We start from the raw sequence: 72089 nt of genomic DNA on the forward strand, positions 1-72089 counted from the left end.
GATGAAGAAAGGGTGCATGTGACTCACATACAAACAAATATCAGAGAGAAATGAGATCCCGAGAGACGGAGTTTTGTGTCTGTGAGAGAGAAAGATATTTCACAATGAGAGTGATAGCTAGAGAGACATATGAGGGAACACAGGATATCTCTAGGGAGAGAAAGTGTGTGTGAGCGACATACAAGAGAATGGTGGAGAGATATGAGACCCTGGGAGACAGAGTTTGTGTTTGTGTGTGAGAAAGAGATATTTAAGAGGAAGAGTCGTAGCTTCTCATACCTAAGGAGCGAAAGACATCTCTGTGTGAGAGGGTGTGTGCGAGTGGCACACAGGGGAATATTAGAGAGAAATGAGACCCCGGGAGACAAAGTTTGTGTTTGTATGAGAGAAAGAGATTTCACATGGAGAATCATAGTTAGAGACACATAGCAGGGAGCGATATATACTTAGAGAGAGATGGAGTGATGGAGGTCGAGGGAGAGAGTACCGTCAATGTGTTACGAAGATAAAAGATCATTGTCGACATACAGGTAGCACGAGAGATACCCGAGAGACGATGAACGTGTATAGGTCTAGAGAGATACTCCTATATAAGCATGAGTGGTAGCTATATGAGAAGAATATCTGGATTAAAGGGGATTCAAATATTTAAACTGGAGATCACGACACCGATAATATCATAACGCAAATTGGTGTATCAAACATGCATATTCATTTGAATTTGGGGACACGTGTAATGTTATATAGTTTATCAATATTAGTGATCCATATATTCTTTAATTACAGACAATGCATGGTTTATATGCAATTAATGTCTAAACGGGATTACACTATATGTTGCGTGTGTGAAACACATTATACATGTTTGAGAAGTAAAAAAATAAAAACCCGCATGAAACAAACATTAATTGGAGACAGTTAGTGAGGAATGCATACATTGGATTTCAACATAAAGTGGTTTCAAATATTTGAAAATCCAAATTAAGATGGATACAGCCTTATGAATCTGAGATCATGGCATTTGTAAACCATATTTATGTATAAAAGGTGTTGTGCTTTTGAAAGTATATATATATATATAAAATGATGTATATAGAATTTTATTCCAATCGAAAATGGATCCTGCCCGAACAAAAATAGAATACAAACTGGATTCGAATTGAGTTGGCACGGTAAACGTGCACTCTTGCTCTGCAAAAATTTGAACGAAGCGGGGAAAGTCGCAGTAACCGCCCGAAACAAAAATCTGTGAGATGGAAATTACTGCCTATCCCTGCCACGCAAAGCCTATCGGCTCGATTTCTATAGGTTTTGATAGGGGTAGGTTTGTAATTTCAGTCAAACATGACATAACCGCCTCTCACGCGGATTCATACACGGTGGGTGCCAAAACATAGTGTCTCCTCGGCCGAAATCGACTCCCTCCCCGATTCATACACGGTGGGCGCCAAAAACAAACTCTCGTCTGCAAATATTCGGTGTATGCGAGATTACCGTCCTATCCCCAACCGACTAATATTGCTATGATGTAGGAAATTTTAAACGGGGTCTAAGTTTGTAAATTTCCTCACATTTGAGACAAGCGCGCCCTGAAGACATGGTTCCCCCTTCCTCTCTCCCTCCATTTCCCCATTCGTACTCCATGGGCACCAAAACACCCTCTCCACCCCAGCCTCCTTCGTCCGCCACCCCATCCACCGCCTTCCTCCTCCACCATGTCGGAGCTGATACCCCGACGTCGTCGGACATTACAAGAGATTGACCTCTCTCATCCACGGCTTCGGACCGGGATCCTTGCATCCCGTCCTCTCGCTTCATCCCTGTCGTCGTCCACCTTGCCGGCGTCGCTCCCACGACCGTCTCGTCCATCGCGTCCCGCCGCCACCGTCTACCCTCCTAGATCTGCTTCCACGCCACCGACAGCCATCGCTACAACAACACCGTCAAATTCTCAGTAGATGCATACATGGCGCTGCACCAGAGGCGGTACTCTTTTGTATCTGCTCAACTTATTTATCGCGGCAAGAAAATAGATCGCCACTGCTTTACTCTAATTTCTTGACCATCACTTACTTGTTAGTTGAAAGCAAACATTGGTTGCGAAGTTGCCTTTGTCCGGTTTGCACCTTCAGATCTGCCATGGCACGCTCAACACTGTACTCGCAATGCTTATGGTTTCCCCTTTTATATCCCACACTATTTAAATGCAGGATAGTAGACTAAATTTCAAAATTGGGTCAGTTGCTTTTTGAGAGCTCGCTGGTGCGAAGGAAGGGGCTCTAGTGGGGACGGTGGTTGTGGGGGCGGTGGTGGGGCCTCGCCGAACAAAGAAAACTTGACACGGGTGGGGGCGGGGATGGGGGGTGGTGGTGGCAGAGGAACACATGCGATGGGGGCCGATGGTTCGGCCGGCGGCCCATGCGGTGTCCGATAGGCTGCATATTAGTAAGGGGAGCATGGACATCTGTAGTCGACACCTCTATTGGGCCGATTCTGCTAAATGATTTCGCACTTCGAGTTGGTCTGCCATAATACCCCAGAAATGGTGGGAGCCACGCGGTCTTTGATAGACTAAACTGATAGTAACAGTTGTGCGCCTTCAGATGAATAGAGCTGGCATGTAGGTGATCGATAGGCTGCATATTAGTAGCGGAAAAACCCTATGTTTTCCAGCCAGTTCCGCTTTCGCGATTTATTTATGGTGGTTATGGTGTAGCCCTATTATCTACACTACGATCTGCCTACTAGCTCTGCGCTCTCGTTATCATGGTTTGGCAATAAACTTTCTATACGGTATATTATGAACCTATCATCTGCCAACTATCCTTACATCTGGGGGCCCCAACAGGGAGCCTATTTTTTGTGTAGTTGTGCCAGATTATATTAATCTACTCACCATATTACAGCACACATGTGCTCTCTCATCAGAATCCAATGATAGCACACAAGGGTTTACAGGGAGCCTCTATTATATTACAATATCCTCTGCATTACAAAGATAATCTCACTACTATTTGTGTTTTCATGCTTTACAGATATTGTACGTAATCACAATGAATATAAGAATGCGACATTAGAAGAATATTGTGGAACAGTTCAATGGGTAACAAACTTGGCATCAAGGGATTGAGGTCCATTATGGATGCAATGAAACCCACATGCTCCCGACCTATAGATTCGTATTCAGAATATGATCCTAATGACTATTCTAAGCTCAAGGAGTCAAAGGCAGATGGCCTATCCTGTTCACCCAATAAGGTGCCTATTCTAATTTGGCAAGGTTTTATTGGTTGCACATATCTTGCATAAGGTGTCTTGCATTTCTTTTGCTTCATTGCACCGCCATCTGCTTAGTTTACTCATGATATATGTGAAGATGCCATGCCCATCCATTGTCAACACCTATTCCATTTGTCGTCGTACCATGTTTTTTCATTCAAATGTTGTTCTTGTGTTTGAGACATCCAAAAGGAAGAGGGTGATTGCAGAACCTGAAGGAGTACAAGCAAAGTCCTTGAAAAAGGTGGTGCTACCGGAGAAATCACATAGCACCCGACGTATATTGGTGATAGAACCAGCGCCGCAAATCCTAGGATATCGCAACTATGCTGGTCGCTGTTTTGCTCTTGTGGGTACCTATTGTCCTATCGTTGTCCTTACATTCATACCTGGTGGATTATGTGACATCATTGTACATTATAGCTTGCTTATCCACTGTTCGCTCCAAATTATCAGATCTATATTAATACTTAAATTAATGTAGAATAAACCCAATGCCTATGAAGAAATTTAGTTCTGCGTTGTTCTTGTAAGTATCTATTGTCCTTATATTTGTCATCTAGTTCTTCATGTACACTTTGCAGCTTATTTTCCCTTGTCCTCCATTTTTCTACACATCAGATCTACATTTACTCTTGCCAAAATATTGAATAAGACCAATGTTACTGAACAAGTTTAGCTCCGCATTACTCTTGTCAGTGTCTTCTGCCTGTATGTTGTATTTACATTTGTACTCTGCATCTTAAGTTAAATAATCGCCATTTGTTCCTATATTTTCACATCTATATTTACTCTTAACAAAATGAAGAATAAAGGCAATACTCTTGAAGAATAGTGTGAGGTAAACTTCTTGAATTGCCCCCCCCCCCATCAATATGGACAAGGCTGTAACGCCCTCGATGCAGCTATATCTCCTACGCGTCGAAGCACGACTTAGAGGCATAACCGCATTGAAAGCAATGTTGCAAGTGAGGTAATCTTCACAACAACCCATGTAAATAAATAAAGGGGAAAGGTACATAGTTGGCTTACACTCGCCACGTCACACAAATACATAAATAAGTCATTACATTAATCCAATACACCCAGGGTCCGACTACGGTACCAAAATAAAGATCAACCCCCAAATGCGACAAAGTCCCTGATCGCCCCAACTGGGCACCACTACTGATCATCTGGGAAAGACACATAGTAACAATGAGAGTCTTCATCGAACTCCCACTTGAGCTCGGTCATGTCATCTGGAACGGTATCATCGGTCCCTGCATCTGGTTTTGGAAGTAAACTGTGAGTCACGGGGACTCAGCAATCTCGCACCCTCGCGATCAAGACTATTTAAGCTTATAGGTAAGGTAAAGGTATGATGTGGAGCTGCAGCAAATTACTAGCATATATGGTGGCTAACATGTTCGCAAAAGAGAGCGAGAAGAGAAGGCAAAAGCATGGTCGAACAACTATGATCAAGAAGTGATCCTAGAACAACCTACGTCAAACATTACTCCAACACCGTGTTCACTTCCCGGACTCCACCGAGAAGAGACCATCACGTTACACATGCGGTTGGTGCATTTTAATTAAGTTAAGTTATAGGTTATCTACAACCAGACATTAACAAATTCCCATCTGCCCATAACCACGGGCACGGCTTTCGAAAGTTCAAATCCCAGCAGGGGAGTCCCAACTTAGCCCATCACAAGCTCTCACGGTCAACGAAGGATATTCCTTCTCCCAAGACAATCTGATCAGGCTCGGCATCCCGATTACAAGACATCCTCGACAAAGGTAAAACAAGTCTAGCAACACCGCCCGAATGTGCCGACAAATCCCGATAGGAGCTGCACATATCTCGTTCTTAGGGCACACTCAGATAGGTCAAGCTACGAGTAAAACCAACCCTCGAGTTTCCCCGAGGTGGCCCCGCAGGCTGCCTAGTTCGACCAACACTCAGAGGAGCACTGGCCAGGGGGGTTTAAATAAAGATGACCCTTGGGCCCCGAAAACCCAAGGGAAAAGAGGCTAGGTGGCAAATGGTAAAACCAAGGTTGGGCATTGCTGGAGGAGTTTTATTCAAGGCGAATTGTTAAGGGGTTCCCATTATAACCCAACCGTGTAAGGAATGCAAAATCCGGGAACATAACACTGATATGACGGAAACTAGGGCCGCAAGAGTGGAACAAAACACTAGGCATAAGGCCGAGCCTTCCACCCTTTACCAAGTATATAGGTGCATTAAGATAAACAAGATAATATGGTGATATCCCAACAATAAACAAGTTCCAACAAGGAACTAACTCCAATCTTCACCTACAACTAGCAACGCTATAAGAGGGGCTGAGCAAAGCGGCAACATAGCCAAACAACGGTTTGCTAGGACATGGTGGATTAGAGGTTTGACATGGCAATATGGGAGGCATGATAAGCAAGTGGTAGGTATCATAGCATAGGCATAGCAAAAGAGCGAGCATCTAGCAAGCAAAGATAGAAGTGATTTCGAGGGTATGGTCATCCTGCCTGCAAAGTACTCAGAGTTGCCTTGATCCTCGTAAGCGAACTCAACGGGCTCCTCGTTCACGAACTCGTCTCCCGGCTCTACCCAAGCAAGAACAACAAGCAAAGGAAGAACAATCAACCACGTGCAATGCACAAACAACATGATGCAAACATGGTATGATATGCGGGATGCGATATGTGATGCATATGCATGATTTGCAAAGGAATGATTGAACCTGGCCTCAACATGGAAAGCCAAGAGTGCCACTGGAAAGGTGAGGTGATTTCGGTTGAAATATGTATGAAGATCACCGGAATCGGATGCATGGTTTGGAAATGGCAAGCAAAACAAATATGGCACCGGTCTGCGATAATCAGCAAGTAGCCATTTAAATGCATCAATAACAACATGCTAAAACACTCCAACATGACAACAAAATACATGGAAGGGATCCACCCATAATGGTTGACAAAAGATGAACACTGAGCTATGGCTAATTCACTCATTAACGGGTTCAAACAAGCATGGCAAAAGTGCAAAAGATTACTGGATTCAGACTTAGTGAAATTAACACAAGTTAGGAATTTATCATCAGGAAGCAATCTTTAGAGCATGAAAACTACATGCTACAGGAACATATCATGGAAAAGCAAGGCATGGCATGAAGCTACTCATATGATATAACAAAAGTCCCTTAGTGACCTTGAGCCAAAAGGGATCAAAAAATACAATTGCAAGCATGTGAACATAGCAAAAACATAAACAGATTCAGACTTAGTGAAAAACTGGAGCATGCAAAACAGATTAACAAGTAGGCATGTTTACGAGCTCGATGCACTCACTACAAAGCATTGCATGACAATCTAAGCATACACCCATCAAAAAGACATGGCATAGAAGATAGACATGGCAAGAACAATATCATAGCATGCACGGATCAATAGCAACCTCGGCAAAATCGCTAAACATATCAACAATCTGCCAGGAACATTTTATAGCAAAAGTGGAGCTCGATTGACTCAAGCTAGGGTGCTCCATAATTGCAAACAAAGACATGGATGGATAGAGCACCACAATATTAACAAAACATCCTTACTGATCATCCTCAAAAGAGGCACGGATCACTAGGAAACAACATGAACATATGGCATAAAAACAATATCAGGACAAGGACTTAGTGAAATTCTAAGTCCTTGAAATCAGCATCATTGAGTAAGCTACTTTGCATGCTTGTGCTAGTCACCACAAGGATCAAAAAAATACATGGCATACACCCCTGTAAAGATGGCATGGCATACATCAAAACACATGTAGAGCTCAGGATAATAGCATGCACACATTAATCATGGCAAAAATGACAAAAGGCCATTTGCTGAAACAGATCTGAAATATTCCTCACATAGCCCTCTTCCAACAGCATTTTGGGCATCAATATGAGCTCAAATGTAAATGATGCAATGATATGAAATGATGTACTCGTCGAGACGAACATTTTGATATGCTACACACACGAATCGGAGCTACGGATGTGGAGTTATGAGCCGATGAAGTTTGCCAAAAATATCTGAGAGAGGGGGGGAGAAAGTCAACCGGATCTAGGGTTCGTCCGGATCTAGATTGCACGCAGCCCGAGGTGATCGCCGGAGTGGCTCGTCGGAATCGTCGAAGGGGAGATCGCCGGGGCCGGACTTGGAGGGGCTCGCCGGCCGGAGACACGGGGAGGCTCGCCGGAGGACTTGGGCGGTGAGGATGGCAAGGCGAAGCAGGCGCGACGTCGGTGGAGGCTGTGGTCGCCGGAGCTTGCGAGGTCGGTGATGGCGTGCGGCGGCGGAGAGGCGGGACCGGCATCGGGCGCGAGGAGGAAGAGCGGCGGGAGTGGGCAGTACGTGGAGGCGGCCGACATGGGCCGCGGGAGCCGAACGCGGGCTTCGGCGGGCCCGTGCGGTCGGTAGTGATGTGGGCGCCCGCCCGGACACGTGTCGCGCCTCTATTGGCCTAAGGCGGCTGTGGAGGCTATCCGGCGAGAAATGGACATGTTCGGCGGCGGCGGGTGTAGTTTTTCTAGGGTTTCAACCGAGATTTCAAGGAGGGGACCTATATTTATAGGTAGAGGGAGCTAGGAGAGTCCAAATAAGGAGCGGTTTGCGGCCACGCGATCGTGATCGAACGCTCTAGATGATAGAAGAGGGTTAGGTGGGTTTGGGGCCACTTTGGAAGGGTGTTGGGCTGCAACACACACGAGGCCTTTTCAGTCCCTCGGTTAACCGTTGGAGTATCAAACAAAGTCCAAATGGCACGAAACTTGACAGTCGGTCTACCGGTAGTAAACCAAGGCCGCATGACAAGTCTTGGTCCAATCCGAAAACGTTTAACCCCCACACACGAAAAAAGGTAGAAAGGACCACCGGAGGACATAGAAGCACCGGAATGCAAAACGGACAATGGGGAAAATGCTCGGATGCATGAGACGAACACGTATGCAAATGCAATGCACATGATGACATGATATGAGATGCATGACAAAGACAAAACACATGGAGACAAAAACCCGACAACGAGGAAATAATATAACTTAGTGCCGAAAACGGCATGAGTTGGAATACAAATAAGGTAAATTACATCTGAGGTGTTACAACACTCCACCACTACGAAAGGATCTCGTCCCGAGATCTAGGACTGGAAAAACTCCGGGTACTCAGAACAGAGGTGATCCTAGCGTTCCCAGGTGGCTTCACGGTCGGAATGATGTGACCACTTGACTTTGAGGAATTTGATTGACTTGTTGCGAGTCTTGTAGTCAGTTTCTTCAAGAATAGCAATTGGGTGCTCATGATAAGACAGGTCTTCTTGGAGATCAATGTCTTCGAAGTTGATGGTGCGGTCAGGGGTCTTGAAGCACTTGCGGATCTGAGAGACATGAAACACGTCATGCATGTTTGCAAAGTTGGAGGGAAGCTCAAGTTGATAGGTGAGATCGCCTCTCTTGCTGACGATCTTGAAAGGACCCATGTATCTAGGGGCAAGTTTCCCTTTGATACCGAAGCGACGAGTACCTTTCATTGGAGAGACGCGGAGGTAAACATGGTCTCCAATCTCGAAAGCCAAGTCTCGATGCTTACTATCATAGTAGCTCTTCTGGCGCGATTGTGCGGCTTTAAGATTATCACGAATGACTTTGCACATCTCTTCTGCCTCTGTGATCAAGTCATTGCCAAGAAGTTGACGTTCACCAGTCTCTGACCAGTTAAGAGGAGTACAGCACTTCCTGCCATAGAGAATTTCAAATGGGGCATTGCCCGAACTTGCTTGGAAACTGTTGTTGTAGGAGAACTCGGCATATGGAAGACAATCTTCCCACTTCATACCGAAGGAGATGACGCAAGCCCTGAGCATATCTTCAAGAATCTGATTTACTCGCTCGACTTGGCCACTGGTTTGGGGATGAAAAGCTGTGCTGAAATGGATGTTGGTGCCCATGGCCTTCTGAAAAGAATCCCAAAACTTGGAGGTGAAGATGCTGCCATGATCTGAAGAAATCAACTGTGGAATGTTGTGCAGGGAGACAATCCGGGAGGTATATAGCTCAGCCAATTGAGCTGCTGTGATGGATTCTTTGATAGGAAGGAAATGAGCCACTTTAGTGAGTTTGTCGATGACAACAAAGATAGCATCATTGCCACGTTTGGACTTTGGAAACCCAGTCACGAAGTCCATCTCAATGTGGTCAAACTTCCATTCTGGAATGGCAAGAGGTTGGAGGAGACCAGCTGGTTGTTGGTGTTCTGCCTTCAGTCTTCGGCAGACATCACATTCATTCATGAACTGAGCAATCTCACTCTTCATTCGAGTCCACCAATACGACTGCTTGAGGTCATGGTACATCTTTGTACTTCCAGGGTGAATAGAGAGGAGTGAATTGTGAGCCTTGTTCATAATGACTTTACGAAGGTCACCTTTAGGCACAACAATGCGATCCTCGAAGAATAGAGTATCCTTTTCATCAAGGCGATAGCACTTGTACTTAGGTTGACTCTTGGCAATCCCAATCTTCACCTTCTTCACCATAGCATCAAGAAGTTGAGGCTCGCGAATCTGATCTTCCAAAGTAGGAGAGACTTGGAGGTTGGCGAGGAAACCTTGAGGAACAACTTGCAGATTGAGTTTGCGGAAAGCTTCACAAAGCTCGGGTTGGTAAGGCTTGATAATCAAACTGTTGCAGTAAGCCTTCCTGCTCAATGCGTCAGCAATTACATTGGCCTTGCCTGGAGTATATTCGATACTCGGATTATACTCTTGAATCATTTCGACCCAACGAGTCTGCCTGAGGTTGAGATTAGGCTGAGTAAAGATGTAGTTGAGACTCTTGTGGTCAGTGAAGATGTCCACTTTTCTTCCCAATAAGAGATGTCTCAAAGTTAAAAGAGCATGCACAACTGCCGCCAACTTGAGGTCATGAGTGGGGTAGTTCTTTTTGTTGGGCTTCAACTGGCGAGAGGTATAGGCCACAACTTTCTTCTCTTGTATCAACACTGCACCAAGACCTTGAAGAGAAGCATCACAGAAGACCTCGAACGGTTTGGATTCATCAGGAGGAGTTAGAACTGGAGTAGTGACTAATTTATCTTTCAGGGTGTTGAAAGAGATTTCACATTCAGGAGACTAAACGTACTTGACGTGCTTCTGGAGAAGGTTGGAAAGAGGCTTCGTGTCGTGGAATTGTCACGGCAGATGTCCTAGAGCAAGGACTTAGTCGTAGGGCCATCACACTAGGAAGCTTAAAGGGGTTAATCGGGACAAAGGACACGAGAGAGGATTTTATACTAGTTCGGCCCCTTATGATGAAGGTAAAAGCCTACGTCTAGTTGGGATTGGTATTGCTGAGGTTTCGATCTCCAAGAGGCTCAACTCGCCGGCTTCGTGATTGACTTGATTGTTTCTTGCCCTAAGCCGCCACCGGGTCGTCCCCTTATATACACGGGTTGACGCCTCGTGGCTTACAGAGTCCCGATCGGCTCATAATCATGTCCGGCTCGGTGACTTCCTTTACATGCCTATCTTTACAAGTCTTTCCGCCCATATGGCGGTTTACAATAACGGGCCTTAAGTCGGCCCGAGGCCTTTGGGCTTTCTATATATACTAATAAACTATCATCTTGACTGTATATTGGGCTTCTTACGTAACCCGCCATTAAGGCTGACCCGGCCCCTCCTGGGCGGGTTTTAGCTGATAGTAATATCCCCAACATTAGGCCCCAGGTTGACTTTGAACTTTGTTCTTTGTCAATCTTCAATACTTAGGCAGAATCCATCCTTTGTCTGAAAACTTCCTTAACCCGCCGTGACATCATCTTTTTGAAACACAAAAAACTTTCATGACGTCATCTTCCAACGGATCTTTCATTTTTAATGCCTTCGGGGAATCGAGGCGTCTGTTCAGTTGGATAATCATTACTGGGTCTCCTTGATTTTCGCGCCCGCCTGTTCGCGCATTCCCTTATAAATAGATCCAAGAAAGCGAAGGTAACAAATCCGACGGAAGACCCGCCAGTACCAATGTCTGAGCCGGCTAGGCCGCCTTCTCCACTAACTGCCGCCCCAGAAGACCCGCCTATTATCCATGAAGCAAATCCTTCGGAGCCGTCCCTTGACCAAGCTACCATGAATCCTTCCACAGTCGGACCATCAAGCTCAACTGACCCGCCGTCTCCACGTGCTCCAGATGTTCAAATTACTGGGAGCCGCTTTGTTGAGCCGGGGAATCCAACGGTGTTGGCTCGGTGCACAGCAAAGCAAGAAGCGTTGCAGTGGCAGAAGGTTCGCTTTGATATCGCCAACTATGACCGTCTCAATGCCAGTGATATCTTATCCGGCTATCTCAGTCATGTACACTCCAGTCATGAGTCTGCGATTGAGATGGTCAAGCAGCTTTAGTTGAAGTATGAGGTATGTTATTTCCAGTTTACCAATATTCCTTCAGCCCCCAAGTCTTCAGATTATAAGAGAAAGAAAAAACCTGTAGACTTAGAATATAAGCCGAAACTTTTATCTCTGAAGCTTTACCTTGTACTGATAGAACAAAACTTCACCCATACTCCCCAATGACCGGTTCATTTTGATCAGTAATGAATCGGTACTTTAGAATTTAAAACTGTCTTTAAAGTATTTTAACACTCCGGCTTAACCTTGAAAAACTTGCTGAACTGCGTACATTAGCCCCCAAGTGCCAAGTGTTGTTACTTTGTAAAGGACTTGGGACTTCAAATATATTGGTAGAGTCAAAAAAATTTGATTTGGCATACATTAGCCCCCAAGTGCCAAGTGGTTTATTCATAAAGTACTTGGGACTTCGAATTTTGAATGTGGATACTGGAATTTAAAACCAAATCTTGACTTATCTGAATGTTTCACAGAATGCATTGTCTGAACTGACCTCCCAATTGACTTACGCCAAGACCCGGCTAGCAAGTCAGGAGTCAGAAATCAACTCTTCCATCTCCAAATTGCAAGTGAGCCTTTCTGAAACGGAGACTTTGAAGACCAGCCTTGCTGCCAAAGAGAAAACTTGGGAGAATGAGAAAACACTCCTGACCCGCCAAGCTGAGACAGCCGAAACAGCTCTGGAAGAAATTTCAACAGAATTGAACAATTTGAAGGGCCGGGTATCTCAGATGGTTGCTCCGATTTTTGGTAAGCCATCTGAATTGATCTTGAATATAATTTTTGTCAAACCGGAATATGATCCGCCAACTGACTCTGTTAAAAATATATACAGGTCCGCGAAGCAAAAATCTGAGCCAAGACTCATTGATTAAGCTGAAGGCGGTATACACCTTGGTTTCACAATTATACATTGGTGCACAACGGGCTCAGGCCGCTATCTCTCCGGTAAATCAAGGATCCAACCGGCTTAGCGATGTCCTGAAGAAGCTGTCCATCCTTCCTGCTAGATTCCAAGAGGTAAAACGCTCTTGTGCGCGAGCCGGTGCACTGGCTGCCCTAAGCCGTTCCAAAGCTTGGGTCCCAGACCTAGACCCGGCGGACGTGGCAAGGGGCTATCCTACTGTGAAGGAGGATGGGTCTCCTTTTGATCAAGATGATTTTATAGCCTGCGTCCGTGAAGTCCGGCCTCAGGCGACTAGCCTTGGAGATGACACCAACGTGGACAAATACTAGCCGGGTTTTGACAGTGCAAATAAGAAGATGGCCACTCCTTCATACAAAGTTGCCGATCTGATTCCACCTGTGAGAGAAGATACATTCGCCCCAGAAATTCACCCGGTCGGCCTGATTGACGACGAAGCTGAATTTGTCGCCATGAACGGCTTTGATTGGTCCAAATCCAACTTCCAGCAGACTCAAGATGGTGAACCGATGAGGGAAGGACAATGATCATCTTCATAGGCTTATAAAGCCTTGTAATAGCTTAGCTTGTTTAAAACACCGCATGTTTGCTTATGCCATTGTGCATAAAACACTTCTATGTGAATATGTGCTTCCGAGTGCTAATGTTTAATGCTTTCTGATGCATTGTTTAATGCTTGTCTCTGCAATGTTTAAACTCTGTTCCTGTGAACACAAGGAGAAAAGTGGGCAAGGCGGTTGAGAACCAACTGGGTTTAATCACCTAATTTATAACCCATATCTCCACCTCAAAAAACAGAGAGAAATATAAATAAAAGATAAGGTTTAATACTAACTCTTAAATTAACGCAGCCGGTAAGTGCGTATAAGTAAGAATCATACCTTGTCCTCGTTGATTCTTAGATCGCCGGTTCGAATAACCCGGGCGATGAATTTGATAATTCAATATGTATAAAAGTTAATATTCATTGAATATTCAATAATCATCATATCTCAGTAGCTCGTACCTTTGGATCCTTAGACCACCGGCTTGAATAACCCGGGCAGTTGTGTTGTCCAATAATTGAGCCGGCAAAGAAAACCAGGCTATCTCATTTGTAATATTGAAACAACAAAAACTCAAAGGCAAGCAACAGATAATAAACATAATTTTCACTCTGTATTCAAGAGATTGGGGGTTTCTGATTCGAATACGATCAGTAAACCGGACCAAAGGGGTTAAGCTAAGGTTCGAATACGACCATATAGCCCCCAATGGCTTTGGCACTGCGCCAATCAAAAGGGTACCGGTAGCTATGTTCTCTTTGGTTCGAATATGACCTATGTTTGAACAGGAAGCCCCCAAATGACCTTGAGAGGTTTTTAACGACCTTGATTCGAATACGATCCAAGTCGGCTCAAAAGGGGTTAAGCTATGATTCGGATACTATCAAGAAGCCCCCAAGTGAGTTTGGCTTTGAGCCGATCAAGAGGGTTACGACAGTTATGTTCTCTTTGGTTTGAATACGACCTATGTTTGAACAGGAAGCCCCCAAGTGACCATGATATTTACAGCTAGATTCGAATATGATCATAAGCCGGACTAGAAAAGGTTAAACTTGATTCAAATATGATTAGATCCTTAATAGACATTTGTGAAAAATTATAAAGATGCATAATCTTTGAAAAGAAAAGAGACCGATGGTCTTACTTTATTGCTTATCATTGTATATACAATGTGAACGTATGTACATGATGAGAACCGGTGGCTCAGGTATAGTACGGGCGAAGTTGAGCAATGTTCCACGGCCGGCGGGGCTCCTCTTCTGACTTACGCGAGTATGCATGCTGTCGAACGTCAATGAGGTAGTAAGACCCATTGTTTAAATTTTTACTGACCACAAAGGGTCCTTCCCAAGGTGGGGATAACTTGTGTGCATCTGAAAGATCTTGGATGAGCCGGAGCACCAAGTCGCCTTCCTGAAAAGTCCTGGTCTTAACCCGGCGGCTGTGATAACAACGCAGGTCCTGTTGATAGATTGCTGACCGTGCTACTGCTAAGTCTCTTTCTTCATCCAACAAGTCAAGCGCATCCTTTCTGGCTTTTTCATTGTTAGCTTCAACATAAGCCGCCACACGGGGCGAGTCATGACGGATGTCACTAGGCAATACTGCTTCTGCCCCATAAACCATGAAGAAGGGTGTGTAACCCGTAGACCTGTTGGGTGTAGTATTGATGCTCCATAACACTGAAGGCAACTCCTCTACCCAACAACCCGGCGTTCGCTGTAAAGGGACCATAAGCCGGGGCTTTAGCCCATTCAGAATTTCCTGATTGGCTCTCTCAGCTTGACCATTGGATTGAGGATGAGCTACAGAAGAAACATCAAGCCGGATGTGCTCTCGCTCACAAAACTCTTTCATAGCCCCTTGGGATAGATTAGTGCCATTGTCTGTGATAATACTGTGTGGAAAACCGAAATGGAAGATTATTTTGTTCATGAACTGAACCGCCATGGTTGCATCACACTTACTCACAGGCTCCGCCTCAACCCATTTAGTGAACTTATCAACAGCCACCAAGAGATGTGTCTTTTTATCTTTAGACCTTTTGAAAGGTCCCACCATGTCAAGCCCCCAGACTGCAAACGGCCAAGTTATTGGAATCATCCGGAGCTCTTGAGCCAGCACATGCGCTCGTCGTGCGAATTTCTGACAACCATCACATCTACTGACCAGATCCTCCGCATCAGCGTGAGCCATCAACCAGTAAAAACCGTGACGAAACGCCTTGGCCACAAAGGATTTTGACCTGGCGTGATGACCACAATCGCCTTCATGGATCTCACGAAGGATTTCTTGACCTTCTTCGGGGGAGACACACCATTGAAATGCTCCGGAAACACTGCGATGAAATAACTCTCCATCCGAAATCGTCATGGACTTAGACCGCCGGGTTATCTGTCGAGCCAGGGTCTCATCCGCTGGCAATTCTCCCCAGGTCATGTAAGCCAAAAACGGCACCGTCCAATCTGGGATGACATGAAGAGCCGCCACCAACTGCGCCTCCAGGTCAGGAACAGCTAAATCTTCTTCTGTGGGCAACTTGACAAAGGGGTGATGCAAAACATCTAAAAAGGTGTTGGGTGCTACCAGCTTACGTTGAGACCCCAGCCGGCTTAAAGCATCAGCCGCTTCGTTTTTTCGACGGTCAATGTGTTCCACCTGATAACCTTTAAAATATCCTGCAACAGCATCGACCTCTCGGCGATAAGCCGCCATGAGAGGGTCTTTGGAATCCCACTTGCCAGACACCTGCTGAGCCACTAGATCTGAATCACCAAGACATCTAACCCGGCTCAAGCTCATCTCCTTTGACACTCAAAGACCATGGAGCAATGCTTCATACTCTGCTGTGTTGTTAGTGCACGGAAACATCAATCGTAACACATAACAAAATTTATCACCTCGTGGGGAAGTTTATACAACTCCAGCCCCCGAGCCTTCCAATTGCCTGGACCCATCAAAATGAATAGTCTAATATGTGTTGTCCGGCTTTTCTTCTGGCATCTGCATCTCTGTCCAGTCGTTGATGAAGTCAACCAAAGCTTGAGACTTAATCGCAGTGCATCGAACATACTTCAGCCCATGAGACCCAAGCTCAATTGCCCACTTGGCAACTCGCCCTGTAGCTTCTCTGTTTTGAATAATGTCTCCCAAAGGAGCAGAGCTAACCACAGTGATTGGATGTCCATGAAAGTAATGCCTAAGCTTCCGGCTTGCCATGAACACCCCATAAAAAAGCTTCTGCCAATGTGGATATCGTTGCTTAGACTCAATTAACACTTCACTGACATAATAAACCGACCGCTGAACCGGATGCTCTTTGCCAGCCTCCTTGCGCTCTACCACCATAGCCACACTAACAGCCCGTGAGTGGCAGCTACGTATAATAATAGCGGCTCTTTCTCAATTGGAGCAGCTAGGACCGGCTGCTCAACCAGTTGTGCCTTCAGATCCTCAAAAGCGGCGTTCGCAGCATCACTCCAAAAAAACACATCCGTTTTCTTCATCAACTGATACAGAGGCATAGCCTTTTCCCCTAACCGGCTTATGAACCGGCTCAAAGCAGCTACACGACCCTCCAGCCGTTGAACATCATTGACGCAGGTTGGCTTGGCCAGAGATGTAATTGCCTTGATCTTCTTCGGGTTAGCTTCAATACCTCGGTTAGACACCAGAAAGCCCAAGAGTTTGCTGGCTGGTACTCCAAAAACACACTTGGTCGGGTTAAGCATCATCTTGTAAACCCGAAGATTATCAAAAGTCTCTTTCAGGTCTGTGACCAAGGTTTCCTCTTCTCTGGACTTCACCACTATATCATCCACATAGGCATGAACATTGCGCCCAATTTGATCATGAAGACAATTCTGCACACACCGTTGGTAAGTCGCCTGAGCACTCTTGAGCCCAAAAGGCATAGACACATAGCAGAAAGCCCCAAAAGGTGTTATAAACGATGTTTTCTCTTGATCCTTGACTGCCATCTTAATCTGATGATACCCGGAGTAAGCATCTAAGAAACTCAACTGCGCGCAACCCGCCGTAGCATCAATGATCTGATCAATACGGGGAAGAGCAAACGGATCAGCCGGACATGCCTTGTTTAAATCTGTGTAATCCACACACATACGCCAGGTGTCGTTCTTTTTGAGCACGAGCACCGGGTTATCTAACCATTCTAGGTGAAAGACCTCCACAATGAACCCGGCCGCCAAGAGCCGGGTCACCTCTTCTCCAATGGCCTTGCGCCTTTCTTCATTGAACCGCCGAAGAAACTGTCTGACAGGTTTGAACTTTGGATCGATATTAAGAGTGTGCTCAGTGAGTTCCCTCGGGACACCCGGCATGTCTAAAGGTTTCCATGCAAAGATGTCCTGGTTTCTCACGGATGAACTCGATGAGCGCGCTTTCCTATTTCGGATCCAAGTTTGCGCTGATGATGAACTGTTTGGATGAATCGCCGGGCACAAAGTCAACCATCTTAGTGTCATCAGCTGACTTCAACTTTAACTCCGGCTCATGCTCTGTTGTTGGTTTCTTTAATGACGTCATGTCCGCCGGGTCAACATGATCCTTGTAGAATTTCAACTCCTCTGTCACACAAACAGATTCAGCATAGGCTGCATCCCCTTCTTCACATTCCAAGGCTATCTTCCGGCTACCATGGACTGTAATGGTGCCCTTGTGACCCGACATCTTGAGCTGCAAATACACGTAACACGGCCGAGCCATGAACTTGGCATAAGCCGGCCGCCCAAACAGAGCATGATATGGGCTTTTGATCTTAACCACTTCAAAGGTTAATTTTTCTGCTCTGGAGTCATACTCATCTCCAAAGGCTACGTCCAGCTCGATCTTACCAACTGGGTATGCCGATTTACCAGGCACCACACCATGAAAAACAGTGTTGGATTGTTTAAGATTTTTGTCCGTCAATCCCATCCGGCGAAACGTCTCATAATAAAGAATGTTGATGCTGTTGCCTCCATCCATGAGTACTTTGGTAAACTTGTACCCACCAACCTGAGGTGCCACTACTAACGCCAAGTGACCCGGATTATCAACCTGGGGTGGGTGGTCCTCTCTGCTCCATACAATGGGCTGCTCCGAGCAACGTAAATAACGTGGAACTGCCGGCTCAACGGCATTGACGGCCCTCTTGTGGAGTTTTTGGTCTCTCTTACATAAACTGGTAGTAAAGACATGATACTGTCCACTACTCAACTACTTCGGGTTGCTCTGATAGCCGGATTGTTGCTGCTGTTGATTCCCTTGGCCGTGTTGCTGATTATATCCTCCCTGGTGACCAGGATGACCATGAAAACCTCCTCCGCTTGAACCGGTGCCCGGGCCCTGAAAGCCGCCTGAGCTACCACCCGGACCGTGACCCCCATCAAATGCATTTGAATTTTTAAACGCCTTCATGATCGTGCAATCCTTCCACAAGTGGGTAGCTAGCTTCTCCCTGGTGTCGTGTCTTAGACAAGGTTCATTCAACAGCTGCTCAAGGGTGGGGCCTGACCCGCCCGATCGAGGGGGCTGCCTGCCCTTGCGCCGCTGATTACCACCCTGCGCATTAGTATTAGTAACAAATTCATCAGCCTTACGCTTATTACCTCCTTGATTTGCCGAGTTATGCTGGTGACCCTTGCCATTGTCGTTCTTCTTTCCCTTCGTTGCCTTTTCTTCATCAGACGCCGGGTCTTTAGTGGTATCAGAATCGGCATACTTGACAAGAGCCGCCATCAACGTTCCCATGTCATTACAGTCTCGTTTAAGCCGCCCCAACTTCTGCTTCAGAGGTTCAAAACGGCAATTTTTCTCCAACATCAAAACTGCTGAGCTAGCGTCCATTTTATCAGACGAATGCATTATCTCCTTGACCCGGCGCACCCAATGGGTTGTAGATTCTCCATCCTCTTGCTTGCAATTGGTCAGGTCCACAATTGACATTGGCTGCTTACACATGTCTTTAAAGTTCTAGATGAACCGTGCCCTCAACTCTGCCCATGAGCCGATGGAATTGGGTGGTAATCCTTTCAACCAGGTCCAAGCCGTTCCATCCAACATCATGGTAAAGTACTTGGCCATTGCAGCATCACTAACCTCCAACAGCTCCATAGCCATCTCATAACTCTCAATCCAAGCCCCGGTTGTAAGTCAGCCGTGTAGTTAGGTACCTTATGAGGTCCCTTGAAATCCTTGGGCAACCGCTCATTGCGTATGGCTGAGACCAGACAAGGTACGCCTCCGGTTCTTGTAACCACTCCTGCCTCAACCGAGGTTGCTGGATAAGCCAGAAAGGTTTGGTGAGCTGCCTGCTCTGCTGCTATCTGAGCCGCCCGTTCCGCCTCTTGACGAATCATCTCCTGATCCGCCAAGTTAAGGGCTCCAGCCCGCACTGGCTCATGCCTATATGGCCGGTTGTGGCATTGAGCATTACTTGACATCTCTGCAGACTCCATGTGCCTACTGTAACTCGGGCTCCGACTTGGGCGAGGAGTTGAATGAATCTTGTCTCGACTGTAGGAGTATGCATCCTGCTGGGCCGAAGCTGTCTGAAGCAGCTCTCTTACCCTCCGGGTTTCAATTGCTGCTGGCGAGTCGCCTTCCATTGGGAGAGCTGCCAAATGAGTCGACGCTGCAATGAGGTTCTCCATGGGGTTGGAAAAGTGATCCGGGGCGTTGCTATATAACGAGGAGTTGTATTCATGCGCGGCGGCTCCATGGTGCGTGGCTGAACTGGTGCACTGAGCGTCGTGACCCGGTTTGCCTCTGGCGGGTTGCTCCCTCCAGCTCCGGGTGTATGGAACAGATTCCTCGGATCCAGCGTTAGAGGCAGACGCGACTGAGTTTTCTGACGCCTCCTCCTCATGACCTCGTTTGATGCATTAAGATCTACCGAGAGCCGGAAGGTTTCTGCTTGAAGCTGCTGAGCACGAACATCCAAAGCTGCTCGCTCTGCTGCCATCCGGGTTTCCTCCGCGGCTTAGCTTGCACCATCTCCTCCTGCACGCGTGCCACTTCCGCGTCATGTTGGGTTTTATCCGCCTGCTCTACCGCATCGGTTAACAGAGTCGTTAGTTTATCCATGAGGTCCATGAAAATCTGAGCCAGGTGCACGTGGGGTCACCTGACCCGGCAGCTGCCGACCCGGTGGCCGCCGCTGTCGCTGCAGCGGAGTTCTGCCCAGGCTGTGTCCCTGCCATGAACACTCTAGCCCAATTCGGCGGCTCAAGGGGGTCCGGAATACTGCTTCCATCGGAACAGCCCCCGAGCACGCCATCTTGTAGTTGGTACAACGAGTTCGTCTCACCTGTTGATGATGCAGTATCAGAGCAGATGGCTGTCTCTCCGCCCTCCATCGATCCTTCGGAGTATTCACCGCCGTGGATGCAGCCTACGAAGGCATGCTTCACGACAGATTGAACACGGGCGGACCCGGTGCACTAAGCCATTTCGATGAGGTCGGTGTGGACATCCGGCCCAGGGCCTGACTCGCCGATCCGGCCGATGAAGACGTGAATTCCGCTGAAGGGGACCCGGTACCCGTACTCGATTGAGCTAGCCTCGGGGCCCCAGCCTTCGTTGTCGATGTAGATCTTGCCGCGACGACTCTTGGTCATCCGGCCCACAGCGTATCCCTTGAGCCCTTCGAAGTTGCCCTTCAAGAACTCAAATCCACCGTGCGCTGGCCCCACAGTGGGCGCCAACTGTCGTGGAATTGTCACGACAGATGTCCTAGAGCAAAGACTTAGTCGTAGGGCCATCGCACTAGGAAGCTTAAAGGGGTTAATCGGGACAAAGGACACGAGAGGGGATTTTATACTAGTTCGGCCCCTTACGATGAAGGTAAAAGCCTACGTCTAGTTGGGATTGGTATTGCTGAGGTTTCGATCTCCAAGAGGCTCAACTCGCCGGCTTCGTGATCGACTTGATTGTTTCTTGCCCTAAGCCGCCACCGGTTCGTCCCCTTATATACACGGGTTGACGCCTGGTGGCTTACAGAGTCCCGGCCGGCTCGTAATCGTGTCCGGCTCGGTGACTTCCTTTACATGCCTTTCTTTACAAGTCTTTCCGCCCATATGGCGGTTTATAATAACAGGCCTTAAGCCGGCCCGAGGCCTTTGGGCTTTCTATATATACTAATAAACTATCATCTTGATTGTATATTGGGCTTCTTACGTAACCCGCCATTAAGGCTGACCCGGCCCCTCCTGGGCAGGTTTTAGCTGATAGTAATATCCCCAACACTTCGCGATCTTAGAGAAGTTCTCCATGAACCTTCGACAATAGCTTGCGAGACCAAGGAAGCTGCGGAGTTGCTTCACGTTCTGAGGTGGTTCCCAATTCACAATTGCAGACGCCTTCTCAGGATTCACCGCAATGCCCTTGGCAGAGATGATATGCCCAAGGTAGAGAACCTCATCGAGCCAAAACTCGCACTTTGAAAACTTGGCATAGAACTGATGTTCTCTGAGCTTATCCAGCACTAAACGTAAGTGCTTGGCATGATCTTCCTTGTTCTTGGAAAAGACCAAAATGTCATCGAGGTAGACCAAGACGAAGTCATTTGTGTAGGCGTTGAAGATGAAGTTCATCATGCGAGAGAAAGTCGGAGGAGCGTTGACGAGGCCGAATGACATGACAGTGTATTCATATGAACCATAGCTTGTTCTGAAAGCTGTCTTAGGGATATCTTGCTCACGAATGCGAATCTGATGATAGCCCATACGGAGATCAAGCTTGGAGAATACTTGAGCACCTTTGAGTTGTTCAAACAGCTCGTTGATGTTGGGAAGTGGGTACTTGTTCTTTATAGTCTTCTTGTTCAATGGACGGTAGTCAACACAAAGTCGGTCCATTCCATCCTTCTTCTTCACAAAAAGAACTCCACAACCCCATGAAGAAGAATTAGGTTGGATGAGACCCATTCGCTCTTGAATATCGAGTTGCTTCTTCAGCTCCTTCAACTCTTCAGGTCCAAGCTTGTAAGGACGTTTGCAAACAGGTTCCGTGCCAGGCTCAAGATCGATGATGAATTCAACTGGCCGGTGCAAAGGCATTCCTAGAAGCTCTTCTAGAAAGACGTCTTGATATTCGCAAACGACTGGAATTTGCGAGATGGCATCCAGCTCACCCTTCTCATTGAGAGAAAATAGACGAATGGTATCATCCCTTGCAGCAAAGACAATAACATCCTCAGACGAATGAGTCAATTGAATCTGCCTGGCAGCATAATCAAGTTGAGCCTTGTGCTTAGAAAGCCAATCCATTCCGAGAATAAGATCAATATCCGAGTTACCAAGGACCATTGGGGAATAAAGAAACTTATAGTCGCCCAACGTGATAGTAACATCTGGAACCTCCAAACTGGCACTCAAGCGTTTACCAGGAGAAACGATATCCATTTTTTTGCCCAAATGAGAAGAAACGAATTCATTCTTGGCAAAAAAAATGGCTTTGACATGAAACAATGTGATGCACCAGTATCAAAAAGTACTTTTGCAGGAACATCATTAACAGAAAGGTTACCTATGATGACATCTGACGAGTCCTCTGCCTGAGCTGCATTCATCAAGTTGACCTTGGCATGCTTGGGGTTATGCTTGACCACTGTGGTACTTGCCGATCTCACATGAGGAGGAGGAGGAGGAAGACGCCTCTGATTGAAGCATTTGTTGGCATAGTGACCCTTCTGTTGGCACTTGCTGCACGTGACCTCCGAGAGCGGACGGTGATACGGAGCACTTGATCTTGGAGCTTGAGACGAAGTCTTGTTCTGAAAGCCAGGGTTGGGTGGGTGGGAAGATCCATTGCCACCTTTGCTCTTCTGCTGATAAGGCTGACGGAACGGAGGAGGAGGCAGCCAATACTTTTGCTGCTTAGCCACTTGAGTTGAGGAAGAAGGAGTTGCATCTCCGACTCGCTTCTTGGAAGCATCGCACTTCAGTTGAGCAGTCTCTTGCTTCATTGCCATGTTGTAGAACTCATCGTACTTCTTAGGCTCAAAAAGGACGAGAGCTAGTTGGAGATCTTCTCTGAGGCCACCCCTGAACTGGTAAATCATGCTCTTCTCGCCAGGGACGTCTTGCTTAGCGAAACGGGTGAGCTTCTGAAACATGATGTTGTACTAGTAAACAGACAAGCTGCCTTGCTTCAGGTTGCGGAATTCCTCACGCTTGCTTTCAACAACACTCTGAGGAATGTGATGAGCTTTGAAGTCTTGACGGAATTCATCCCAGGTAATCACACGGCGTCCTCTGGAATCTTTGTATTGCTGAGACCATTCTGCAACTTGGTCTTTGAGTTGGAAGGAGGCAAACTTGACAAAGTCCTCAGGCCTGACGTTACTGCACTCGAAATGCTTGCATATATCCATGAGCCAATCATCAGCGTCTGAGGCCTCAACACAGTTGCTGAAGGTCTTTGGCTGGTTAGCAAGGAACTGGTTGAGTGTAGCAAACTGATTCTGATTGTTGCCATGGCCTTGGTTGCGCTCTTGCAGAATTTGCATGATCAGCTGTGTGTTTGCATTGGTAGTGGCCATCACAGCTTGCCATGCCTCCGAAGGTGGAGGTGGTGGTGGCGGATCCTGATTCTGATTGTTGCCCTTAGCAGGAGCCATCCTGAAGAGGGTGACATCCGTTAGCATCTTGACAGACAAATATTCAAGCTGAATCAAACGGATTGAAATTGCAACATAAGTCTTCACATCCGAACAAAATGAATGAATGAATTCCAATTGAAATGGTCACATTTCCATAAATTGAGAAGCCACTTAGATAGAGGTAGAAGAATAAAACAACAAGGTACGGACAAGAACAAATACTTGGTGAGGATTACCCAATCACAAACCAATTATCCGCGGAAGAAGAACTAGAGCTACATGAATTCCCACCTATGAAACTCCCGAACCTTTCCGGTTATGCAATCAGGTGTTGGGGATACAGGGGAAGCATAATATGTCACCCAAAGCTAGCAAATCCTACATCCAGCTGTATCCATCCTTCAACACATAACCAAGAAAACTTCGGAAATCATTTACCTCAACCTTAGAAAAGCATCCGTTATACAAGTTATGGCAATACTCCCGAACTCCCGCCCCGGTACTGGGTGGCGTCGAGGTTATCTCACCAACAACTGCATAGAAGAGATTTTCGATGTCGGCGAAACTCAGGTATTCCAGAATCTCAACGATAAAATTGTGACGACAACACCTCGGAGCTCAACTCCCTGGGACACTGCCACAACCCCTAAATGTCAGGAGGCACCAAGAACAATGTTCTTGTCACAAAACCATCGGAACAATTCCAAGATACCCGCGTGATCCTAAAAAAAATTAGTGAAATTTGGGAAGAGAATAGTCAAAACTCTACGTCATAATGCCTCACCAGAGCGACGAAGGGACTAAGGAGTAAAAAGAATTCCTAACTCTCCGATATATATAATCCTAAATGACTCAAAACATTTTTCTAGACTCAACAACGCCAACGATTCGATCAAGCAGGGGGCTCCTAAGGTCGGGAAAGGCTCTGATTACCAACTTGTAACGCCCTCGATGCGGCTATATCTCCTACGTGTCGAAGCACGACTTAGAGGCATAACCGCATTGAAAGCAATGTCGCAAGTGAGGTAATCTTCACAACAACCCATGTAAATAAATAAAGGGGAAAGGTACATAGTTGGCTTACACTCGCCACATCACACAAATACATAAATAAGTCATTACATTCATCCAATACACTCAGGGTCCGACTACGGTACCAAAATAAAGATCAACCCCCAAATGCGACAAAGTCCCCGATTGCCCCAACTGGGCACCACTACTGATCATCTGGGAAAGACACATAGTAACAATGAGAGTCTTCATCGAACTCCCACTTGAGCTCGGTCATGTCATCTGGAACGCTATCATCGGTCCCTGCATCTGGTTTTGGAAGTAAACTGTGAGTCACGGGGACTCAGCAATCTCGCACCCTCGCGATCAAGACTATTTAAGCTTATAGGTAAGGTAAAGGTATGATGTGGAGCTGCAGCAAGCGACTAGCATATATGGTGGCTAACATATTCGCAAAAGAGAGCGAGAAGAGAAGGCAAAAGCACGGTCAAACAACTATGATCAAGAAGTGATCCTAGAACAACCTACGTCAAACATTACTCCAACACCGTGTTCACTTCCCGGACTCCGTCGAGAAGAGACCATCACGGTTACACACGCGGTTGGTGCATTTTAATTAAGTTAAGTTACAGGTTATCTACAACCAGACATTAACAAATTCCCATCTGCCCATAACCGCGGGCACGGCTTTCGAAAGTTCAAATCCCTGCAGGGGAGTCCCAACTTAGCCCATCACAAGCTCTCACGGTCAACGAAGGATATTCCTTCTCCCAAGACAATCCGATCAGGCTCGGCATCCCGGTTACAAGACATCCTCGACAAAGGTAAAACAAGTCCAGCAACACCGCCCGAATGTGCCGACAAATCCCGATAGGAGCTGCACATATCTCGTTCTTAGGGCACACTCAGATAGGTCAATCTACGAGTAAAACCAACCCTCGAGTTTCCCCGAGGTGGCCCTGCAGGCTGCCCAGTTCGGACCAACACTCAGAGGAGCACTGGCCCAGGGGGGTTTAAATAAAGATGACCCTTGGGCTTCGGAAACCCAAGGGAAAAGAGGCTAGGTGGCAAATGGTAAAACCAAGGTTGGGCATTGCTGGGGGAGTTCTATTGAAGGCGAACTGTCAAGGGGTTCCCATTATAACCCAACCGTGTAAGGAACGCAAAATCCGGGAACATAACACCGATATGACGGAAACTAGGGCGGCAAGAGTGGAACAAAACACTAGGCATAAGGCCGAGCCTTCCACCCTTTATCAAGTATATAGGTGCATTAAGATAAACAAGATAATATGGTGATATCCCAACAATAAACAAGTTCCAACAAGGAACTAACTCCAATCTTCACCTACAACTAGCAACGCTATAAGAGGGGCTGAGCAAAGCGGTAACATAGCCAAACAACGGTTTGCTAGGACATGGTTAGAGGTTTGACATGGCAATATGGGAGGCATGATAAGCAAGTGGTTGGTATCGTAGCATAGGCATAGCAAAAGAGCGAGCAAATAGCAAGCAAATATAGGAGTGATTTCGAGGGTATGGTCATCTTGCCTGCAAAGTACTCAGAGTTGCCTTGATCCTTGTAAGCGAACTCAACGGGCTCCTCGTTCACGAACTCGTCTCCCGGCTCTACCAAAGCAAGAATAACAAGCAAAGGAAGAACAATCAACCACGTGCAATGCATAAACAACATGATGCAAACAAGGTATGATATGCGGGATGCGATATGTGATGCATATGCATGATTTGCAAAATAATGATTGAACCTGGCCTAAACTTGGAAATCCGAGAGTGCCACTGGAAAGGTGAGGTGATTTCGCTTGAAATCGATATGAAGATCACCGGAATCGGATGCACGGTTTGGAAATGGCAAGCAAAACAAATATGGCACAGGTCTGCGATAATCAGCAAGTAGCCATCTAAATGCATCAATAACAACATGCTACAGCACTCCAATATGACAACAAAATACATGGCAGGGATCCACCCATAATGCTTGACAAAAGATGAACACTGAGCTACGGCTAATTCACTCATTAACAGGTTCAAACAAGCATGGCAAAAGTGCAAAAGATTACTCGATTCAGACTTTGTGAAATTAACACAAGTCAGGTATTTATCATCAGGAAGCAATCTTTAGAGCATGAAAACTACATGCTATAGGAACATATCATGGCAAAGCAAGGCATGGCATGAAGCTACTCATAGCATATAACAAAAGTCCCTTAGTGACCTTGAGCCAAAAGGGATCAGAAAATACAATTGCAAGCATGTGAACATAGCAAAAACATAAACAGATTCAGACTTGGTGAAAAACTGGAGCATGCAAAACAGATTAACAAGTAGGCATGTTTACGAGCTTGATGCACTCACTACAAAGCATTGCATGACAATCTAAGCATGCACCCATCAAGAAGACATGGCATAGAAGCTAGACATGGCAAGAACAATATCATAGCATGCACGGATCAATAGCAACCTCGGCAAAATCGCTAAACATGTCAACAATCTGCCAGGAACATTTTATAGCAAAAGTAGAGCTCGATTGACTCAAGCTAGGGTGCTCCATAATTGCAAATAAAGACATGGATGGATAGAGCACCACAATATTAACAAAACATCCTTACTGATCATCCTCAAAAGAGGCACAGATCACTAGGAAACAACATGAACATATGGCATAAAAACAATATCAGGACAAGGACTTAGTGAAACTCTAAGTCCCTGAAATCAGCATCATTGAGTAAGCTACTTTGCATGCTTGTGCTAGTCACCACAAGGATCACAAAAATACATGGCATACACCCCTGTAAAGATGGCATGCATACATCAAAACACATGTAGAGCTCAGGATCATAGCATGCACACATTAATCATGGCAAAAATGACAAAAGGCCATTTGCTGAAACAGATCTGAAATATTCCTCACATAGCCCTCTTCCAACAGCATTTCGGGCATCAATATGAGCTCAAATGTAAATGATGCAATGATATGAAATGATGTACTCGTCGAGATGAACATTTTGATATGCTACACACACGAATCGGAGCTACGGATGTAGAGTTATGAGCTGATGAAGATTGCCAAAAATATCTGAGAGAGAGGGGGAGAAAGTCAACCGGATCTAGGGTTCGTCTGGATCTAGATCGCACGCAGCCCGAGGTGATCGCCGGAGTGGCTCGCCGGAATCATCGAAGGGGAGATCACCGGGGCCGGACTTGGAGGGGCTCGCCGGCCGGAGACGCGGGGAGGCTCGCCGGAGGACTTGGGCGGCGAGGGTGGCGAGGCGAAGCAGGCGCGACGTCGGTGGAGGCTGTGGTCGCCGGAGCTTGCGAGGTCGGCGATGGTGCGGGGCGGCGGAGAGGCGGCGCCGGTGTCGGGCGCGAGGAGGAAGAGCGGCGGGCATGGGCGGTAGGTGGCGGCGGCCGACATGGGCCGCGGGAGCCGAACGCGGGCTTCGGCGGGCCCGCACGGTCGGCAGTGATGTGGGCGCCCGCCCGGACACGTGTCGTGCCTTTATTGGCCTGAGGCGGCTGTGGAGGCTGTCCGGCGAGAAATGGACATGTTCGGCGGCGGCGGGTGTAGTTTTTCTAGGGTTTCAACCGAGATTTCGAGGAGGGGACCTATATTTATAGGTAGAGGGAGCTAGGAGAGTCCAAATGAGGAGCGGTTTGCAGCCACGCGATCGTGATCGAACGCTCTAGATGATAGAAGAGGGTTAGGTGGGTTTTGGGCCACTTTGGAAGGGTGTTGGGCTGCAACACATACGAGGCCTTTTCGGACCCTCGGTTAACCGTTGGAGTATCAAACAAAGTCCAAATGGCACGAAACTTGACAGGCGGTCTACCGGTAGTAAACCAAGGCCACATGACAAGTCTCGGTCCAATTCGAAAACGTTTAACCCCCACACACAAAAAAAGGTAGAAAGGACCACCGGAGGACATAGGAGCGCCGGAATGCAAAACGGACAACGGGGAAAATGCTCGGATGCATGAGACGAACACGTATGCAAATGCAATGCACATGATGACATGATATGAGATGCATGACAAAGACAAAACACACGGAGACAAAAACCCGACAACGAGGAAATAATATAACTTAGTGCTAGAAATGGCATGAGTTGGAATACAAATAAGGTAAATTACATCCGGGGTGTTACAAAGGCCTTTATAGAGCCTGCCTTCACTACTAATGTAAGTTTGTCCTCCTCGAGCCTTCAAACTTTGTTGTTTATATTTGGATAGCTATGAGTGCAAATGTTGTTTATTTTTTTCATCTGCATCAAATTGCTTGTTCAAAGTTTATAAAGTAGAAGTACATAAACATAAGTTTGTCGTTCTCAATTTCAGTCTTTAGTTGTACAATCTAGTTCCTTATTCGTACCATGTAAATTAAACTAAACATAGCAAGTTATCTTCTTTAGCACTATGTGTATGCTTGTGTTCTTGATCTGTAATCCACTGGTGTGGTGAGACTACCAACAACAGCACAATGTCATATCCTGCTATGTCTCAACTATGAACAATGCCATATTATATTAATGTTGTTTAAATTGTGTCTCTTTATTTACCAATCTGAAATGGTATAAATTGACAGTACAATCACCATTCATGCTTATACGTTGTTTAGAACTACATCTATGCTTGTGTTCTTGATCTGTAATCCAGTGGTCTGGTGAAGCTGGCCGCTCCTGCACAATGCCATTTCCTGTCATGTTAACTATGAACAATGCCTATTATGTTAATGCTATTTTAAACCGTGTCTCTTTATTTCTGACAAAGAAATGAGATGAAATGACAGCGTTGATGCTTATACGTGCAAAACCTGTTATCTACCTACTTGTTTCTCTTTTAGGGTGACAACACTACTGCTAGGAAGAACTGCCACAATGATAGTGAGACGAACCCATTGTTTGTCCCTCTAACACATATTCCAGAGGAGAAGGTAAAACATATTGAGGGTAGGGATACAACCATGAAGTCACATCTTGATGTAGTGTCAAACTTACTCAGTGGCACAAGCTCGATGAAGTCGCCGCCTGAATCTGTTCGACTTCTTCAGTCTAAAATTCAAGCAGAAATACATGCTTCCGCTCCAATACGACTGGAACTCCAATCTCTATGCAAGATTAACCGTAAGTACAGGATGCTTATTGATGTTATGCAGCTTAAGTTGGTGGATATGAGCGCCAAAGAAGCGCAGTCTCATGTTGCTAAGCTGCTTGCGCTGCAGCTGCTGGGCCGGGCTAACCTTTCTTGAATTGTGTTGAAGTGTTATTGTTTCTGTCTATTATTTTGTCCGCCTGTTAACTTCCACTAGTGGTGACCTGCCTAGTTTATGTAATCTGCTGTCTGGTTGCCCTTTATTATCACTAGCGGCGGACTTTGATGCCGAGGGGATGTAATATGTTGTAATTTATTTGTTGTATAGTCTAGGTTTATTCTTGGTCGGTATGTTGTAATTTAGGCTGGAAGGTTCAGTGGATCTCAGTGTTGTCGGTCTTTAGGGCAGCCCGTTACTCATATGGGCCAAAACGTGGGCCTATAATCATCTTGGGCCATTAGTAGGTCTAAACCTTATGGTTGTTTCCCACCTTTGACAGGCCGAGTAAACTTCTGGCCAGCTGGGCCAGAGAATACAATGGGCTTTTAACAGGCTAAAACCTAGATTGGGCTAGCATTGAGCCAAAAAATTCACGGGCCAATACAGGCCGAACCTGCCTAAGGCCCATGTTTGGCCCAAATAGGACGAGCAGTTAATAGGACAAGATATATCTCGGGCCCGTTTGGCCCAATAAAATTATGGGCTTTAAGCAGGCCGGTATCCACGCGGGCCATAGGCCCAAAAGTGTCACGGGCCATTATCAGATGGGCTGTAAGCAGGCCGGATTCAACGCGGGTTGTAATTAGGCCCAACTGTTACACGGGCCATTAACAGGCGGATAGGCTAGTTAGGCTGAAATTTATCCACGAAGACTACGGGACATTAAGAGGCCTAAAGTTACTTTGGACAAGAAATAGCCCAGTTTCTGCGTGGGCCGTTAAATGGCCTAAAGTTAAACTAGGCCGACAACATCCCAAATACTCCACGGGCCGCTAACAGGCCGAAACTATTATCGGGCTGAACTAGTAAACGGGCATTTAACAGGCTGAAATACAAACCTGTCTTAGAATGGGCCCAAAGGTACAGTGGTCTGTTAACGGGCCTGATCCGATATGGGTCGTAATTTGGCTCAAAACTCGGCAGGCTGTGAACGGGCCTGATCTGATATGGGCCTCAATTTGACCCAAAACATGGCAGGCTGTTAACGGGCCAGCCCACTAGTGTGTGAAAAACATGGTGGGCATTTAGCTGGGCCGGCCTTTTCACCGGAATGGGCCTCTATTGGGCCGGCCACGTGTCGACGTATCATAGGCGCCTCCTGTCCAATGAGTGGATGACATCTGTCCCAACGAGGAGCTGACACGTGGTTCCGTCGGCCAATAAAATTTTACGCGTGGAAAATCCCCATTGGTCCGGGCTGTTAACGGGTTATCGGATCCAAAACCGGACCCGATAGCTTAACAGCGAGCCGTTACGGTCGATGCCATGTGTCGGTCACCCTTGACGAAAGCACTTCTATGATGCACGATTTATCGTCATGGAAGTGGACACTTCCGTGATGATAATTTTGATAATGTCATGGAACACTTCTACGACAGCACAGGTATGACTATCTTGATTCTGTCATAAAATCGTCATGGATGTACATGCATGACAGAAAACGTGACCTACTGTGACAAACACGTATCATCATGGAAGTGTATTTTTTGTAGTGGTTCATCGTTCCTGATTCAACCTATTATGAAAGAAACATGTTTGCAATGACAATTAGAGATTATAGTTACTCGTGCCATGCTTAATTAGCTAGGAGTCTATAACGGTTTACCTTGCGTGCCAACATGGAATTTAAAATGGTTGTGATGTAGTATGATAGGATGGTATCCTCCTTTGGATGATTCGAGTGGCTTGACTTGGCACATGTTCACGCATGTAGTTGAAACAAAATCAACATAGCCTCTACGATATTTATGTTCATGGTGATTTATATCCTACTCATGCTTGCATTCAATGTTGGTTAATCTCAATGCATGTTTATGACTGTTGTCGCGCTCTAGTTGGTCGCTTCCCAGACTCTTTCTAGCCTTCACTTGTACTAAGCGGGAATACTGCTTGTGCATCCACTTCCATAAACCCCAAAGTTGTTCCATATGAATCCACCATACCTACCTATATACGGTGTTTACCTGCCGTTCCAAGTAAAATTGCACGTGCCAAACTCTAAACCTTCAAATAATAATTTGTTTTGTATGCTCGAATAGCTCATGTATCAACTAGGGTTGTCAATATCTTCCATGCTAGGTGGGTTATTCTCACGATGAGTGGACTCCGCTCATCATTCACGATAAAATGGCTGGTAACCGGGATGCCCATTCCCTTGCTCAAAGCAAATCCAATAAAAATAATTGCAAACAAAACTCCCCCAGAATTGTTGTTAGTTGAACGGTACCCGTTGTTTCAGACCAGCCATGGAGTGTGCTTGTTGGTGGTGGGGGGTATAAACTTTACCATTCTGTTTGGGAACCGCCTATAATGTATGTAGCATGGAAGATACCGAGATCTCTTGGTTGTTACGTTGACAATGAAAGCATACCGCTCAAAATATTATTCCTCTCTATTTCAAAACTCGAGCTCTGGCACCTCTGCAATCCCTGCTTCCCTCTGTGAAGGGCCTATCTATTTACTTTTATTGATGAGTCATCATCCTCTTATAAAAGGCACCAGTTAGAGAGCACCACTGTCATTTGTATGCATTGTTATTAATTTATATTGAGTATGACTGGATATCTTTTACCATGAATTACAATTTCTAGTCAGTCCTTGATCTTCAGGGGTGCTCTGCATTTATGTTTTGCGGTCTTAGAAAGGGCTAGAGAGATACCATCTTGTTATATCATATCATGATTGTTTTGAGAAAGTGTTGTCATATGAGATTTATTATTATTACTCACTAGTTAATTATGCCATTGATATGAGTAAATGTGAGACCTAAATGTTATTGTGAATATGGTTAGTTAATAATCTTTGCTGAAAACTTGAATGCTGGCTTTACATATTTGCAACAACAAGATCAAACAGAGTTTGTAAAAGTTTTTCTTTATCACTTTAAGTTTGTCAACTGAATTGCTTGAGGACAAGCAATGGGTTAAGCTTGGGGGAGTTGATACGTCTCCGTCGTATCTACTTTTCCAAACTCTTTTGCCCTTGTTTTGGACTCTAACTTGCATGATTTGAATGGAACTAACCCGGACTGACGCTGTTTTTCAGCAGAATTGCCATGGTGTTGTTTTTGTGCAGAATAAAAGTTCTCGGAATGACCTGAAACTTCACGGAGCCAAGTTTTGGAATTAATAAAAAAATATTGGTGAAAGAATCAGCACAATGGGGCCCACACCCTAGCCACAAGGGTGGGGACGCGCCCTCTGACCTTGTGGACCCCCTGGACCTCCACCGACCTCAACTCCAACTCCATATATTCTCTTTCAGGGAGAAAAAAATTAGAGAGAAGGATTCATCGCGTTTTACGATACAGAGTCGTCGCCAAGCCCTGTTCTTCCTCGGGAGGGCAGATCCGAAGTCTGTTTTGGGCTCTAGAGAGGGGAATTCATCGCCATCGTCATCATCAACCATCCTCCATCACCAATTTCATGATGCTCACCGCCGTGCGTGAGTAATTCCATCGTAGGCTTGCTGGACCATGATGGGTTGGATGAGATTTACCATGTAATCGAGTTAATTTTGTTAGGGTTTGATCCCTAGTGTCCACTATGTTCTAAGAGTGATGTTGCTATGACTTTGCTATGCTTAATGCTTGTCACTAGGGCCCGAGTGCCATGATTTCAGATCTGAACCTATTATGTTTTCATGAATATATTTGTGTTCTTGATCCAATATTGCAAGTTATATTCACCTACTACGTGTTATGATCCGGCAACCCCGGAGTGACAATAGTCGGGACCACTCCAGGTGATGACCGTAGTTTGAGGAGTTCATGCTTCAGTAAGTGCTAATGCTTTGGTCCAGTACTCTATTAAAAGGAGGCCTTAATATCCCTTAGTTTCCAATAGGACCCCGCTGCCAGGGAGGGTAGGACAAAAGATGGCATGCAAGTTCTTTTCCATAAGCACGTATGACTATATTCGGAATACATGCCTACATTACATTGATGAATTGGAGCTAGTTCTGTGTCACCCTATGTTATAACCGTTGCATGGTGAATGCCATTCGACATAATTATCCATCATTGATCCATTGCCTACGAGTTCGTTTCATATTGATCTTTGCTTAGTTACTTTTCCATTGCCACTGTTATGATTGCTACACAACTGTCGACGTTCTGGGACCGGGGGTGCCCAGACTTGCCTGCCTGCGTGCTTGTGCGTGGCTCCACCAATGGCCTAGTACGACCCATCTTCAGCAGCAACCACTCACCAAGACCTCCCCGGGAGCCAACCTAGTGAGGCTGCTCCCCCGGTCTGGGGCAGCCTCACTAGGTTGGCTCCCGGGGAGCGGAGATCTCTATGCAAGGGGCACCTCGCGAGGTTCATGTGACGTGAGCCGTGACGACCAAGGCCAGGCGGGCACCAGCGGGCGCAGTGTACCAGTTTCCTCTTTTGTGCTAAAGAGGCAGGCGTAGGCGAGGACTCCCGAGGCATCAGGCAAATGTTTCCATATCGGTGCAACAAGACCAGCAGGACGGCAGGATAGAGGTCACCACGGAGCCCACAACAGCGTCACCACCAGAGCCTTTGGCAGGCGAAGACCACCTTTTGTCAGGACAGCTTGTACTAGTTGTTTCCCTTCAAACTTGGCCGTTGTGGGATCCCTTCCTGCCTAACATTTGGGAAGAGGGCCCGGGCCCCTATAAATAGGACTAGCCACCACCATAGGAAGGGGGGACTCATCTTGGATCAGATCCATTCCATCCTCACATCCACCAGCTCGCCGAGCTCAAGAACACCTCTCCTCTTGAGGCTGCTCACCTATTGTACTAGTTCATCCTTATCCCATGAGGCAATCCACCAACACCACACTGGAGTAGGGTATTACACTGCAAGGTGGCCTGAGCCAGTATAAACCCTTGTGTCTCTTGTTCCTTGGGTTCGTCGAGCTAGGTCATGAGATCGTTGAGCGAGCGAGCTAGGGAGAGAGTGTTCTTCGTGCGCACCCCAGAGTTCGAACCTTAAGGGTTAGCCGGAACACGCAATCCGACATTTGGCGCACCAGGTAGGGGTGCGCTGAAGCCTTTCTTCCGACGATCGACGTACCACTGCTCCGCCGCATCCATGGCCGATGCCCGCCGAGCCCGTGCTGAGCGCCGAGCCGCCCTTACCACTCGCGTCGCTCAGACGGCGTCCTTTGGCGGACCTCCCCGCCGTTCTCCATCACCCGCTACCAACGTCACCATCGGCCGGGCGGGAAACGAGCAGCAAGCTTCATCGCTGCACCCTTCTGTGCGACGGGACGGACGCACCGCCACCCCATCGCTGACTCCGGTCGGCTCGTCGTCCCACGCTCGTCGCGCACCCATAGACGCGCAGGCCACGCTGCTCATGGCACGCGAGCTCCTGCGTTATCGCCCGATCGATGACCTCTACGAAGACTGGCTGGACCGCATCATCGAGCTCGTCAGCGCCGCTGGAGGCTCCCCCGCACCATCTCTCTCTCGCTGCCTCGCCCACCTCCAGCTGCGGGCGATGTAGCCCATGGAGCGCCTCCACCACCTCAACATCAAGACGTCGCCCTTACCCTGAGACGCATGGCCCCGCGGCGCGACCCGCCGCGCAGGGCACCCGCGCATGAAGAGAAGCTGCCAAGAGATCCCTCGGCCGCAAGAAGACGCTCATGCACTCGTGCACCACCATGTTAGGACCGCGTGCCACCTACGACGGTGGCGCCTGGGTACCAAGACCGGGCTCCGCCTCCACGGCGGGCTCCAGTGACCACGGTAGGTTGTCGCGCCTTCACCCTCGAGCTGCGCAGCATCGTCTAGCCCGGCAAGTTCAAGCCCGACCTGCCTCCGCGCTACGACGGCACCCCTGACCCTGCTGAGTTCTTGCAGCTCTACAAGCTGAGCATCGAGGTGGCCAACGGCGACAAGAAAGTCATGGCGAACTGGTTCCCCATGGCTCTCAAGGGCGAGGCGCACTCGTGGCTCCTGAACCCTCCTGCGGGATCGGTCTCCTCCTGGGGTGAGATGCGCGAGTGCTTCGTCGCCAACTTCCAAGGCACTCGCGACTGCCCACCTGCCGTTGGTGACCTGCGGCGCATCAGGCAGCAGCCAGGGGAGACCCTGCAGAAGTACACCCAGCGTTTCAACAACATTCGCCTCAAGATTCCCAAGGTGATGGGCGAGGCCATCATCTCGGCATTCTCCGATGGCGTCCGCGATGTCAAGATGAAAGAGGAGCTCTCCATACACGAAGACCTATGCGCAGCACTGGAGAAGTTCAACATGGCGACCAAGTGCGCAAGGGCTGAGGAGGGACGCCTCTCCCTCCTAGAGCTTCCAGCAGCCGACCTAGAAGACAAGAAGGCCAAGACTAAGAACGTGAAGCGCAAGGGGGTTGTTGTGCTCACGGTGGAGCCGGAGATGAAGCATGGCCGTGACCATCTTGAGTCATCCAAGGCCAACCGCCCGTTCTGCGCCTTCCACAACATGCACAGTCACAACACCAACGATTGTCAAGAGCTCGGGGCCATCCGCGATGGGCGCCTCGGCCGACGCCCCGAGCGCAACGACCGAGGCTACGGCCGAGGAGGAGGACGAAGTGGAGGACGCTGGGACGACTGCGGCCCCCGTCAGGAGTGGCGCGACCAGCCTCGTGAGGACCGTTGGCAGGACCAGCCTTGTGAGGACCGCCTCAGGGCAACACTGGCCTCCCTCTGCTGCCGCCACCACCAAGAAGGAACGATGACCATCATCAAGACGAGGGGGCTGGGGGCTTCCAAGAGCCTCGTGCCTCGCCTGCATCTTGGGTGGCGCTCAGGCCCTAGCCACTCGGTGTATCTTCAAATAGTTTGCTCGCGAGGTAAACGCGGCCCTCCCCAGGCTCGAGGCTGTGCACCCGCTCAGGTGGTCCAAGTGCACTATTACCTTCAGCTCCTCTGACCAACTCAAGTGCGCAGGAACTGCCGGCGCCGTCTTGAAGCTCTACTCACCCATCGTCAGCAATGTCCAAGTCACCAAGACCCTCATCGACGGCGGTGCGGGACTCAATGTCCTGTCCGTCAAGACGTTCGACCGCCTCCAAGTGCCATACGATCAGCTGTAGCCCACAAGGCCCTTCTCAGGAGTGACCGACGGCTCCACCACCTCGATAGGGCAGATCCGCCTCCCTGTCACCTTCGGCCAGCGCGACAACTACTGCATCGAGCTCATCGACTTCGACGTCGCCCACATCCGTCTGCCATACAATGCCTTCCTTGGATATCCGGCCCTGGTCAAGTTCATGGCGGTGACCCACCATGGCTACAACGTCCTCAAGATTCCAGGGAGCCACGGCATCATCTCGGTCACCTGCGAGGAGAAGGACGTGATGTGCTCCCTTGAGCGCACCTACTAGGCTGCGGCAGTCGAAGACCCAGACAACGAAGGCACCATCTCTCCTCCTGAGGCAGTTCCCAAGAAGAAGAAACAGCTGCTCCGCCAAGGGCCTCAGGAGAGCGGCGTCTCCAGCGGTACCACCTCAGGACCAGCGCCCACGGATGGGGCGCCTCCCTCTCTCGCATAGGAAGGCGTGCCCAGCGCCCTCCTTAGGCTGGGCTCGAGGGCTCTTTTCTGGAGGGCGTCTGACCTAGCCAATGTCACGAGGGAGGCGCTCGGGCACCACATGGAGGCATGCTTCACCGCACACTTCCCTCATTAGGGCATAAGGCATGAGGTGCCCGGTGCTCAGGAGTTCATCACCAAGACCACCAAGGAGCTTCAAGAGGCAAGAGCCATGCGCGGCGACCGCCGCCCATCACCTGGCGCAGCTCCTTGTCCTGGCGCGGACGACGAGCTGCGCGTCTGCATCAACATTCCTGGGCTCAACAGGGCCGCATCTCAGGGGCTCTTCTGGCCATCGAGCATTGGTCGATGCGGAGGCCCCCCACTCAGCTACATTTGCATGCCCTTCGGCACGTCGAACGTAGCTGTCGCCTTCAACTGGCTCATGCGGGGCGCCCTGGTGGCTCACGAGGCCAGGTGCCAGGCCGTCCTGGGGAAGGAGGAGCCGGAACCTTTAGGTTCCCCTGGGAACCAGCCGCCGGACGACTCATGAGGAGCGACCTCTTCAGGGCGCATCTTCAGCTACTTCGACATCTCTCCACCGACAGCACCATGTGACATTTTCCAGTTTGTTCAGTTGGGGGCGCCCCTCGGGCTGCATCATCCCCATGTCACATGGGCCTGTCCCTGCGGCGCCTATCCTTTTTGCATCTCTAGTTTACCTTGTTGGGGGCGTCCCTCGGGCTGCATCATCCCCAGGCCACATGGGTCCGTCCCAGTGGCGTGTATCGTTCTTGCATCCATTTGAACTAGCTCGCCTCCTTGCATGAGTTACCTTATGATCACCACTTTCTTGCCTGTTGCCCTTCGCGGCCACCCGCGTTGCTGACCAGCCTCTTGCTCATCCCGCAACGGTGACTACACATGTTGGCACGACGCTTGTGCTCGGGTTCGTCCCTCCAGCGCTGACAAACCTGAGTGGTCGAGCTCTCGCTCGCGGCACTCCCCACGCACGTCACCTCACTAGACCCTCAGTGCCTTCATCTTCTTGTGGAAAGATCAACGGCATGACAGCAAATGCGATTACGAGCTATATCACCCTCTCGGACTAACCCGCAGGAATCTTCGGAGCTTAGCTACGGGTAGCCCTGTCAGCCGCTCCTTTTCATGCGATTCGCTTGAGTGTTAAAGGGAGAGCTCCTGAGCTTCGTGCCTCAGGAGCCCTTACTAACTCTCCAGCCCTCACCCCTGGCAGTGACCACGGCATCGCGACCTGGCATACCAGCGGCGGCTGAGCCTCGCTCAAGGGTCGAGACCCGAGGACGCAGAGCACTTAGAAGAACGTGAAAAGGAGAAGCTACCGCGGATCTAACCTAGCAATTCCACCATCGTTGACGCATAAATCGGGCACTACGCAAGGAATAGCTCCAGGCTCGCTAAGATAAGTCAAGCATTCAAGTTGGCCTGGTGTTGCGGCTAAGGATTTTCAGCTCTTACAGCCTTGCTCCGGCAATGCCGCCTTCCTTTTCTACCTTTAGGAAGTTGTTTGCACGCCAAGGGGGACCTCTTGAGCATCGCGCCTCAGGAGCTCTTACTGGACCTTGGGCCACTCACCTCCTGGCCTTGACCACGGCATCGCGACCTGGCATACCAGCAACGGCTAAAGCCTGCCTAGGGACTGGACCTATCAGCGTAGAGCACTAAGCTACCACGAGGACGGAAAAGGGGAGACAGTGCCATAGCAAGACAAGCAATCGCAAAAATTTCATAATAAGGATAACATTGATGCAAAAGCACTATGGATTATTTACACACACCCACGGGGTTCACCTCGATTCCTTGCAGGGAACCAAAAAGGAGGTTTCCAAGAGTCGTATCTACAGATTTCACCGTCGGCGCCATCATCAACAGTGGGCCACGAGGGGCCGACGCCAACGCCATCATCAGCGGTTCGACCGATAAAGATCTTCGTAGAATATGCAGGAGCCAATATGGGCATCCAGGTTCCTCTATTGGTTATTGATCTGAGAGGTGTCTCGCTCATGTCTACATAGTTCTCGAACCCGTAGGGTTCGCACGCTTAACGTTTGTTGACGATATAGTGTGATATGAGTTATATGATTTGGTGACCGCATGTTGTTCGGAGTCCCAGATGAGATCACAGACATGACGAGGAGCCTCGAAATGGTTGAGAGGTAAAGATTGATATATAGGACGATGGTATTCGGACACCGAAAGAGTTTCGGAGTGCACCGGATAGTCATCGGGTCACCGGAAGGGGTTCCGGACACTCCCGGTAAGTGTATGGGCCTAATGGGCCAAAGGGGGGAACTGATCAGCCCCTGGTGCGCCCCTTCCTTGGACAGCAGGTCCTAGGGGAAGGAAAGGGGAGGGGAGGCCCCTCCTTCCTTTCCCTCCTCAAGTGGGAAAGGAAAGGGGGGCACCCTCCCATGCCTTTCCCCCGCACTTATACAAGGCAGGGGAGGGCGCGGCTTGGGAGAGACCCCAAGTAGGATTCCTCCTACTTGGGCGTCCCCTTTGGCTGCTCCTCTCTTACAACCACTTATTTAGATATATTATAACTATGCACTTTTCCTGCCCTCTCAGACCACTAGCATTTGTATCCGTCTGATCGCCACTTTTAGGCTTCCTTAGCCGTCGGACTGAGTCTTGATCGCACCTAAATAGCGTGTACCGGCGTCGTTCCCAGCGAAACAAGCGCTAATCTTCTTGGCTTGCTGCTCTGGTAGTTTTTTCGGCCCTCTGAGATTCAATATGTATGTAGGAGGGGGTAGCCTAGCACACAACAGACAATTGCCTAGCCGTGTGCGGCGCCCCCCTCCACCGTTTACACCCCGGTTATATTTTCGTAGTGCTTAGGCAAACCCTGCGGAGATCACTTCACCATCACCGTCACCATGCCGTCGTGCTGCCAGAACTCATCTACTACTTCGCCGTCTTGCTGGATCAAGAAGGCGGAGGACGTCACCGAGCTGAACGTGTGCAGAACGCGCAGGTGTCGTACGTTCGGTACTTGATCGGTTGGAGCGCGAAGAAGTTCGACTACATCAACCGCGTTGTTAAACGCTTCTGCTTATGGTCTACGAGGGTATGTAGACACACTCTCCCCCTTCGTTGTTATGCATCTCCATAGATAGATCATTGCGTGTGCGTAGAAATTTTTTGGTTTTTCATGCTACATTTTCCAACACCACCATCACTCAGACAAGAGAGGCGAAGGGGTGGCGTGGGAGTTGCAACGGTCGAGGGATCCTAAGTAATTCTTAAAGTAGAGTCATAGCTATTGTTACATGTAACTGTTGTAGTTATGACCATTTATACTTGTAACGGCTATAGTTATGAGCATCAAGTGCCCTAGCGACGTGGGAGTAATAGAGGCTGCGGCGCACTCTATATAAGCCGCACTCCTCCTCCTAGCCTGGGGTTAAGGAATCTCTGTAAGCATACCCCCCCCCCCCCCAAAAAAAGCCTCAGGGGACGAGACGTAGGGCTATTTCCTCCTCCGGGAGGGGCCTGAACTCGATAAACACCGAGTGTCACACCTGTGCTGTAGCTAGGCTCTGCCCCTCTTCCGTACCCCTAGTACTCATTGTCAGAATCGTAACCTTACGAATTGGCGCCCACCGTGGGGAAAGGCGTCTAGCAATTTTACGGCGTAGGTGGATTTTCATCATCGTCATCATCATGTTAGTCGGCGGCGAGTTCCGTTTCGGAGCACTCAGCTTCATCAACGACGACTCGGCGTGGCTTCGTGAGGCCCCGCTGGACGTGGAGGCGCTGCCCATCCATGGCGCGGCGCACTTATGCGCATCCTCGTTTGGAGTCCTTCTCTGACAGCCCTCGGTTCCGCACCGAGTGGCTCCTCTCCTTCCCACCGCGCGTCATCGCAAGCACTCCGAACGCTCACGGCTGCAGCACTAGATCAGGCACGCCGTGGCAGAACACGTGGCGGCTCTCGAGTCCGATGAGTCCGCCCTCGACCTCTCTAATGGGCTTCACGATGACTCCTCCGAGTGCGAGAGCGTCGAGTCGACCGCAGAGGTCCTCATGGCGGACAACGCGGAGCATAACGCGCCCCCGGGACGGCCGCGCTGGCACTTTGCGCGGGGAACACCGACGGTGGCAGCGAGGATGACCTCTCCCCTGATCATGAGCAGTACGTCCCTCGGGCTCTCACTCGGGAGCAACGCGAAGAGCTCGGTCGGAGGAACGAACAGTTCCTGAACATCGCCATCATTGGAATGACTCCCGAGGCTCTGGCCATGGAGTCGACGCACTTGGCCACCTTGGCCAAGCGTGATAGCCTTGAGCGGCTGAAGAAGGAGCTGGATGATCGTGCCCGGCGTCAGCCTAGCTCCAGTCGGCACAAGCACTAGTTGTTCCTAAGTGATCAGCCTCGGATGTACCAGGTCCTCAGCACTCTGCTGCAAAATTTAGCGACGGCTACTCAGATCGCTGATTCCATCGAGCCCTCCGGCTCCACGGCTAGGGAAGGGATTCGTTAGATCCGGGTGCTCCTGAAGACGGCATTGTCGCAGAATGCGGCGGTGTCCCAGTCTAGAGATTGCATCCACACCACGTCGGTGCGTGCCGAGACCTTTGATATGTCCATTTTGCATCATGCTTTCCTACTGTTATTTATAGTGTAACTGGCCTGAATGAAAATAAGTGATTAGCGATGGTAACTATATGAAGATAAAAGGTGATCCAACTCCAAATAAATTATACCTTGGTGTTACTGCCCCCAGCGTTGCATGATTAAGTCAAGTTCATATCTAGTAGCTCCAAGGTCATATGTAGTGAAAGCATGTGTCGTCCACATGGCAAAGATACCAAGATTAACTCAACTAAGTTCATGATCAACTTGTCTCAATATTATTATTACTCCCTCCGTTATTAAAATAGGTCTTTCTAGAGATTTCAACAAGTGACTAAATATGAAACAAAATGAGTGAATCTACACTCTAAAATATGTCTATATACATCTGTATGTGATTGTTCATTTGAAATCTCTAAAAGGACTTATATTTAGGAACGGATGAAGTATTATTTTACATTATTATTTTGTGTTGCTACAGCATGGTGGAAGAGGACGAGGAACCATTTGCACATACTTCAACTGCTACAGCATGAACCATTTTCCATGACAAGGTGAACACTATGTCCAGGTGCGAATCCTCGGAGCCACCGTCCAGATCCAGCGCAGATCAAGACATCGCCACGACATCGATGGATGTCGAGGCGGATGCCCGGGGGCGCCAAGCTGCCAACCATGCCAGAATGCCCCCTTCCTTTCAGGTTAGTGACAATCGTCCCAACTGTTTACATTGTTTAGGGAAGGGAAGAAAGATGGCAACAGGCTGCCTGTTGCCGTTTTCCTGTGGGAAGTATCATGGACTATGTTGGATCCTAGCAGCATATAAAGCTAGGATGGATGGAAGTACCCGGAAAAAGAGATCTGTTTGAAGCTATATCTTGCTTGCTTGTTTGTTTATTTGCCAACTGCAATGGTCCTACCAATTGCAGGTTTCTTTTGAGGCACTCTACTGAACATTCTGCTGCAAGCATGTGCCCACCATCTAGACCAGCACATGTTTTTCCTTTCTTCTGCTTTGGCATAAACAAGCACATGATGATCTGAATTTTCTGATCTAACCATTAAACCATGTAATTTCACCACCACCTAAACCAGTACTACATGTTAACTATGTAACTCTCAATTTCATCAGCAGATTTAAACCATGATCCTTTTGAAATTTGGATTTTTTTTTGTATGTAAGACTCCAAACCTCTCAGAAATCGCACAACACTTATTTTTTCACTATTGCAAGGACTGGAAATCATTTTTCAAAATACAAACGGTCCCAGCATCGATTCAATTCACCAGTACAAAAGAAATGCTATTTAAGTGAATCATAGTTTAAAATATTTTTGGCTATCTTTTACTTAGGTATGGAGCTAAGCAGCCAACACAATGTGCAATTCACCAGTACAAAAGAAATGCTATTTAAGTGAATCATAGTTTAAAATATTTTTGGCTATCTTTTACTTAGGTATGGAGCTAAGCAGCCAACACAATGTGCTCAGCTAACAGTACTTCCTCCGATCCATATTAATTATCGCTGATTTAGTATAAAGTTGTACTAAATCAGCAACAATTAATATGGATTAGAGGGAGTGCTTAATTATTTCTTTCTAGCAAGTACAAATACTACTGACATTCTGCACAGATAAATCTCCAATGCACGGATGCACCACGGTAAACAGTAAAACCAAATACCAATGAACAAGGAAAGCAGAACATAACGTTCTCTGGTTAGACAAATCAAACAAATGCCAACAGGTCATCACTAGGTTGTTTCTCAGCAGTATATATACTTTAAACTATAACTTAGTACAATTAGGAAGTATGCAACCCTAGTCACTTCACAAACCCAGTAATACCATACAAGAATACAACAATGGTCTGCTGAAGGTGTTCAGCGATGAATATTTCCCCTCCAGGGATAACAAAGTAAAAAAAAGAATCATGTATGTGAATTCTTGCTGTTAAGTGGACATTCCAGCCGAAAAGGGCAACAGTAGAAGAATGTGGCAGTCTGTTAATTTATTTCCTTGAGCCGATTCCCTCTACCGAATGGCCATCAACTTATCACTGGCTACTTTCTATAGCTGAGGAATTGTTGCAATCTGTTGTAGAATAACTCTTCAATGCAGAGAGGCGCCATATATTTCCTCAGCTTGCTGCAAAAATGTAAGCTCCTTTGCAGCATTAGTCTCCGTAGACAAATTTCTTTTGCGTGTAGTACTTGTCTTCACTCGCCTTCTTTTTCAAGTTTCTTTTCTGTTCACAAACCCCAAGAGTAATGTTTAGTAGGATAAACAGGACTTAAACAAAGTAAATTAGAAAAATAAATGTGTATTTATCAAGCAAGTCGCACTGTGGGAGTGTATACCTTGTACGCTTCGTGGTTATCAATTATTCTTGTAGCGACCGAAACAGATGTTATTGTTTTGGGGCTTGTGACTACTTGGAAAATACCCATGCTCTTTGGAAGGGCGTACGGATCAACTTCACTCTGCAGCAACGCGTCCATGAAGTTTCAAGTTCAGTTTGTGCCAACTACGTTAGGTAAGTTTGACATCAGGATACATTTTAGACTGTAATTAAGAACTTACAGCAGAACCACCCTCGACTACTGTCCCATGCACAACCAATGAAATGTTGAATGTAGTGATCTGCATCATGTGACAAAAGAAAAGGTGTGAGGGTCTGCTAACAAAAAACATCTCTGCGTCATATACAATACAATCATTGCTAGAACCATATGCTTGAAATTTATCCAGTCAGGTACAAGAAATAGATGGAAACAAACTATAGAAATTTATAACATACCATATCCCTTGAAACCTCCAATGGTGCGCCTATTATAACTTCGTCAACATAGCGACAGGCAAGTACACCAAGGGTACGCTCATGGAGGTGCATGATAGGAGGATAGCCTCTTTTTTCCCTGCACAACTGGTTCTCATAAGCATGGTATCTAACCTTATACAATACAGGCTACATATTTTTTTTCTGTAGTAACACATAACATATATTTATATATGGTCAACAAGTTCCCTTGATAATCCAAGAAAAGATGTTAAATAAGTACCTGATGGACTGGTCATCATGAACACCGACAAGAAGGAAGTCACCAAGTTGCCTAGCACTTCTAAGGATCTGCATTAGAGAATAACATCAAATATGTTTTAATGGGAAAGTATGAACCACACCAAAAACCAAACTTTGTGAGTTATTGAGAAAATTATTTGCATGAGAACCACAAAACGTACCTCAACATGACCAGCATGGAAAAGGTCAAATGCACCATCTATATAAACAACACGAGCACCTGGTGAAGGAGCCTGAACGCAAATGAGCATATGTTTCAGTAAATGCAACAGAAGGGCATGAAACGTGTAAAATTGAACTGTAAATGTTTTTTCTGGAAAGGGCAGCATTAAGATCATGATTAATATGGTACAACGGAAGCATTAAGCGGTATTTTTAAATTTAGTTACATTAATAGACAAAGATATGGAAGGGGAGCCTTGGCGCAGTGGTAAAGCTGCTGCCTTGTGACCATGAGGTCATGGGTTCAAGTCCTGGAAACAGCCTCTTACAGAAATGTAGGGAAAGGCTGCGTACTATAGACCCAAAGTGGTCGGACCCTTCCCTGGACCCTGCGCAAGCGGGAGCTACATGCACCAGGTTGCCCTTTTTTTTTAATAGACAAAGATATGGCAGGCCATTTTCTTCGTGCTCCCTAGAAGGCTGATCAAATTAAGGAAGAACAATATGCAACATTAGCCTTGGGGATGGAGTTTCCTAAATTATCATACCTGCCCATTTGAAAACTGCATTATCCGGCGGGAAGTTGGAAGAAAATTGGATAGCTGGGTTTTCATCTGATCGCATGATTCCACTCCAGCATTCTCACTAACACCCTCTTTATGCTTGAATGTTTGCAATATTCTCCCTGTGTGGACAGAAATTGTTTTCATGTAAGATCGCAATGGACAAAAAAGGACATTGTCTGAGATAAGCGTGAAAAAGGAAATGTACGATCTGCTCTGATACAAGGCTGTAAATAATATGCAGCAAGAGAATATCTGATCCCCAAAAAACAGTAGCTTTACTAATCCGCATGGTAATCTTACCGACTATATCGGTGCTTGAGACACCTTCAGTACGCCTGATTTGCTTGTATCGTCCAGCCTTCTTTGCTAAGGCATAAGCATCCGTTCCATCAGGTAGAAGACAAGGGTCATCTCCATGTATAATGTAATCAATGTTGTATTTACTGAAGAGGGTATTCATAAATTCCTCCGTAATCTCATAGGGTGCATTGGGTATGACTTCATCCACCCACTTTAATCCACTAACAAGCGTCAACCTAGGGGGTACAAACATACATACACACAGAATAGTAAGTTCAAATGGAAGACCAAGACCATGTACATCTATCAAAAGCTTAGTAATTTACAGTTGCAAAAATAAGATAGAACTTGATCATCTCAATATTTTTTCATAGTCTGAAATTTATATCCTTCAAGGCACGTGTGGTGGTAATGTAACCTCATCGACGATATAGTTGAGCGTACGCAAAATGAATCAGCAGATCTTGTATTATGCATGAGAAGATTAGAAGAGAATCATAGCTATTACAGTAATTCACAATCAAAGATCAGGTAAATAATGAAATCCAGGAAGTCCAGGTATTCAGAAAAATTTCAGAAAATATCATACTCGTAATTCGTTTGACTAGCTAATCCTCTGTTGAAACAGAATAATGTATTTCACAGGACAGGGAAAGTAGCGCCAGTAGTACCTCTCTTCCATCGAAAGCACAGGCGGGCCCTTATTCGCCACAATCTCCTCGTCACTGACAACGCCCACTACCAGTTGATCTCCCAGCAACTTGGCCTGTCGCAACGCGTTTGCGTGGCCATAGTGCATGAGGTCAAAGCATCCATCCATGTAGACTCTCACGGGCCTTTGCCGTTCCTTCTTCTTGGGGACTTGTCCTAAATATGGCCAAAAGTATGGAGCAAAAGGAGCACCAATTCCTCCAAAATAACCCGTAGATAACCAAAGAATTGCAACAGTCACCATAACTCCTCCAATTCCAAAAAACTGTGAATAATATCCGCCATTCCAGAGCCCCTGGTTGTTCTCAAATGCCAGCAAACCCATCATCATTTTGAGGTGTAGAAGTACTGCCCTGGTATTGGTTCTGAAAAAAAAAAGTAAGCAGCCAAAATGAGACCTCATAATCGATGCATCCTCATGCAAGAAAGGGCACCATGTATGCAATAATTATACAAAGGAAACGAAAAATGTCTCGTTCTCCAAACTTTTTGCAGTTCAATTTATTTTGTTATGTTTGGAAGCGGAAAGTGACTCAAAAGTAGAAGTGCCTTTTTCAATACTTTATCATGAAAGGATGGATAGATACTAGACGTATAACCAGGACTATTTGCATTTGCTCAACGTGCTTAGCTGCGAAGTCATGTTTGACCAAATCCTAACCACCAGATATACTGGAAAGCTACAGATTGAGCCAAAAAAAAATTTGTTGGAGAAGTCAGAACAGACTTAAATTGCGTCAGTTAGAAGCTACGTAGCAACTAGTGGAGCTCAAGAATCCACGGGATATTGCCATAAATTTTGTTCGGAAGAAATATTTTCCAATAACGTCGATTGTTCAGACCACTCTATAAAAAATAGCCCCAGAACACAGGAACATGCAACAAACCGAAGTGACTGATCATCTGAATATGCACTGAAGGAAATTCTGGCAGGATAGGGAGCATATATGATCTCCAACTCTCTGAAACTCGAATTGTCGCCAAAATCAAGCGAGGAATAATCTGATTCTCAGCTCAAATTTTGCATCGCAGCCTATCAAGCACAACTAAGCATAGAATCTAAAGGTGCGTGGGTCCAACAGAGACAGGAGCACAAACGGAATCACGAGAGGTGGGAGCAAGCGAATAAAGGCATCGGCCCGAATTCCCCCACCATCGAAATGCCAATTCCAATGCCGCAAACGGCAGAAATAATTAAATGGCGCCGCGCACGCATGCGCCCACCTGCCCACGATCCGGTGTTCAATGGACATGAATCGATCGTCCTGAGGTACTACCAACAAATATGGAGCCGAAAGGGAGCAAAGGGGGCAAAGCAAGCAACATCTAGGAACAATTTCCGGGGATTTTCGCTTCCTTGAACAACAAGAAGAAGAAGAACAACAAGCGGCGAGATTCGGAGACAAGAAAGGCGCGCACCGGAACGAGGGGGGCAGGCGGCCGAGATCGGGCGCGCGGCGGCGAGATTCCGCGGGGATCTCCGCCGGGGCGGGGCGGGGCGGGGCAGGGGGGAGAGCCGCCGTCCCTTCGTGGCGCGGCGGGGGAGGCGGGGAGATCTGCCTGCCTGCCTGCCTGCCACTGCCGGGGCGCGGTGCTGCGTGGGGCGCGGTGCGGAGAAGTATCTGCTTTGGCGTCTCGCTTGTCTCCGTCTGGTGTATTTTCTAGGGGGAGGAGGGAGGCCTCCGGAGACGAGACGAGACGACAGCTCTTCCTTCCCCCTCCGCCTCGCGCGTGGTTGTGTGGGCACCCCTCCACCAACTGATTCCCCCGCGGGGCCCACCTCCTCCTCGCTATAATATCGCGTGTCTGACGCGTCCTCCTCCCTTGGCTCTCCCGACGATTCTGCGCCGGCTCGCCGTCGGCCCTTGTCGACGGCCGCGGGTGCCCAGCGCTCGGCGCAGGACCGACCGACCGACCGACTCCGTCTGCCCCTGCCGTTACCCCGACGGAGAGAACGAGGGGAGGGGAGGGGAGGGGCGTGAGGACGGGAGAAACGGATCCGAGAGGGCTAGCGTGGAACCGTCGCCGACCAGAAGAAAAAAATCTCCTGCTACACTTTTTTTTATTAGTATCAAATATGGCTCATTTATTTTACAAACAATTAGAGTTTACACGACTCTGGATACAATCGGCGACACAATGACAATTGACAGAATGAGCAGGGAGTTCACTCGATGTAGCCAACACATATGAGCCACCTCATTGGCAACACGGCAATTGACTGAAATTTTGTACTTACGCGTGCTGCGTGGTTGGCCACAGCTTTATTTTTCTTTTTTTGCCATTGATATTGGCACATGTGGCTGGCAACAAAAAAAGATGTTTTAGAGCCAGTTCTTTTCATCAGAGTATGCAGACTCTAGGTATCTGTACAATCTAAAACACACAAGAAAAGTGAGATGATCTGGCTATGATCCATGTGTAACTCAATATCAATCACCACCCCTGTTTTTAGCGATTTTGGTTAGTCCTTCGGAAGAAAACAGTTTTAGGTTACATTCGGGATAAATGACTCGTGTCAAGTGAGGACAAGCAAAGTACTAGTAATGCTTCATACAAAAAATTATTAGGACTTATTTTGCTTCTCGAGGTGGTTCAACTGTCTCGGGCCAGGTGTGAGCCATGTCCTAGTGTAAGGTGACACGTGGAAACCATAGTTGCCGTCCTAGGGTCCCTCCTTCGACGACGTCGGAGGGCCTGCTGCCCCATAAGTGAAAGTCGAGCTCCCATTCCAAAGAACGTGCACAACATCGCTTCTCGGACGATCTATAAGTCCAAGCGCTATGCACCTCGCCTCCCACGGCGCCACGAGATGTCAGTTGAAAGGATGGCTCGATTATGTGAAGCGGCTAGAGACATGCACCAGCTTGCGAGCTCTGATATTCGGATATGACTGCATTTGTACTGAAGGCTTGCCTAGTAATGGTACTTGTTTCGTTGTAGTGTTCATTTTCATTATCTTATTATATGACAATCCTCTCCGAAATCACACTTTATTTGTTATGTGTAGCAATGTTACTCTTTTTATGTGTGTGGCAGCGCACAGGCATACATCTATAGTATTAATAAAGTAGTACTCCTTCCGTTTCATAAGTCCTGTCATGATTTTAGTTCAAAGTACTTCTTAGCGACTAGCTATTATGAGTGAATTGCAAAAAACCACCACATTTGGGGCATCGATTGCAGAAAACCACGAGGTCGCTAATCATTTGCAAAAAACACCGCACATTCAGTAAACTTTTTGCAGTGTGCACTGATCGACCGATTTGCTTCGTTTGAGTGCGTTTCCGACAGATGGGGCCCGGTTTCCCCCTACGTGGCATAACGGACGGCAAACGGCGCCGTCTGGTCGAGACGACTTGGTCGGCTCGCGTCGGACCGGCCGACCGCGCCGCCCCCACTCCACTTCTCACTCACTCGCTCCTCTGCTCTCCCTCCCGCTCTCAACCTTGCTCTGCCTCCTCTTGTCTCCGCTCGCCGCCGGCCGCCATGGTGTCTTGGAGCGACGGCTCGAGCAGTGAGGACTCCGAGGTGCAGATCATTTCTTCCTACGACTCCCCTATTAAGGTCAGTTGGTTCCACCGGGACTGCATTTAGGGTTTTGATTTGGGCATTTTGGATTTAGGGTTTCAGCTCGATTTGAACCAGTATATTTGTGTTGCCCAGATCCCACCAACAATGGATGACCCGTTGTTCACTGGTTCTGCTGACGATTTGAGGGTGATGTGCGAGCATGGCAAGCCAGGGAAGAAATGTGTTGCATTCCAGGGGATAAGCACTGGGAGGAGGTTCATTGCCTGTGCCGTAGAAGTAAGTTAGTAAATTAGTTGCAATGTGAAACCTCTCCTGTGTAGTACAGTTCATCTGTTCTAGGGTTAACTGTTCATGTTCTAGGGTTTACTGTTCATTGCTCATAGTTCCTGTTCATGGTTCATTGATATTGATTTATGTTCATAGTAACTGTTCATGTTAGGAAACATGCTCACAATAATTGTTGTTTAGTTTTTTGAGTTGAATTGATCTAACTGAATCTGCACCTTAACTGTAACCTGAACTTAACTGAAAATGTAACATGTGACAACATGTTTGAACTACTTTATTTTGTATTGCAGGGAGTTAATAACTGTGGATTAGTGCAGTGGGTAGATGAGGAGTGGCCAGATCATCTGCAGAATGCACTCCACAAACTGTGGCTTATGTATGAGGATAGCATCCAGGCCAATAAGATGGCATGCCTTGAGCATTCATTTACTGTGCACAATCTAGCACAACAGAAAAAAGAGTTGCAGGAGACTTATGAGAAGCTTGTTGAAGATGTGAACAACCTCTTGGATTCTCAGGATAATCTGCCACATGAAACTGATATGAATGTTGCTGACAGCAGCATGGAAAAGGATGCTAAGATCAAAAAATTGAAGGCAGTTGTTGATCAGTTGAAGTGCATTCATGTTGCTCAAGCCAATGTCATTAGGAATTTGAAGTTCAATCATCTGAAAGAGAAGGAAAAGATGAGCTCTGATAAGAGGACTTTGGAGTTTAGCTTTGCTGACCTGAAGAAAGAGAAGGAGAAGCTGGATTGTTACATTGCTGAGTTGACTAAAGAGAAGGAGAAGTTGAGCATTGAGAAGAGTACTTTGCAGTGTGCTGTTGTTGACCTGAAGAAAGAAGGTGAAAGTAACAAGAGGAAGCTGAAGGAAATCAAGGGTATTTGTGGTGAAGAATAAATTGTGCTGTCATATGACCATGTGGGTCATTGTCTTTAGTTACTAGCTTTGAACTATGGCTTGTAATGTGTTAAGTTTGAATCTGTTGAACTAATTTACTTATGAAGCATTGAACTATGGCTTGTAATGTGTGCTAAATTTGAATCTGTTGAACTAAGCTGTGAAGTATGGCATGGCATGTAATGGGTTTAGCTTGGATCATTTAATGAAGATGTTTGTAGTGTTTTTTTTATGTTGGTTTGTGATGAAAGGTCTGTTTGTAGTTTGGATCCTTCATTTAGTGGTTGGTCGACGCCAAGACACCCAAAGTGAAAAAATGGTTAAATTAAGGTTGGTCGACGCCGAGACACCCTAAGTGATAAATTTGCTTCACTTAGGGGTTGGTCGACGCCAAGACACCCTAAGTGATAAATTTGCTTCACTTAGGGGTTGGTCGACGTCGAGCCACCCTAAGTGACAAATTTGCTTCACTTAGGGGTTGGGCGACGCCGAGCCACCCTATGTGAAAAATTTGCTTCACTTAGGGGTTGGTCGACGCCGAGCCACCCTAAGTGATAAATTTGCTTCACTTAGGGGTTGGTCGACGCCGAGACACCCTAAGTGATAAATTTGCTTCACTTAGGGGTTGGTCGACGCCGAGCCACCCTAGGTGACAAATTTGCTTCACTTAGGGGGTGGTCGACGCCGAGCCACCCTAGGTGACAAATTTGCTTCACTTAGGGGTTGGTCGACGCTGAGCCACCCTAAGTGACAAATTTGCTTCACTTAGGGGTTGGTCGACGCCTAGCCACACTAAGTGACAAAAATGGTTCATTTAAGATTGGTCGACACCGAGCCACCCTAAGTGATAAATTTGCTTCACTTAGGGGTTGGTCGACGCCGAGCCACCCTAAGTGACAAAAATGGTTCATTTAAGATTGGTCGACGCCGAGCCACCCTAAGCGACAACAACATCATCATCATTAATATAAAATCCTAAATAGCTTGATGCAACAAAGTCTAGATGACAACATCATATTCAACATAATCATTATCATAGTCTACTTGACATCCTCATGCATAAAAGTCTTGATCACAACCATAATTAGGTAACTTACATAGTGCCATCACAAAGTAGCCAAAAAAGGCTGAATTAAACTGGTTTGAACATGACAAACTCACAACTGTTTTGAACATCACAAACTTGAAATTGTTTTCAATCACAACTGAATTTTCACACCATCATGAAATTACTTCTTCTTGCTGCCCTGGGAACAATTGAACCACTCAGACATCTTGTAAGAAGGTTTTCTCAGCCTTCCAGTACCTGAAGCTCTAGGTGGTATGAATGTTTTCTTTGCAGCAGTAGAAGAACTTGGCCTAGAAGCACCAGTAGTAGATGAACTTGGCCTTCTAGCTGCAGCAGTAGATGAACTTGGCCTAGAAGCAGCAACAGTAGATGCAGTTGCTCTCCTAGTTGCAGGAGGAGCTGATGGAGCTGGCCTAGGTGCTGGTGGAGCTGTAGTTCTTGCCTTGGGAACTGCTGGAGCTGATGGAGCTGGCCTAGGTGCTGGTGGAGCTGTAGTTCTTGCCCTGGGTACTGATGGAGCTACCCTTGGGGCTGATGAAGCTGCATCAACTCTTCTGTTTTCCTGCAGTGTAAACATACAAAGATTAGAACATAGTATAGGAAATATATCATAAACTGAATTTTTTGAAGTTTGGACAATTAACCTGATGTTGGTTCCTTCTCATTGCAAGGGCTGGCTTAAGATTTTTGTGGCAGCTAGTGTACCTATGCCCACTCAAATTGCAATTACTACAAGTGATTGATGCCATCCTAGAAGTATCCTTGGGAGCTGGCTTCTCAAACTGATTCTTTCTCCTCTTTGTCTGCTTCTTTCCTGGCTTGTCTCTGAAAACAGGTGGCTCTATGTCAGGGGTCCCAGTCTTTGGCCATAGATCAGGCCCAGGCACAGGGTAGACAATTGGACTGTAGGCTTGTTGATACATTGGTTTCTTGAAGAAAGCATTAACAAAATCTTCTGGATGTAGTTTAGCCTTGTTAATTGCTGAAACACCATGATTGCAAGGAACCCTAGTCATGTCCCATTTTCTACACCCACATGTGTAATCTTTCAGATTTACTGCATATGTGCTTTCTCCACTTGCAACCTGGTATAGATCAGGTCCAGCCTTGATTGACTGACAGAATCTGGAATGATGTTTAGCTTCTTCCAGCTTTTCAGCATATGTTGGGCATATCTGCCACTTAGCTGTCTCTGTCTTAGTCCTATTGGCATTGAACTTAACTAACAATTTTGTTTTGCTCCCATCAACCATGGTTTTAATTGGTTTTCCTCTCACATCAATTATCATTTTATTGAATACTTCACTTATGTTGTTCACAACCAAGTCAGTTTTACAATTTATGTCCATGGCATGTCTAGCCCATGTATGCTTTGGTATCTTACTAAGCCATTTCCAAGCTGCTTGACACTCTTTTTTCATACCATCCATTGCTTGATTATATCCATGCTCAGTATATGAATAACTAGCCTGATCCATGTATTTCTTTAACTCTTCACCTCTAAAGCCAGCTGTTTGGAAGTTCTGATAAATATGTCTAAGGCAGAATCTTTGAGGGCAATTTAGGAATACATTGGTTATTGCTTTAAGTAGACCCTGTGAAAGTAAACTAATGTTTGAATATGATGCCAGAAGACACTATTTGTAAGTACTAAGCATGTTCTAATTTGCACTATTTGTAAGTACTAAGCATGTTCTAATTTGCACTATTTGTAAGTACCAAGCATGTTCTAATTTGCACTATTTGTAAGTACTAAGCATGTTCTAATTTGCACTATTTGTAAGTAATATGGTGTATGAGTTACCTTTTGTCTATCAGATATGATAGCGTAGTAGCCATGCTTCCCTGACTCACCACCAAGAGCATACTTCAGTTGTGTTAGAAACCATGACCAGCTGGCAGTGTCTTCCTTGTCAACAATTGCAAATGCAATGGGAAATATGTTGTTATTACCATCTCTACCAGTTGCAGCCAGTATTTGCTGCCCTGTGGTCAACTTAATGAAGCAGCCATCAACACCTACAGTAGAAAATTTCACATTAGTACTAGGACAACATAAATGATTGTGCTCACACAAATTAATATAGGTACCTATGAAGGGTCTGCAACCATTTAGGAAACCCTCTTTGCAAGCATTCAGGCACATGAACAAGCCATGGAATCTAGGATTTATGCTAGGATGGGCCTTCAATTGCTTTGTTGTAACAATGCATCTACTTCCTGGATTGGTATCCAACACAGCTTGGAGGTAATCCCTTATCCTTGTGTATTGTGCCCTTTGATCTCCTTGGACAACACTCTTAGCTGCTTTCCTTGCTCTGTAGGCCATGTGAATGGACACTTCTATTCCATGTTTATTCTTCAAATTGGCTATTATGGTCTGGACTGGTGTGTTTATGTCTGCCCTCAACTGTTCCTCACACTCATGTGCCAACCATCTTGCAGTCACTTTGGTGCTCTCTCCTACAGCAGCACAATTGTGGTACAAGTTCATCTTCTTTATACAAAAAGTTTTCTCATGTGCTATTTGAGAAGCAGCAATGAAAAAAGGATAGTCTTCTGTACTGCAAACTGCAATAACTCTATCTGAGCAGTTTCTATGAAAAGAGTAGTTCCTGTTTTGTGAGATGTGAAATGTAAGAAGTGCTCTCCTGAATTGTTGGACATCTAGAAAACAAAGTTTCTTCACAAATTGTTCTTGTGGGTTCTCCCTCTTCTCATCATACCAAAGCCTAGGCTTCTGCTTTCTGGCCCTGCTCTTCCTACCATTTGGTTGCCTAAATGTTGGAAGCTGAGCACCATCATTATCATCCTGACTTAATTCACCTGGGTTGCTCTCTTCATCAGATGAAGGTATCCAATCTTGCTCTATGATTTGGTCAAGACTTCCATGTGATTTGGTTGTTGGCCCCTTCCTCTGGCTTCCTCCTGTGCTGTTGCTTCCTCCTGCACTACTTCCTCCTATAGTGCTTCCTCCTCTCCTACCCTCCTCAGCTTGCTCATCCTGTCCTACCTCCTCCTCTCCTGTTTCATCCTCCAACTCCTCCTCATCTGGTTCATAAAGCTCTTCTACATTAGTGTCTCCTTCAAAGTGATTGAGAGGATCAGCTCTATGCCTCTTCATTGCCTCCAGCCTAGCTATTATGTCTTCATCTTCTAAAATCTCATTGTCACTATCACTGTCAGTGAACTCTTCAGCAAGCAGCTCTGGAAGTTTTCTCTTCGCTTCCTTGTACTTCCCTTTTTGTTTCTTATTGGTGCTAAACTTTTCAATCTCTTCATTCCTCCTCTGCTCCATCATCTTCTCAATCTTCTCTTGATCTTGGTCTGTCTCCATGAAGTACTCATGCCTCTCACTACCATAGTCCAATGCAAACTCTGGTTCACTTGGACCCTTAAGCTTCAAACATGAACTCTCCTGGGTGTTCATGACCTGGACAGGCTGTGGTTGGGGCTTAACTGGACTGGGGAAAAGAACTCCTGAAGTATCTACCTCATAGACAAGTGGTACACCTAATTCAGACAAAGGGACCTGCTCTTCATAAACATGACCAATGTTCAGGTCAGCTGGTGTGGGTGCATCACTTCTCATAACTGTAATGTTAACCACATTATTTCCTTTACTGCATATGTCATCCAACATTTCTTCAACCTTGTCATCATCAGTTAATTCTTCCATTCCTGACACCCCAACTCCTGGATCTCTGACATAATACATATAATCTCTTGAACTAAAGCCTTCCAACTCTATTAGTGCAATAAGATTCCAATATATTATGTCTGATAAGCAAATGGTTCTTTCCAAATTATCTCTATCAAAGAAATGGAACCTCACTTCCCATTCTTCATCATCCAACCTAGTTCATTTAACATAGTTGTTAACATTCAAATAAAACTTGTGTTGAACAACACAGATAAAATTCAGTAAACCTAGTGTTAAACAATTCAGTTAAAACAACTGACTATTGCGCCATTATGTTCAAAACTAGTGTGCAATTGCAGTTGAAACTACTGAGCCATTATGTTAAACTAGTGTTAAAGTTAAGTTAAAAACATCTTAATTAGCAAGACTGAGCAGTGCAATTATGTTAAACTACTAACCAGTTCAAATTCAGTTAGCATGACAGAATAAATTACTGTGTAAGTTGAAAACTAGTGTTACAGATAATTTGCACTCCAAACCATTAGTGTAACCCAATAATCCTAACCCTAGAACCCAAACATTACAGATAAAATTCAGTTAGCATGTCTGAATAATTAAGGGCAAGCTAATTTGCAGTTCACTAACATTACTATAACACAATAATCCAAACCAAATACCAACAACATAATCCCCAACTCTGTACTTGTCCTAGAACCCTAACGCTAGAACCCTAACCCTAGAATCCAGATCGGGGAAACAGGGAAACAGTGAGGAGGGGGAGAGGATGGATGGCTTACACCACGCCGCCGAAGGAGGATGCAAAGTGCTGGCTGCCCGTCGGATTTGCCTTCACCACCTTGGCAAATGCCCTAGCCGCCGTGTACTGCGGGTCCGGGGATTGGGGAGGAGGCACCGCCTAAGAAGGATTCGAGCTCCCGTAGAGATCTAGTGGATCTCCATCACCACCAGCATCGCCAGCGGAAGCGCCACCGCCGCCGCGGCCGCCAGGTTTCACCTTCCCCATTGAAGCCCCAGGGAGAGTAGAGGAGCGAGTGAGTGAGAAGTGGAGTGGGGGCGGCGCGGTCGACCGGTCCGACGCGAGCCGACCAAGTCGTCTCGACCAGATGGCGCCGTTTGCCGTCCGTTATGCCACGTAGGGGGAAACCGGGCCCCATCTGTCAGAAACGCACTCAAATGAAGCAAATCGGTCGATCAGTGCACACTGCAAAAAGTTTACTGAATGTGCGGTGTTTTTTGCAAATGATTAGCGACCTCGTGGTTTTCTGCAATCGATGCCCCAAATGTGGTGGTTTTTTACAATTCACTCAGCTACTATACATGTTGACTATAGGCAATGCGACAACTCCACATAACCCTTTTCTTTTGCAGGGTCCATGTAACCGATTGTTGGCTATACTATTAACCATGCTCCAACAAAGCGGTCCACTTTTTCGCCTCATGACATCAGATTCCTCCTATGAAATTGAATCAATTTGTAGTGCGGGACTATACGATCAAAACATTTGGAGAGTCTTGTCATTTGCCTGCTTGAGACATATGTTTGAATCATGAAAAACGACGGTAAACTTTCTACCTATAAATGCAATCTAGCGTACCGAACCAACATGTAATTGGATGATTAGAGGGACAGTGGTATCCCGAGCCTACTAGGGTTCAAGTTCTGGTGCTCGCATTATTCCTGGATTTATTTCAGGATTTCCAACGATGCGCTTTCAGGAAGAGGAGACGTTCCCGTCGACGACGAGGCGCCTACGGTCACTTCGTGAATCTCAGGCCCTATTTGGTTCAGCTTTTATCGCCGGATTCCGCTGCCGCGCAGCAGAATCTGAACCAAAGGGCGAACCCAGCAGAATCCGATTCCAGAAATCCGCTGCCAAAATCTGAACCAAAAATGGAAGCAGCCCAGGACGTGCTTTCCAAAATCTGATTCTGCTGCGGGCCAAAATCTGAAAAGGTTGTATCAGATGGTGTAGGATCGAAAGTATGTCTAGAGGGGGGGTGATTAGACTACTTGACCAAATAAAACTTAACCTTTTCCCAATTTTAGTTCTTGGCAGATTTTAGCTAATTTAGGACAAGTCAAGCAATCATCACATCACTCAAGCAAGCATGCAAAGAGTTTATGGGCAGCGGAAAGTAAAGCATGCAACTTGCGAGAATGTAAAGGGAAGGGTTTGGAGAATTCAAACGCTATTGGAGACACGGATGTTTTTCCCGTGGTTCGGATAGGTGGTGCTATCCTACATCCACGTTGATGGAGACTTCAACCCACGAAGGGTAACGGTTGCGCGAGTCCACACAAGGCTCCACCCAAGGGCAACGGTTGCGCGAGTCCACACAGGGCTCCACCCACAAAGGGTCCACGAAGAAGCAACCACCCACAAAGGGTCCACGAAGAAGCAACCTTGTCTATCCCACCATGGCCATCGCCCACACAGGACTTGCCTCACTAGCGGTAGATCTTCACGAAGTAGGCGATCTCCTTGCCCTTACAAACTCCTTGGTTCAACTCCACAATCTTGTCAGAGGCTCCCAAGTGACACCTAGCCAATCTAGGAGACACCACTCTCCAAGAAGTAACAAATGGTGTGTAGGTAATGAACTCCTTGCTCTTGTGCTTCAAATGATAGTCTCCCCAACACTCAACTCTCTCTCATAGGATTTGGATTTGGTGGAAAGAGGGTTTTTGTGGAAAGCAACTTGGGAAGGCTAGAGATCAAGATTCATATGGTAGGAATGGAATGTCTTGATCTCAACACATGAGTAGGTGGTTCTCTCTCAGAACATATGAGTTGGAATGGTGTGTGTGTTCTGATGGCTCTCTCATCGAATGAGAAGGAGGTGGAGGGGTATATATAGCCTCCACACAAAATCCAACCGTTACATACAATTTACCAATCTCGGTGGGACCGAATCAGAAAACTCAGTCTGACCGAAATAGTAAACCTAGTGACCGTTAGGAATTTCGGTGGGACTGACATGCAACTCGGTAGGACCGATTCGGTTAGGGTTTGGGCATAACGTAATCTCGGTGAGACCGACTACACAAACTCGGTGAGACCGAATTTGGTAATTAGCTAACCAGAGAGTTGGTCAGGCAAACTCGGTGGGACCGATTTGCTCTTTCGGTGAGACCGAAAAGTTACAAAGGGGAAACACTGAGTTTACATTGCAATCTTGGTGGGACCGATTCGCTCTTTCGGTAAGACCGAAAAGTTACGAAAGGGAAACAGAGTTTGCAACCCCATCTCGGTGAGACCGAGATCCTTATCGGTAGAACCGAATTGCTAGGGTTTGGCAGTGGCTAATGACAAGTGAAACTCGGTGGCGCCGGATAGGAAGAATCGGTAGGACCGAGTTTGGCTTAGGGTTTAGGTCATATGTGGATATGAGAAAGTAGTTGAGGGTTTTGGAGCATATCACTAAGCACATGAAGCAAGAGGCTCATTAAGCAACACCTCATCCCTCCTTAATAGTATTGGCTTTTCCTAAAGACTCAATGTGATCTTGGATCACTAAAATATAAAATTAAGAGTCTTGAGCTTTTGAGCTTGAGCCAATCCTTTGTCCTTAGCATTTTGAGGGTTCCACTTTCACATCCATGCCATGCCAATCATTGAGCTTTCCTGAAATAATCATCTTGGAATAGCATTAGCTCAATGAGCTATATGTTGTTATGAATTACCAAAACCACCTAGGGATAGTTGCACTTTCAATCTCCCCCTTTTTGGTAATTGATGACAACATATAGATCAAAGCTTCGACAAATGATAATAAGCATGAAATATATCGTCGCTTTGAGAAGTATGTGATAAGTAAGAGCTCCCCCTAAATTTGTGCATATTTAAAATTTGCTTTGGACTGCAAATGCACAAAGAGTTAGAGTCATGGGTTACTCTTCCATGTCACATACATCTTGGTGGAGCGCTCAAAATGATAAGAATGAAATACATGCACTCATCACCAAGAATAATGAATGATCACACAAGATAGATAGGATAATGGCATTAAGCAAGCATTAAGTGTAGCTTATGATCAAACACATGATCATCAATGTCTCACAAATAATGACGTAGTATCAAGCACTCAAAAGCAGATGAGTTCAAAAAAACCCAAATAAAGCAAGAGAGAAAAGCAACACTCTCTCTCTCGAAGCCTATGATCTATACATCTTCTCCCCCTTTGGCAACAAGTTACCAAAAAGTTCCTAGAAAATGCATAGCACTAGATCGACGCTCGGGCTTGATCTTCAGGTGGTGGTGGAGTCCGGAGCACTCCAAGGACGAAGCCTTCGGTAGACGTGGTCGGAGTCGAGGCTGAAGTGGATGCTGGAGCTAGTGGAACTGAGGCTGTGGCTGGTGCAGACGTTGTAGCTCTGGTGTCAGCAACTGGCAGTGTAGACGACCTCGGACCTCGTGGCACCCTCGCAAAAGCATCAATCCTGGTCCTGCCTCTCCTCTCATTCATGTCCTCCTGGAGCTGGTCCACGACAATCTGTATCTCTGTCACCTTGATGTCCAAGTCATAGAACCTCTGTTCCATGATCCTCTCTAAACTTGCCTGGTTCTGAGTCAGGGTGGCTATACTCTGCTCAATCCGCAAGGTGGACGCAATCAGGTAACCAAGCTGCTCTTGTTTGGTTTTCAGGAAGTAATCAGATGCCTCCGCTTGAGTAGGCATCCTGGCAGCTTTCTCCTTCTTCGCCTTCTCCTTCTGAGCTTGTGCATGGGCAGATGATGGTTCATTCTCAGTCATAACAACTTGATTATCTTCAAAATCTGGACGGATGGGCAGGTGTTCCTTATCCAACAAATATACACCCGTGCCCATCTTGGAGTTGATGAGCTCCTGAATCTGAGGGGCATATCCACATCTCCTCTTTTGATCTGCCGCAGTCCTTTTGGTTATTTCCACTATGAGGCTCATGACTTTGAATTTTTGAGGCACGTCAAAGACATGAAGCAAATTGATCGCGTGACCTCTGATCATCTTGTGATCTCCAGACTTGGGCAGAAGGGTGTGCCTAAGGATCCAGTTGAGCGTAGGCAATCCTGATAGCAGATAATGCACTGAGCCAAACTTGAACGTGTCAAGTGCTTCATTTGGAATCTCCTTGTACATGTTGGACATGGAGTTGTGGTCCATCTTTTTCTTGGCATAAATGTCCAAGTCATCTGCTTGCTCCTCTGGGGCATTGATCAGCTTCGTCCATTCCTCAACAGTAGAGTGGTACCTTGTACCCTCTGACATCCATGTGATCCTGCCATCCGGATAAAAGTGTGCTGTGGAGTAGAATTGCATGATTAGCTCCTCGTTCCACTTTGTGAGCTTCTGCCCAACAAAGTCTGCAACTCCACACGCACTAAAGCTGTCAAATACTCCAGGGTAGTACTCTTCATTGTCCTTGATATAGGTCCAGTCGACCCATCTCATATCACATACAATTGGCTTCTTGTCAAGTAGCACTGTCTCATAGAAATCCTACTGCTCCTTGGTATGAAACCTGTAGTCCACTGCAGTCCTTCTCCTAGAAGCATATGGATCTGCTTCTCTCCACTTCCTGAGCCCTGAGTCTCTCCTGAGCTTCATATCCTCAGCCACAGGATGAGCATCGTTGTGGTCTGGGATCTTGGGCTTGAGCTTCCGAAGGACATTCTCTTCCTCTTCCTCTGCAGCTTTAGGCATCGGGGCCTTGTTCTTCTCAGTGGCTGGGATGCTTCTTGTGTTTCTCTTTGGTGCACTCTTAGGCTTAGATGCAGCCTTAGGTGCTTCCTTGGGCTTGGATGCAGCTCCCCCTGACCTTATGGCATCTCCCATTAGCTTGGGTGCCTTGGGCGCTGGTGCAGCTGCCTCTTCTTCCTCTTCCTCTTCCATGATGGAAGCTTTGCCAAGCACTCTAGCCACAGTCTTCTTCACCCTCTCCTTCCTTTTCTTGCCCTCAGCTGCAGCTGGCTCTTGGGAAGTGGGCTTCTCAGTTGAGGCTCTAGCCTTTGACATGGGTTGCCTGCTTGCTGGCCTTTTGATTTCCAGACCTGGCTTAGTGCCTTGAGCTGGTTCAATTCTCTTGGAAGTGGCCTCTTCCTCTGCCACATAGTCCTCATCTTCAGAGTCTGAAGTTTTCTTCTTCCTTTGTCTCGTGGCAGCCTTTGGCAAATTGCTAGGAGTGCTCCTGCTGCCTTCATCAGATGAACTGGAGGGACTAGTGCCCTCACTCATCACCACTTGCTGCTCTGACAGATTCTGGCTATCACTCTGGTCTGACATGCTGCAAACTGACTGCTGACCCTGTGAATAGATTATAGAGGAGATAGAGTGGATGAGCATCACAAAATGCAGAGTTTTTTGCAAAAAGAATGATCCAAAAACTTAGTTTTAGTTTCCCACTGAAATCATCTCGGATCTACCGATTTTCAAACTCGGTGATACCGAAGCAGTTTTGGAACCTAAACTAGTGAACTCGGTAGGACCGAGTCACAGTTCGGTGGCACCGAGACTGCAAGGGTTTCACTGAGTTCAAAAATCGGTCACACCGATAAGTAATTCTCGGTCAGACCGAGTCTCACTTGTGCAATGGCATAAGCCAAATCGGTGGGACCGAGTTTTTCAACTCGGTGGGTCCGAGATAGTTTCGGCGGAAACCTAAACCTAGAATTTTCGAATCAAACCTAATCTGTGAGCGTTTTGACTGGATAGAAGTTTATCAAACGTGGCTAGAAACAATATGATCACAATGTGCTAGGAATCAGATTGAGGAATAGCACAAAGATCAAGTCCATACCCTAGTTCGGCGGGGACTTGCTACGGCGGCAATGGCGGGGCAGAATTCCCGTTGACGGCGACGGAGACCAGCGACTGGAGGCTGCTGGCGGCGAGAAGATGATCCGGAGACCTCGAGGGTAGAGCAGGCTATCGCGCGGGCGAAGGGGTTCGGAGAAATTTCCAAATTTTGCCCGTGACTATATATAGCCCGACCCTGTCGGTGTGACCGAGTGGAACAACTCGGTGGCACCGAGATTCATAACTGCGTGCAGTTACTGAAACTCGGTGTGACCGAAAGGTTCAAATTGGTTGCACCGAGATCGAAAACCTAGATCAACTTAATGATCTCGGTAGGACCGAAAGTGGAGTATCGGTCAGACCGAGAATCATAAAGAGGTTTTGGAAGTTTAAGTCTATGACGAATCGGGGACTCCGAGCGCTCCTCACACAAAGTGGTTCAAATCTGACTTGATCAAATTTTGTGATGCAGCATGAATAGAGTTTGAGACGAGAAAAGCATAGATAGCTAGAGGACGTTCTTAGGCATTCTTGTCCATCCACTTGGCAAAAGAGGATAAAACCAAACAATCAAAACAACAAGTGGATGTCCTTGAATGAGTAAAATATGCAATCAGCATGCTCTCACAATAAGATGGCAAATGAAATATGTGGCAAGGCATGCACAACCAATTCTAGCATTTATCAAGCAATTTGCGATGACTAGGTCATCTATATATGAGTACATTGACTTAGGAGTCAAGTGAGAACACTTGATCATAGGTCATACTCATCGTTTAAGCTCAAGTGGGGTTACCACTTTTACATAAAGCATTGTTGTGTTCACATATTTAGAGTTGCTTTAGCTCAAGTCTTAGAGTAAAGCTCCCCCTAGATGTGATATCCCCCCTAAGAGGGATGAACTAACCTTGGTTTTGTCGATGATGACTTCATGTAGATATTGAAGATGTGGATGCTCAATGTTGATGTAGATCTCTTGGAGCTATCCATTTGAGTGAATTGCACTTTCTACCTACATGGGTTAGTCCCACAAGGAACAAACAAGGATATCCATAGACATAGAGTGATGCACACAAAAGATGATGTCCATGAAAACTTTTAGGTTACCTTGTCCCTTGTCTTACCAACAAGAGGGTTTGTGACTCCTTGAACTAGTGCAAGATGTGGAAGTTGATTGCACTTGTTCTTGCCAAAATGATAAGAGTGAAGTATGTTGGCGGAGTCACCCTCAAGAACTCTCTAGTTCTTCTTCTTTTGGATCCACATCATCTTGATGGGAATCCTTGGAGTTGTAGTCGTACTTGATGAAGTGGAACTTGAAGTAGTCTTGGGAATCCACTTGACTAAGGTCTTAGGAGCTTCTTCAAATGCATCAATTTCCTCTTGAAGCTTGTCCTTGCCTTTTTGCTCGTAGTCTTGTGGTGGAAGATCATCTTGAGCTTGTGTCCCCTTGAAAGAAGTATACTTCTCTTGTTGAGGGACAAACTTTGTCTTGGGGTATTGATCTTCTTCCCATTCAACTCCATTGGCATTGAACTTTCGTTCAAAACCAACACCTTGATTCTTCCGGTGCATTCCTTGCTTGCGCACAATTTCCTCGAATTGCTTACTCCCGGCAAGGCTTTTGTACACTCCTTTCTCTATAATTCCCTTCAATAAGCTATTTTCTTGCTCAAGTGTAACTTGGCTAAGAGAATCATTAGTGGAATCAAGAGAACTACTAGAAGCAACAATATTGGATTTAGCATGATCATTGTTACTACTAGAGGAAGAATCTTTCTTGTTAGACTTGACTTGAGGCATGTAAGTGGATAAGAGTAAACGCTTGGCAATGTAAGAAGAACTTTTCTTGCGGAGATCATCATTGATTGCCTTTAAGAACTCATGCTCTTGCTCAAGATTGAGCTTTTCAAAGCGTAGTTTCTCATGAGCTCTTAAAAGTTCTCGATGATCTTCGAAGATAGTGTCATGAGCTAACTTAAGAGTTTTTAGTTCTTTAGTTAGAGCCTCAATCTTCTCCTTATCATTGTCACTCGTTTTAGCATGATTAATTGGTCTTTCATCATAGTATTCATCACTAGAGTTGTCACCAAGCAAATCATCACCTAACAAGTCATCTTCATCACTATTGAAATCAACATACTCGGGGTGTGTTACCTTAGGACCTTTGGCCATGAAGCATCTTCCAATTCCTTCATTTGGTGAGTCAAATATGTCGTAGGAGTTGGTTGACACAAGTGCTAGACCGGCAACACCTTCATCTTGAGTATCTTCGGAGTCGGAGTGATAACTTCTCTCGGAGTGGCTGTCGGAGTCGGAGCCGGATACCCATTCACCAACATGAGCTTGATGTCTTCGTCTTGTGTAGCTCCTTGATGATTTTTCCTTCCTTTCCGAATCCTTGCTTCTCCGTGAGTATCTTCGTTCATAACGATCATCTTTACTCCTTCTCTCTCTTGGTGGTGATCCTTTGCTTCTTCTTTTTGGAGAATCTTCTCTTCTCTTGTAGGGAGCCGTACACTCATTGGAATAGTGTCCGGGTCTTCCACAATTGTAACAGTTTCGCTCTCTACTAGAAGATCTTTTGTCATTGTAGGACCTTGACTTGGAGCTTCTATCTTTGCTTCTACTCTTGTAGAACTTGTTGAAGTTCTTCACCATTAAGCTCAATTCTTCATTGAAGTCTTGTTTCTCACTTGATGATGTAGGGGCTTCACATGAGGCTTTATAGGCACCACTTGATTTGTTGTGAAGTTCCTCTTTATCCTTAAGTGACATCTCATGAGCAACAATTCTTCCAATCACCTCCGTTGGCTTGAGATCTTTGTAATTGGGCATCATTTGGATCAATGTGCACACGGTATCATATTTTCCATCCAAGGCTCTTAGGATCTTCTTGATGATGAATCTATCGGTCATCTCTTCACTTCCTAAGCCGGCAATCTCATTTGTGATGAGAGCAAGCCTAGAGTACATTTCAGCGACACCTTCACCATCCTTCATCTTGAACTTGTCAAGTTGGCTTTGAAGCACATCCAACTTGGATTCCTTGACGGAGTCGGTACCTTCGTGCATATCAATCAAAGTGTCCCAAATTTCCTTTGCATTCTCAAGGCGGCTGATTTTGTTGAATTCTTCGGGGCACAATCCGTTGAAGAGAATATCACAAGCTTGAGCATTGTATTGCAACATCTTCAACTCATCCGCGGTAGCTTCACGGTTTGGTTCTCTCCCGTCAAAGAAGTCACCTTGCAAACCAACACACACAATAGCCCAAACAGCGGGGTTATGTCCAAGAATATGCATTTTCATTTTATGCTTCCAACTAGCAAAATTAGTACCATCAAAGTAAGGACCTCTACGGTGATAATTTCCCTCGCTAGACGCCATACTCTCCTAGGTTGTGAAACCAAGGCTATGACCACCAAAAGCTATGGAGATCAAGCAAATGGAGACCAAGGCTCTGATACCACTTGTAGGATCGAAAGTATGTCTAGAGGGGGGGGGGTGATTAGACTACTTGACCAAATAAAACTTAACCTTTTCCCAATTTTAGTTCTTGGCAGATTTTAGCTAATTTAGGACAAGTCAAGCAATCATCACATCACTCAAGCAAGCATGCAAAGAGTTTATGGGCAGCGGAAAGTAAAGCATGCAACTTGCGAGAATGTAAAGGGAAGGGTTTGGAGAATTCAAACGCTATTGGAGACACGGATGTTTTTCCCGTGGTTCGGATAGGTGGTGCTATCCTACATCCACGTTGATGGAGACTTCAACCCACGAAGGGTAACGGTTGCGCGAGTCCACACAGGGCTCCACCCAAGGGCAACGGTTGCGCGAGTCCACACAGGGCTCCACCCACGAAGGGTCCACGAAGAAGCAACCACCCACAAAGGGTCCACGAAGAAGCAACCTTGTCTATCCCACCATGGCCATCGCCCACACAGGACTTGCCTCACTAGCGGTAGATCTTCACGAAGTAGGCGATCTCCTTGCCCTTACAAACTCCTTGGTTCAACTCCACAATCTTGTCGGAGGCTCCCAAGTGACACCTAGCCAATCTAGGAGACACCACTCTCCAAGAAGTAACAAATGGTGTGTAGGTAATGAACTCCTTGCTCTTGTGCTTCAAATGATAGTCTCCCCAACACTCAACTCTCTCTCATAGGATTTGGATTTGGTGGAAAGAGGGTTTTTGTGGAAAGCAACTTGGGAAGGCTAGAGATCAAGATTCATATGGTAGGAATGGAATGTCTTGATCTCAACACATGAGTAGGTGGTTCTCTCTCAGAACATATGAGTTGGAATGGTGTGTGTGTTCTGATGGCTCTCTCATCGAATGAGAAGGAGGTGGAGGGGTATATATAGCCTCCACACAAAATCCAACCGTTACATACAATTTACCAATCTCGGTGGGACCGAATCAGAAAACTCGGTCTGACCGAAATAGTAAACCTAGTGACCGTTAGGAATTTCGGTGGGACTGACATGCAACTCGGTAGGACCGATTCGGTTAGGGTTTGGGCATAACGTAATCTCGGTGAGACCGATTACACAAACTCGGTGAGACCGAATTTGGTAATTAGCTAACCAGAGAGTTGGTCAGGCAAACTCGGTGGGACCGATTTGCTCTTTCGGTGAGACCGAGTGGAACTCGGTGAGACCGAAAAGTTACAAAGGGGAAACACTGAGTTTACATTGCAATCTCGGTGGGACCGATTCGCTCTTTCGGTAAGACCGGAAAGTTACGAAAGGGAAACAGAGAGTTTGCAACCCCATCTCGGTGAGACCGAGATCCTTATCGGTAGAACCGAATTGCTAGGGTTTGGCAGTGGCTAATGACAAGTGAAACTCGGTGGCGCCGGATAGGAAGAATCGGTAGGACCGAGTTTGGCTTAGGGTTTAGGTCATATGTGGATATGAGAAAGTAGTTGAGGGTTTTGGAGCATATCACTAAGCACATGAAGCAAGAGGCTCATTAAGCAACACCTCATCCCTCCTTAATAGTATTGGCTTTTCCTAAAGACTCAATGTGATCTTGGATCACTAAAATATAAAATTAAGAGTCTTGAGCTTTTGATCTTGAGCCAATCCTTTGTCCTTAGCATTTTGAGGGTTCCACTTTCACATCCATGCCATGCCAATCATTGAGCTTTCCTGAAATAATCATCTTGGAATAGCATTAGCTCAATGAGCTATATGTTGTTATGAATTACCCAAACCACCTAGAGATAGTTGCACTTTCAGATGGTTTGCCAAATGACCTACATCTTTTTCAAATCAGATTTTCCACAACTGTTTTTTCACAGCAGATTTTTCACAGCTGCTTTTAGAAATCCACAGCCGAACCAAACAGGGCCTCAAGATGATATGCCAACAGAAATAGTTCAAAGGTTCGGAGCGCACCTTCTTCATCTCATGCAATTTGTACGTCCCGGTAGTCGTGACGCGTTGACGTATGTGAGAAACATGCATCTGTTTTTTGCGAGAAAGAAATGTGCATCTTTTTTAGGGAAGAAATATCCATCCTTGATTGTTATATTTTGACAGGGAAGTATATATCCTTGTGTCTATAAAAGTGCAAGTGCATACTACGCACACGACAATTTACATATGTCCTTTTGTTTTTCAGCAAGCAAATCCCGCGACCCACGTGCCCGAGAAAAGAGGGTGTCATACACAGGCGGAAAGAAGGCGATGCGGCTTCCCTTTGCGTGCCGTCAGCGCTGCCGCTGGTTCCCTCAGAAAAATCGGTAGGCGTAAGCGAGGCGGGTGGCCTTCGCCTAGTGCCTAAACGGTGCTTAAGCGCTCTAGGCGCGGCCTAGGCGGTAATATAGCTTCTACTATCAGGGTTATTAGGGTTATTATATGTGTATTGATGTTAATTTAGGGCAGATAAATAAGTTAACTACCAGCTACTACTATTTGAATGTGTCGTGTTTGGCATTCTAGTGCAATATGGTATGATTTCTCGCTTGGGTAAAAAATTTGTTGCTTACCCTGCCTAGACTTCCATTTATGCCCTAGGCGAGGCGTTTGGCCATCGCCTAGCCCCTAGGCATGCCTAAGCGCCTCCTAGGCACTGCCTTTTCCAACAGAGCGTCCCTCCGTCGGTCGCTCCGGCGGTGGGAGGAAGGGGAACCTCGGATCTATGCGTGGGGTGGGTTCGTAGTAGCGTTAGGGTTGAAGAAAACGCTGTCGAGGCCGTTGCGGTGACGCCGCGTCTGAATAAGTTTCCTCGGGCTCTGTTCACGGTCAAACAAAGCTCTTGCCTTCGTCTAGGAGCCAGCAGGGTTGGGGATCCCTGGATCTTGCTGAGGTTGCGGGCTATGGTGTCTGGATGTCAATCGACACTGGCCGGCTGGGTCCTCGAATGGGAGGTGATTGTGTGGAGACGAAGAATTTATCTTCCTCTTCATCGGTATGATTTTCTGCTGCTGCTTTTCTTTCATTCTTTGTGCTACTACTGGAGGGATGCCATGCTTTGTCCGGGCGGTTGGCCCGGCCGCGGCGCCGGAATCGGATCCTAATTCTCTTCCATCTGAAAGGGGCACATATAGCGGTATTTAAAGCCATAGATGGCAATGGCTGGTGCAGGCGTGTTGGATGCACATGTGTGTCCTTGTCCTTTTGACGCCGGTACAAAGAAAAAAGGAAGCAGCGTGGCAACGGTTATGCCGTGGTTCACCCGCAAAAAAAACGGTTATGCCGTGGTTGAAGATGATGAAGTGCTTGTATTTGATTGCGGATTCTTGTGTTGTAGATGTCTTATCACAAGATTTAGAAATGATGGCACATAGTTTCGGAGATCTTCGTGTTTTATTGGTTGTTTTAGGGTGCTTTCTGTTTTTCAGATTCTTCATACATGTGTTAAGGTCTGCATGTACGGGTCAAAGACTTTGTATTATTTTCCCCGCAAAAAAAAAGACTTTGTATTATTTTGTAATTTGAATACAAGCATATTTTCTAAAAAAAAGACAATGTACATATGTGATTGCTGCTGGCAGACTCTGCTTAGTTCTCTCTCAGAAAATCGAAGCTGGAATTAAATAATAATAAAAGTAAATAAAATGAAGAGAAGTATGCTCGCTCAACGCACGCGAATGAAGAAAAGAAAGGAAACGAACGTATTTATTCGCGCAGAGGGTGCTGCCCGGCCGGTTGGAATCTATTCCTGCTCGCTGGCTGCGTACGCTGTCGGCCGTGGAGTTCCCTCCGCAAACGCGACCGTCGAAGGTGGCCGGGCCGTCCGCATCAGCAGCACCAGCAGCAAAGCGTTCGAAGGTGACAGGGAGCACTATTACGCAATAGCACGTGCCGCACAAGGCAGGACATGGCAAATTGATGCAGATCGGAACAAAGTAAAGAAAGCTCGAGTTGTTCGGGCGTCCAGCCTCGTAGTCGCGGCGTGTGACACGAGCATCGAACAGCAACTCCCGGGTTTTTTATGCACGGGGTGGTAGACTGGTAGAGAACGCACAAAAATACAGGACACGTCCGATAACCATGAACAGAACAAAAAAAGTTATAAAGAAAACCTGAAAGAAATAAATTAACTCAAAAGGATAAATAAGTTAATTTTGCTGCCACCAGTACAAACAATCCCAACATCGGTCGTTTTTTAATATTCCATACAAAACGACCCCTCCACACGCAGCCGACATCTTCTTTGCCTCCCGCCGGCGGCATCGCCGATCCACCTGTGGCCCTAGAACCATGGGGATGGGGTGGGTCCCAGCCCTTGTGACGGGAAGATTTCGTTTTTAGATGCTTCTTTGAGTCTTGTTAGGGTTTGCGTGCTGTTTGGAAAGACGAGACGGCGGCGGCTCTTTAAAGATGAAATAAAATTCTCCACGCCTAGTCTCTGTCCCGATGGTGCGTCTAGCATCGTCGGGGCGTGTGTCTTCGATGGATCTCGGAGGATTCAATCGATTGTTGTCTTTGGTGGATCTACTCAGATCCGCTCTTCGTTCTCAACATCCATGTGTCTTTAGGTTGAATTCTTTCGATCTACGCGTCAGTTGTTGTTCTATTGTGCTGGTCCTATGGGGTCTTAGCACGACAAACTTCCTTATTGTTTACCACAACAAGTTTTGCCCGGCTCCGGCGAGGGAGGGACGACGACGGTGGCACGCCTTCGGCTCGCCTCAATGCTTGTAGTTGTCGCTAGATGGTCTACATATTTGGATGCAATTTTTATTTTATTCTGATGCTTGTTGTACTGCCATGATTAAAGATGAAAAGATCGGAAGTTTTCTCGTAAAAAAACCATACATAAACATGTATTTTCAATAAAAGAGAACCCAAACATTCCATTGGCGTGGGTTGAACCATCAGTCACCTACTCACTATCACTTTTTTTTAGCAAAGGTAGCTAGCCTTTTATTGATCATCAAGGATGTTTGTGGATATTACAAGGGTGTCATGCAAAACACCTAATAATAGCAAGTATAATGATTCCTACTCAACAGGCTATAAGACTTGCCATGTCACAAAAATTATACATGGAAGAGAGAGAATTAGGGAGAGAGAGCAGAGTGGGCGCTTCAGTAGTCGCCTGCCTACACACACGTTACGAGGCACAATAGCTAGCTTGCAGTCGGGGCTGCTGGCTGTAAACTGGCGCTTTGACTTTCCTCCCAATCTTAGTAGCATACAAAGACTTATAGTTAAATCCAACCCAACAGCCAACTTATAGCTATCCTATTATATGGTTTTGGCTTTATGAAGACTACAAGTGACATGGACATGGTTGTAGCGCCGACTACTGCCTCTCTTATTAACCATGCTCTAACCACACGTGTTTCC

At 46.6% G+C, this 72089-nt stretch overlaps 1 protein-coding gene across 2 annotated transcripts; it reads right to left on the reverse strand.

The window, feature by feature from the left end:
• Positions 1-43913: 43913 nt before the first annotated feature.
• On the reverse strand, positions 43914-48924 carry LOC123062623 (ethanolamine-phosphate cytidylyltransferase). Of its 2 annotated transcripts, none has more exons than XM_044486213.1 (10): positions 48467-48924; positions 47008-47400; positions 46337-46572; positions 46019-46155; positions 45470-45541; positions 45289-45356; positions 45027-45144; positions 44810-44869; positions 44587-44709; positions 43914-44474 (listed from the first exon to the last, which is right to left on the reverse strand). In XM_044486213.1, the coding sequence occupies exons 2-10, from the start codon at positions 47376-47378 to the stop codon at positions 44403-44405; spliced, it is 1257 nt and encodes a 418-aa protein (XP_044342148.1). In that variant the 5' UTR covers positions 47379-47400; positions 48467-48924; the 3' UTR covers positions 43914-44402. The 2 variants fall into 2 exon arrangements, with proteins under 2 accessions (XP_044342148.1, XP_044342147.1); XM_044486212.1 differs by having other exon boundaries at positions 47008-47412; positions 48467-48918.
• Positions 48925-72089: the final 23165 nt, after the last annotated feature.

The sequence above is a fragment of the Triticum aestivum genome, chromosome 3A (genome assembly GCF_018294505.1).
Source record: "Triticum aestivum cultivar Chinese Spring chromosome 3A, IWGSC CS RefSeq v2.1, whole genome shotgun sequence".
Classification (NCBI taxonomy): Eukaryota; Viridiplantae; Streptophyta; class Magnoliopsida; order Poales; family Poaceae; genus Triticum; species Triticum aestivum.

Coding starts and splice junctions, on each gene's coding strand:
- LOC123062623 (XM_044486213.1), bottom strand. CDS start 47,378: ATGATGATGGGTTTGCTGGCATTTGAGAACAACCAGGGGCTCTGGAAT. Junction 45,542..46,018: donor TGCAGTTTTCAAATGGGCAG/GTATGATAATTT, acceptor ATTTGCGTTCAG/GCTCCTTCACCAGGTGCTCG. Junction 44,475..44,586: donor ATAACCACGAAGCGTACAAG/GTATACACTCCC, acceptor GTTTGTGAACAG/AAAAGAAACTTGAAAAAGAA.